This window comes from Lathyrus oleraceus, chromosome 4 (assembly GCF_024323335.1).
Source record: "Lathyrus oleraceus cultivar Zhongwan6 chromosome 4, CAAS_Psat_ZW6_1.0, whole genome shotgun sequence".
Lineage (NCBI taxonomy): Eukaryota > Viridiplantae > Streptophyta > Magnoliopsida > Fabales > Fabaceae > Lathyrus > Lathyrus oleraceus.
This window is the reverse complement of record NC_066582.1, coordinates 220914527-220986615: the sequence shown is the minus strand read 5'-3', so window position 1 is coordinate 220986615 and position 72089 is coordinate 220914527. Positions and strand designations below refer to the sequence as shown.

Below are 72089 nucleotides of genomic sequence, written 5' to 3'. Positions count from 1 at the left end.
ACCCACAGCATGGTAAGCATGTCAAATTTCATCTCATTTGGACAAGTGGAAGGCAGTCAATGAAAATCAGAAAGTCAAATCAATTTTGAACATGCTCAAAGAAGTCAACCAAACATGCATCAACTTGAAAAATTCATAAATCAGTGATAGTATATGAGAAATGAATGGGACTAAAACCATGGCAAAGATGAGGATGTCTAGTTATCTCATGTAAAATTTCATGTCCATCCAATAAAGTATGAGAATTTCACAAATGAAATGGGAACATGTGTCACAAAAAGTCAACATAAGACCAAACAGGGGAGAAAATCCCAAACAAATAGGAAATGCCACAAATAATTCCAAGAAAATTCACATGTAAACTGGACATCCAAGAATACATTCATGCAAAAATTCAAACCAATTTGAGTTCAAGAAGCATAGTAATGAAAATCAAGAAGTTGGACATCAATGGTGTGGCACAAATTGTCACACCCTAATTCAAAAAATCATATCTCACAAACCAGCAATGATAAATTCACAAACTCTACACCAAAATCACCATGAATGTGTCTAGTTTAAGCACAAAAAATTTGGGAGCCATTGAATAAAGTATCATCATTTCACAATTGATTTGGCAAAGTGTACAAAAAATGGACACATGAACAAAACCCTAGCATAATTTAAAAACCACTCATCCAAAAATTCTGGAAAAAATATGATTAAAAACTAGAGATTGTGATGAACATTTGGCAAAAAATCTCATTAATTTTGGATCACAAATGATGGACTTATGGATTTTGTAAGTTAGGCATGGCAAATGAAATAAAGGTTGAAACAATGAAGAATAATGAAAAGAAATGATTAAAATTGGGAAATTCCCTCAGCCGGATTCGAAGTGGGTTCCAGAAGCCAGCCAAAACGCTGCGTATCCAATCGCCTGGTCAACGGGACCTTATACGCGTGGACGGTCAAGCGCCCCTTGGCCAATCATTCCGCCACTCACACGCCTACGTGGCTGCACACATCAGCCTTGGCCTGGCGTGCTTCGCTGAGAACAAAACTCAGCGTTTTGTTTCAATGGGTGTGAGTACAAAACCCACCGTTTTGTTAAATGAAATAAGTCAAAGGCCTGGTCAAAATTTCCTGGACCAATAGCGCTGCAGCATGGGCCAGGCGTACAGCCAATCAACATGTTTCTTCATGAAACAACATGCACCGCGTACACACGAACCCTTATGGATCAAAACAGCTTGGCAGCAACATTTATTTTTCCAGTATTCACGCATTCATCAATACAAACCCAGCTCAAAAATTTTTTCTCTCCAAATTCAAAAACAAATATATCAATGTGTGCATCTTCCATCACACATTCACAATCCAACAACCATCTTCATGGAATCGTGCTATCATGGACAAATCACGTAAAAACATAAATGAACATCAAATTTCAAATCAACATTTCTTCCTAATTACTCAACCGTTTTCAGTGATTTAAAGCTCAATAGAATCAGCATGGCAAGACCTATACAAAGCATAGCATGATTTAGCAAATGGTTAAGTTTGATTTCTTACCAAATCTGAAGCAAAGTTGTGATGCAGTTGTTGTTTGGCTATATTAAAGTGAAACAGATGCTTTAAAACCCTCCTAATGATGAATGGTGAAGATACTTTGGCTCAATGAAGCTTGTTCTTGCTCGACCACAAATCTGCCATGGATGATGCTTTGAAAAACCAGTCCAGCAAAACAGCCTTACAGTTGGAGAATGATGGTTGAAACAGGTTCACAATGTTGTATGGATGTTGTTTTAGGCAAGGCAATGTCAAGCTCTTTGAGTTTCTTTGACAGATTTTGAAAATGGCCAAAGATGAAGTTTTGAGAGAATGAAAGAACAAGGGTTTTTCTGCTGTAAAATGGTGGCTGCTAGGGTTTCATTTAGCAGAAAAATGATGTTTAAATACTCTGTTTAAGGGTACAAATCACAGTCCATGAAAAGGTGGGATGGAGTTGGTGAAAAATGTACTTTTGGCCAATTTTCAAGCAAGTTAGGAATGGCTGTGTGTACTGCACGAAAATGACTTTGTAACATGACCAAAATATGATTTCTGAACATATTTGAATGGCCAAATTGATTAGAAATGGCTATCTCAAAAATTCACTTTTATACCACACTTGAAATCAATTCATGCAAGTCCAAAAATGCCATTTTGATTGGTGAAGTTTTGGTGAATGGTGATGACATTTTTGGGAAGATGGCATCAAATGTGACTTGTAGCAAAAAACCCCACCCAATTTGGCCAAATGGTTTGGGAGATATGGCCTTTTGAAGTTCAAGAATTTTTGAAAATGAATTGATCATAACTTGCCAACCATACATGGGAATTGAGTGTTCTTGGACTTTTTGGAAATGGGAGAACAAGATCTTCAACTTTCATGTTGGGCAAAAATTCATTTGAAGCTTGTATCATGATGTAAGTTTGAGGATCAAGACTTTCCATTTTTGGTAAATTTCAGTTACAGGTCAAGTTTCCCTTTTTGGAAATTTCTGATCTGGCTTCAAATTCTTCCATGATGGTGTTGGCCATGATATATGAGGCCTATTGGGACATGAATAAGCTCTCTCAAACCAAACCCATCCATCAAAACCATAAAATCAGACACAGTTGACCAAGTTTGACTTTTTTAGGGTTTCTGGCAAACTGTGCATTGACTGATGACTTCTGAACATCCAATCCTTGACCAAAACACTTCAAATGGATCCCCAAGTCATGTGAACATGTTGGACCAACCCTAGGGCCTTGGCTCCTTGAGAAATGCACTTGCTTGCTTGACTGACTGATCTCCTGACCAGTTTGACCTAATTCTCTTGATTGGCTTGCACTTGAGGCAAATAGGACAATGCAATGTTATGCAGTGGACCATGTTATGTTATGACCTAATATGAGAATGCATGTACAATGATAGGTGCAAATTTGAGGTGCTACACCTCACCATCTCTTTCAGTTCAAGGATGTCGGCGTTGGGAAGATCCATCAGCTTGGATTTGTTGCTTCTAGCAGGATATCTGAGCAAACGAGCTATGCGCACCGGTTGACACCTACAAAATAGCAAATGGGTTAGTATGACTCACACATGCAATGTCTATCCGTACCAGGAATATTCCGTCCTTTGATTCTAGCATCACTGAGACAGATAATTTTTCATCAATAACAATCTGACATCTGGATGTCTCTCAACCAGAATCTTAATCAACAATGGACTCTGAGTACGGACCGACATGGGTTGAATGCAGATGAATGCAAAATGGAATGATGCAAATGCATGAATGCAGGTCACTGGGCCACCAATCATCTGAAGACCCAATCTCTGAACCAGTCACAGTCAACTGAGTCACCATAAATCCGACTTGGGGAGTTCCGAAATAAACGGAACTGGAGATTACATCATCATCATCACAGGAACATCCACTGAACGGATGACAGCCAGATCCTCTGAACAGGTACTCTCAAATTCAACCCGGGGATCCGAAATAAACGGAACCCGCTGATAAACCACGGACAGAACTCCGGCGTCCCAGAAATAAATGTCCACAATCCATAGTCACCATCAGTACCAAGAGTCACCAACAAGTCAGCAACAGTACCTGTAATAATCATCCCCTCCCACTCACGGGTGTCATCTAGGCCAGGGTAAGGTCGAAAGAAACGCAGGATAAACAACCCTTTCAAGAATATCATCCTGTGCACACCCGATGTATGCACCGATAATACCCCATCAGAGTCTGAACTGCTTGTGATATCAACGTTCCGCTAAGTGGCGCATACCACCCGCTTCCCATGAATAACTCTATTCCTAGGTTTCCTAGATTTCACTCATAGCCTGGGTATTGGGCCTTTTACCTCGAGTAACTCCCACCCCAAACAGAGAGAACACAACACAACCAGCAGATGAATATGAATGAATGCAAACATTAATGCAAACAATAAATGCAAACAATAAACAATGAAAGCAATAAATAACAGCACAAAGCAACCAAAGCCCTAACCTAGAGAACGCTAGGAGAGACTCGCTCGGGGAAGATGGACCAGCACAGGTCAACTTCTCATTAGTCCCCAGCAGAGTCGCCAGCTGTCGCATTACACGAAAAACCGGCGGGAAACAAGAACAACAGAGCCGCCACCGTGCGTTATTTATCCCAAAAGAGGGAAAGGAAACGCTCAGAGTAAACCTGGAAAAAGCATGGTCTCGCGACCAAAGAGAATGGGATCGGGAGTCGGTTATGCGAAGGGAAGGTATTAGCACCCCTACGCATCCGTCGTACTCGACGGGATCCACGCACAATAGGAAGGAAAATGGTTGCTAAAACACTGCTCATAAACAAATAAACACTGGCTGAAAGAGACATAAGAAAACCGACAAGACTGACTCGGCAGGATATCGCATCATGGGCCTATTTAGTCTATCAAGCATAGACATCAGAGTCAAAGTAGTTCGAACTGGGGGGAAACACATGCTCGCTAGGATGTCGCATCCTATGCATACGTATCTTCTTGGACGAAGAAGAATCAGAGCATTCGTAGCTCGGCTCATGCACACAGACAAAGCAACACAGGAAATCGACTACCAATCGCTGGGCTTACGTCAAACTCCACACAAAAATGGGCAAACATGGAACCCGAATGCCAATCGCTGGACTTACATCAGCTTCCGAACCAAACACACCCACACTAGAACCCGAATGCCAATCGCTGGACTTACATCAGCTTCCAAGCACACAACAAGAGGATACGGAATGCCAATCGCTGGGCTTACATCCATCTCCTGACACACGCAAAGACAAAACAAAACGGGCGCCCAGAGAGATCAGTTCATCTCCTGCCTACGTACCTCATCTGGTATGAGGATCAGGGCGACGCAGTTCCCCTACGAAGGGACACAGGGCTAGCCTAACCAGATAACAGAGGGAGACACAACTAGGGAGACTAACTCGAGCCTAGATGTTATCATGCAAAATCATCCCTAAGTCAAGGTTTCTAGCTAACTTGCACAGGGAGCAAGCCTATCTTAATCAGCTCAAACATCAAAGCAAACAATTACACATAGCACACACTATATACACACAAGTGGGGCTCAATCAATGGGTTAGGCTGCAAGAGCAAGCCAACTGGTAGGGTAATGTCAGCTCTTAACCTTGACATTGAGAGTCAAGGTGAAGCCAGATGAAAGGTGAGTGAAGATTAGACTTCACAGCTCTTATCCCTGGTCAGGGAGAGCTTCAGACAATGGAGTGTGGGTCCAGAAAGTGGGAACCCTTCTACACTTATGACACTGACTCAACTGATCTTGTGTTAATGTCCACAAGGCATCAACATGTGATGTGAGCCAAGGGACGACTCAACAGAATAGCAGGAGGTGGACTACACACCTCTTGTGTCTGCCAATTGCCTTAACAAAGGTCTTTTCCTACTTGGGGACAAAAATAAACAAGCACAAACATTGCCTCTTAAGGAGGACTTCAGACAGGTGCCTGGCCAAGTAACAGGCCAGGTCTTCCAGACTACATGAAGAAGAGATCATTATACCTCAGTGCAAAATAGAACAAGTTAGTTCATAACAATCAACCAAACTCAATCAACTTGCATTAATCTCCTTAAAGCATTTGCTTCTTAACCTGAAAAGCAAACTCAAACATGAGAAACAAGACCACTAGGACAAGCCTAGGGTCCAAATGAGATCAAAAATCCAAAACAGCAAGTGAAAATTATCCAAAATCAAGATCAAACAATTAAGAATTCAATCCAAGTGGTTCCACATTCATATCATTCATCATTATCATCTCATGAAGGAAAAGGCACAAAACATGCAATGTAGAACCTCAAAAGACCAAACAGAATGATCACAATCAAATCAATACCAAAACATTTCAATAAATCCTCAAACAATTCATGATCAAACAGCATTCATGACATGTCAATCATACCAAATTTCAGCTCATTTGGACCAAGGGAAGCAAGTCAATGAAATTCATAAAGTCCAGACAAGTTTATACAAGCCAATACAAGGCATCAAAACATGCATCCACTTCAACCAATCATAAAACAGCAATCAAACATGATAAATGAATGGGACTAAAAACAAGATGCACTTCAAGATGTTCACAATATTCATGCCAAATTTCAAATCCATCCAATTAATAACCAGGATTTCACAAATCAAATGGGAACATGTATCACAAAAAGTCAACAAATGACTAAACAGCAACTGAAATCCCAATCAAATAGGAAATGGATTCAAAAATTCCATAAAAATTCACATGTATTCTCAACATTCACAAGTATCCTCATGCAAAAATCCAGAGCAAATCATGTTCAACAAGCATAAAAAATAAAATCAAGAAGATGCACAAAGCATGGCATGGCATAAAATGTAACACCTCCAAAGATCATGTCATAACTCTCAATCCAGGAACTCAAAAATTACAAACCACATATCAAAATGACCAGGAACATGCCTAGGATATGCACAAAAAATTTCATGAATTTCTAATTAGGCATCAAGATTTTATGATCAAAAGAGTGAGCATGGTGCACAAAAGACACATTCAAACAAGCCCTAGCCAAATAATTTTTCCACACGTGAACAACATGATTAAAAATAACCAAAAAAATAGAGCACATCACAAGGAGAATGGCACAAAAAATTGCATCAAATTTGGATCAAAATTGAAGGAGTTATGATTTTTCTAAGATTGAAGATCAAAATGAAATAAAAATTTGAAAAGCAAATGAAATAAGTGAAATTAAATCTGATAATGGCAATTTCGTAAATATGCAGCAACAAGAGTGAAACGCTGCGTTTCATTTTATGCAGTGGCAGCACGCGATTGGCTCATGGGCGTGGTAAACACAAATTTGAAAATGAAAGCCATGCAAACGGATCAAAACACGTTCTGGAAGTGTTCTTGAGATTGTTCATCACATTCATCACCAGAAACTCAACAAGAACATTTGTTCACGAAACTTAGCAAATCATATATCAATGGAATCATCTAATCAAGCACAACAACAATATCCACATGATTTAACCTAATTCGAACTACACAGCATGAATCGATCCAAAGAAGTTTTGACATCAAACATTCAATTCCAGATTTCTCACTCAAAACCTAATGAAATTCAATTCTACAAGTTGCAGCATGCTCTACAATCCACGATCTACATAAACCATATCACAATTTCATCAATTAAAGAATTCGAGATCTAACCTCTTGAAGTGGCAGTTGCTTGGTTTGGTGATTCCAATGCTCCAAAGTGTGAAACAGTCGTGGATTGATGTTCTAGGAAGTGAATGAAGCAAGTAGTTCAGCTCAAATGTGCTCCAGATCCAAGAATGATCAAAATGCCATGGATGAACTTGATGATGACAGTCACGATTCTTCAAGTTTTTGGTCACAATTTCCTTCAACAGTCCTCTATTAGCATATGTAGGAGATGAATCACACGAGCACCAGCACAAAAGATGATGAATCTCAATGGAAATGGTGAAAAAAGTGTGAAAACGTTTTGAAGAAAATTGAGAGAATTTTGTGATTTCTGAGTTTGGATCTGAAAAGTGATTGTGATTAGGTGAAACAGTTATGATTAGAGACTTTATACCAAGTGCCTAATCCATTTGTTAAACAAGATTAGCAAGAATGATGTGAATTAGCAATATGCAATTTTCATGTGATTTGGCAAAAATGACCTTTTCTAATTGCAGCCAATGTAACAGTGCAAATACCATTCAAACAAGTCCAAATTGATGTTTATGATGTGTTAGAAGTGGTTTGGTATGCAAATGACATGTATTTCTCAAAATCACTTTTTTTCCACCAAAATACAAATTAGTTCACTTGAAAAATGGACTTTTGCTATGATGATTTTTGATGAAATGTGATGATGCATCATGAAAGTTCATGTCAAATGTGGTTTGCTCAAAAAAGAATCACCCAATTTGGCCTCTCCATTCAAAAGTTATGGCACTTTGAATTTCAACATTTTCTGAAAATGATTTGATCATAACTTGCCAACCACACATGAGAAATGAGTGTTCTTGGACTTTTTGGAAATGGGAGAACAAGATCTTCAAATTTCATGTTGGACAAAATTCCATTTGAAGCTTTTATGATGATGTAAATTTGAGGAGAAGAACTTTCCATTTTTGGCAGTTTCCAATTACAGGTCACCTGCTATTTTAGGAAACTTTTCATCTGACTTCAAATTCTTCAATCTTGATCTTTGAAATGTCAAATGAGACTTGTGTGGACATGAATGAAGCCTTTCAAACCATCTCCCACCTTCCAATCCATAAAATCAGGCACAGTTGACCAGAGTTGACCACAGTCGACCTCCTAGGGTTTCAGCTGAAATCCAGCTTGACTGATGAGCTTTGATCATACAATCTTTGGCCAAACCACTTCAAAATGATCCCATAATCATGTGAACTTGATAAACCAACCCTAGGGCTTCGTCTCCATGGAAATTGCACTAGCTTGCTTGATTGACTGATTCTCCTGATCAGTTGACCTAATCTGTCTGAATGACTTGCACTTGGGCAAAAGGCAATGCAATGTTATGCAATGGACTATGTTACGTTAATGACCTAATAAGAAAATGTATGTACAATGGTAGGTGCAAATTTGAGGTACTACACTAAGCTTAATTCAAGATGAGCTTTTTTCATAATCTGATGCAATTTGGTTTGTCAATGAGTCCACTCATACTTTCAATGGCGTGTAGCATTGTTCTCAATCTATATCATCATCTTTGTACATAACTCAAATTGCAACTAGAAGCATTTTTCTTGCTTCATTTGAGACTTGCACAAAGTAAATATGAGGCTCCATACCAGCAGCAAGAGGTAGCCATGGAAGCCCTTGTCGACTTCTCGCTAATTTGTTGTCAAGAAGTACATTTCCTGTGAACTGTCCATTGTCTGCCATGCATATTCTTGCTTTGAATGGTCTTATTGCTGTTATACAGGGAATGGCTGAAAGGATAACCAATGGATCTGCAAACTCAGAATATTTTCTAGTGAATCTTGACTTGTTATGATTCTTTTTACTCTTTGCAAGAGAAAAACATTCATCCTCTAAAGCATCATCAAAATCATCATCATCTTTGGAAGATGCTGAGTGCAGCAGGTTGGGATTTGGCCTGAACTGCCTATGGTTGGACCATGTTCTTATTGGCTTTGTATGGTTCTTTACATAGGTTTAATGCATTGCTTTTGTATGACCTAGTTAACATATGAATGATGTTTAATGCCTTGTTTGAATGTAGGATGGGCTGCAATGTCTCTGGCTGGTCTTCTTTAAGTCATGCGCACATGGAATAGATTGTTGGATAAGGCTCTCGCTTGCAACTGCCGGAGAATCAAATAAACTGCTTTTGAAACAGGGACTAATGACGGTTGCGCGTCGGTGTTTGAATGGGTCTTATCTGCTGTCCTTGCTGCTGATATTGTCGTGGTTAATATCGTGCGGGAGGTTTGTTCTCTTGAAGCTTTTTTCTAAATTCTTGCCATGCTCTATGATGGAGCCTGTAAGTGCCTTGAGACTATCAAATGATGGTTGTGAAGTTCGATGTTGAACCTCAATTTTCGATGCCAAAGTTGCTTGAGATATCTTCTCTTTCAATTTATAGGCCTTATCAAGATCACCAATTCTACAGTAATAACTGATTAATATTGCAGGTGGCAGCATTAGGAACCAACCCCTTTTGATGAAGTTTATGGAAAAGTCTCTGTGCTCGATCAATGTTTCCTTGAAAGCTTCGTCCATATTGCCAGAAGCTGAACAGGCATGAATTAATTCACAATATGTGAAATTATCTGGAAGAAAACCTCTAGATATCAAAACTGACAGAACACTTCTTGCTTCATTAATTTTTCCTACCTTGCAAAGTCCATCTATAGCTATGTTGTACACAATATTATTTGGAAGAGAATTATTGTAATACCCCAAAATTTACCCTTCATTTTTCCTGGAAGCATACGCTTTACACCTCATGCATGCATTCATTTTTAGGTCATTTAGCATTTGCATTTCATCATGGAAATCGGAATCGGATCCAAGAAGCTTGAACATCATCCAGGACACTTTGTGGGCTCTATTTAGATGATCAGTCAACACAAGGGAAAGACTTGAGTTACTTCCAACAGGGGTCTATTCGTCAGTCAAAACGTTGATCTTGAAGGAGCAAAGGTTTGTTCATGAGCTGTCATGCTCGCTAGGCGAAGCCCACGTGTTTTAAAAAAAACGAAAAACGAAAAAAAAAAAAAAACGAAAATAAATAAATAAATAAATAAAAGAAAAAATCTTGGACTTGGACCTCTCTCATTTGAGCCCACAGGTCCACAAAAATCAGGTTATAAATTCAGAGTTTCAGTGAAACAAAAGGTCATTCTATTCCTGTTACCCTGTCTGGGAAAAAGATAGTGAGAGAAGAACCCTGGGGAAAAAGATAGTAAGAGAAGAGCTAACAGAGTTCAAAGCAGCCTCCAAACCCTGAAGGGAACTCAACTGCACAGAATCACCTCTGCCTCACATAAACCCTAAAGATTGTTTTGTAAACCTCACGGGTGCAACTCAATTTCAATCAAGCTCTCCAATCAGGTTTGCCCTTATTCCCATTACCTTTAAGCTTTGAATTTTAATACTCTGAATGTTTGAGGTATTATGGGTGAATTTGATACCCTTTTGATGCATGTCTTTTTTGTGAATTTTAATGGCATGATTCATGTGGTTACATTTTGATTTGGGGGCAACCCTTGATTACCCTATTTTTATGTCTCTAACCTGTTTGTTGAGTTTTTGTGAGGGCTCACATGACTTTTGCAGGGATAACTTGCGTGGTTTTCCACTTTATTTGTGGGATACCCCCTGGAGGTTCATTCCGGTTACCTGTACTGACCCACTTTCTTTGATGGTGTTAGCTTAGAGGGATCTCAGGGTTTATCATTCCTTTAATTGCTGTTACCTCGGATCTTCATCCGTGTGGTACCTTTTACATTTTTCCCGCATTTTACTGCTTTCCTAGCTAGAAGACCTCGATAGGAGGCAATGTTTTTGTGTTTACTTTATGCAGGTTCCTTCGTCAAGGACTGCCTTTTTGCATGAGTTTACCAAACCCTAACCCTTCATTGATTTTTCTTCTCCTAAACACATGTTTACTCCTTCTACTACAGGCGAGTAAGTCTCCAAAGGTCGAGCATCCGGTAGATTGCGTAGTAACGTCGTTCGTCCAAAACCCAATCCATAACCCCGTAGTTAGCCGAACTACGGCTTGCTCTGATTCTCATTCCAGATGAGATACGTAGGCATAAGACGCGATGTCTTAGCGAGCACACATCCCCCAAACCCATAGGTCAGTCGAGCTACGAAGACTCTGATTCTCATATTTAGATGAGATACGTATGCAGTGGATGCGACATCCGCGCGAGTCATTTTCATTTAACCCCTTTTTTAGTAAGCAACACAAGATAAACTCACACCCTTTAGACAAGAACTACAAAAGTGGATCCCGTAGAGTACTATGGATGCGTAGGGGTGCTTATACCTTCCCTTCGCATAACCGACTCCCGAACCCAAGATTTGGTTGCGAGACCTTGTCTTTTCCTTTCCTCTTTTCAGGTTTACTTCGAGCGCTTCCTTTCCCTCCTTTGGGATAAATAACACACGGTGGCGACTCTTCTGTCATTTTCTTTCGCAGGTTGTTTTTTCGCACACTGTATTTTTCAGGTTGCGCCAGCTGGCGACTCTGCTGGGGACCCGGTTTCCCTAAGCGAGTCCCTCCTAGCTTTTGTAGTTTGTTTATTTATTGGGTGTTCATGCTTTTGTACAGTTATTTATTTACCTGCTTTACCTTATTGCATTGTGTACATATCATTGTTGTATCTGTTGGCTGGCTATGGCTGCTTAGTGATCTTTGTGAGATGAGTTCTATACCCGAACTCGAGTGCACTTAGGATAGGAGAATGGCATAGTCTTGTCGACTTGTGTGGAGTTATTCCTTAGCAAGTTGACTTGCAAGCTCATTCACTTGGTGGAGGTCATGTTGAGATCAATAATGTCACACAAGTAAGTTGTGGTTAGACATTACTTTTTCCAATATAGACCTTAGAAGCTGAGGACCTTAATTTACCAAACCCATCTTGGCCTATTCGTAGGACGTAGTGCGAAAGTCGTTCAAGTGTAAGATTTGATACGATTGTTACGCGATACTACACTCATAAGAGTCTCTCTTGAGAATATTTTTGGAATACGAGTAGTCGTTCCTCCGATAATATCCGAAAGATGGGATTATGAATATGGGAACCTTTTGTAGAACATGTTTGGCAGGTTTAAACCTTAGTACACTCCTTTTGGGTGGTTCTTAACCTAAACTTCATGCTCGTGACTTGCAACAAACCCTTGATTCATGGTTGATCCGATCAGGTATCCTTAATATCAATGAAACTTGGGTGTTGATAAGGTGTAAACCATAATCCACCAAAATGGGTGGTTGATATTAAGGATAACATGATCTATCCCATGACCTTTGTTTTGTGTGCTCTTAATTTCTCTCCAGACAGTGCAATCTGACAGATGTTCAAGCAGATACAGCGATCCTGATTCCCATGCCACTGCACTGCATTCACATCATTTTGCATTCATAATCATTCACACATGTTTATCCATTTCTGTGGGGTTTATATCTTCTACTTGATTCTAGTCGGAATTTTCTTGGTTCTCATCAACGACTTAGTCTTTTTTTTACATTGTTTATCTATTGAGAGACTGGAATCAAGGGGGTAGAATACCTTTGGAATTGATAAACATGTCATTGCATTTACATATTCATTAGCATGTCTTGCATGACAGGTACCGCCACAATGTTCTCAGTTTGTTTGGTGTTCCATCAGCAGGATAGCTGACCCAGGCATTCACCGGTAAGGTATCCGCAAAAACCAACAGAGAGTAATGGAAAGCCTACAGGCAGAGTTCGCCGAGATGAAAATCCGCATGAATCAATTCATGGATGTGGTTCAAGGGGTGGCTCAGGGACAGCAAGAGCTCATGCAGATGATACAGAAGAATCCCCCTGCTCAACCAGAGACGGTGACTGATCCTCCAGCTGGAGAGGCTAATGGGCCCAATGGACCAGGGTCTATCCCAATCCTACATGCCACCTCCGGTCAATAGCTCGTTCATGATGATCAGGACGATCAGTTCCCCCTGCTGCGGGAAGACTTTGGTATGGGTCATGGTGTGGACCCCATGTTTAGAAGATTGGAAGAGAGGTTGAAGGCAGTGGAAGGACAGAATCCTCTGGGAGTAGATGTTGCTGACTTGGGGCTGGTCCCAGGTGTGAGAGTGCCACCGAAATTCAAGGTCCCGATATTTGACAAATACAATGGCAACTCTTGCCCGAAGACCCATGTGCAAGCCTATTTCCGTAAAATGGTTGCATACTCCGATGACGAAAAGTTGCTTATGTGCTTTTTCCAGGACAGCCTAGCTGGGGCATCCCTGGAATGGTATATGAGGCTGGACAGAGCCCACATCCGTTGCTGGAGGGATTTGGCTGAGGCTTTCGGGAAGCAGTATCAGTATAATGCAGACATGGCTCCGGACAAAACTCAACTTCAAAATCTGTCTCTTAAAAGCAATGAGTGCTTCAGAGAATATGCTCAACGCTGGAGAGAAACAGCTTCCCGTGTTCAACCTCCTATGTTGGAGAAGGAAATGGCTAACATGTTCATGAACACTCTGCCAGGACCTTATTTGGAGCGCCTGGTGGGTTACAATGCCTCCAATTTTGCTGATGTAGTCTCTACCGGAGAGAGGGTGGAGAATTACCTGAGGACATACAAGACCCAGAGTGGAGGTGGATCCTCATCAGGGGTGAAGAAGCCGTTCATTCAGGGACAGAAGAGAAGAGAAAGGGATGCAAGTTCCATATCTTCTTATCAGAACAGGGATAACCGGAGGAATAACTTTCAGAACTATCATCAGCAACCGTATGTTGCGGCTGTGACCATTCCAGCTGCAGCACCACTACAACAACAACAACCACAACGTCAACCAGCTCAGTACCAACCACAACAACCGGGTAACAGACCCGCCTATCAACCGAGGCCAAGGACGATGGACCGGCGTTTCGACACTCTTCCAATGTCGTACGCTCAGTTGCTTTCTAGTCTTCAACAACTACAACTTGTGCAGTTGTGCACTCTGGCTCCTCCCGTTGGTAGGCTTCCGGTGGGTTATGACGCCAATGCTAGGTGTAGCTTCCACTCTGGGGCACCTGGCCACAATATTGAGAACTGCAAAGCTTTTAAGCACGTAGTTCAGGACCTCATTGATTCAAAGGCCGTTAACTTTGCACCAGCTCCTAATGTCGTCAACAATCCCATGCCCTAGCATGGTGGAGCCAACGTTAACATGGTTGAAGGAGAAGTCAAATTAGTCTTTGCGGTCAACAATGAAGATGGGGATAGTGATTGCGACATCGATAACTGGGTGCGTCCGAGGATCCCGGGTGAAGTTCTCAACAATTGGTCTTCTGAGGAGATTGTCCAAGCCACTTCTCTGGAGGAGTAATTTTCTTTGTTTATTCATGCATATCCAAGCCTTACGTTCCGCCAGGGCGTAATGACTCATTGTATGGCTCATCTATGTGACACTTGCATTTTTTATCATAAATAAAGGACGTCTTTTTGCATTCAGATATTTCGTTCCCTGTCTTTCTATTTTTGCAGTTTTTCAAAAAAAAATGGAAATGTTTTGTTTAGTTTCCACTTTTTTTCTTTTTTTTCATACTCATAAGCACATACCATCACTCATGCAGATGCACATCACCGGATCCTATTGATAACGGTTCTGCTATGGCTCGCTTCGACTTTGAAAATCCAATCTTTCAAGCTGAAGAAGAAGGTGATGAAGACTGTGAACTCCCTGAAGAACTTACTAGGTTATTAAAACAAGAGGAAAGGGTCATTCAACCGCATCAAGAGTCTGTTGAAGTGATTAATCTCGGCACTGGGGACGCCAAGAGAGAAATCAAGATAGGGGCTGCTTTTGAAGACAATGTGAAGAAGGGGTTGATTGAATTGCTGCAAGAGTATGTTGACATCTTCGCTTGGTCTTATCAGGACATGCCAGGGCTTGACACAGACATCGTGGTACATTGCTTGCCGCTCAAAGAAGGTTGTCCTTCGGTCATGCAGAAGCTCAGAAGAACAAGACCAGAGATGGCTGTCAAGATAAAGGAAGAAGTGCAAAAACAGTTGGATGCAGGGTTTCTAGCAGTCACAAATTATCCGCCATGGGTTGCAAATATCGTTCCGGTACCTAAGAAGGATGGAAAGGTACGGATGTGTGTTGACTACCGGGATCTGAACAGGGTTAGTCCTAAAGATGATTTCCCCTTACCTCACATTGACGTTTTGGTGGATAACACGACTCAGTTCTCGGTATTCTCCTTCATGGATGGCTTTTCTGGCTATAATCAAATTAAGATGGCACCAGAAGACATGGAGAAGACAACATTCATAACCTCATGGGGCACCTTCTGCTACAAGGTGATGCCGTTTGGTCTGAAAAATGCCGGAGCAACATATCAGCGAGCGATGGTGACTCTGTTCCATGATATGATTCATCATGAAATCGAGGTTTATGTTGATGATATGATTGCCAAATCTCAGACAGAAGAAGAACATTTGGTGAATTTGCAGAAACTGTTTAAGCGTTTGAGGAAATTCAAGCTGAGGCTTAATCCGAACAAGTGTACTTTTGGGGTGAGATCTGGAAAACTACTGGGTTTTGTTGTTAGCGGAAAAGGGATTGAGGTGGATCCGGCCAAAGTGAAAGCGATACAGGAAATGCCTGAGCCAAGAACAGAGAAACAAGTTTGTAGTTTCTTAGGGAGGTTGAACTACATTGCAAGGTTCATCTCTCACCTAACAGCCACGTGTGAGCCAATATTCAAATTGTTGAGAAAAGATCAGGCTATCAGGTGGAATGATGATTGTCAAAGGGCGTTCGAGAAGATAAAAGAGTATTTGCAGAATTCTCCTATCCTTGTGCCTCCGGTCCCAGGGAGACCGTTGATTATGTATTTGACAGTACTGGACAATTCCATGGATTGTGTTCTCGGTCAACACGACGAGACAGGTAGGAAAGAGCATGCCATCTACTACCTGAGTAAGAAATTCACAGATTGCGAGTCGAGATACTCAATGCTTGAAAAAACATGTTGTGCACTTGCATGGGCTGCTAAGCGACTGAGACAATACATGCTGTCTCACACAACCTTACTGATCTCCAAAATGGATCCAGTCAAGTATATATTTGAGAAGCCAACTCTCACCGGAAGAGTTGCTCGTTGGCAAATGGTACTGACAGAGTACGACATCCAGTATACTTCCCAGAAAGCCGTCAAAGGGAGTATTCTGTCAGACTATCTTGCTCAACAGTCGGTTGAAGATTATGAGCCGATGAAGTTTGATTTTCCAGATGAAGACATCATGTTCCTCAAGATGAAAGACTGTGAAGAGCCAGTTATTGAAGAGGGACCTGGTCCAGACGAAAAGTGGACTTTAATGTTTGATGGGGCCGTCAACGCCAGAGGAAGTGGAATTGGTGCTGTCATTACAACTCCGAAAGGTGCCCACATGCCTTTCACCGCTCGTCTGACTTTCGAGTGCACCAATAATGAAGCTGAGTATGAAGCCTGTATCTTGGGTATTGAGCAAGCCATTGATTTGAGAATCAAGACTTTGGACATCTTCGAAGATTCAGCTCTGGTAATCAATCAAGTGAATAGTGATTGGAACACTCTCCAGCCTACTCTGGTCCCCTACAGAGACTACACGAGAAGACTGTTGACTTTCTTCACAATAGTAAAGCTGTACCATATACCTCGTGATGAGAACCAGATGGCAGATGCTCTTGCTACTCTATCCTCCATGATCAACGTGATTCGTTGGAACCATGCTCCCAAGATCGACGTGATGCGCCTTGATAGGGCCGCGTATGTGTTTGCTGTTGAACTGGTAGTTGATGACAAGCCCTGGTATCACGACATCAAGTGCTTTCTGAAGAATCAAGAGTACCCCGCAGGGGCATCCAACAATGATAGAAAGACTTTGAGAAGATTGGCAGGCAGTTCTTCTTGAACAAAGACGATGTTCTGTATAAGAGGAACTTCGACATGGTTTTGCTCAGATGCGTGGACAGACACGAAGCAGACATGTTAATGCAGGAAGTTCATGAAGGCTCCTTCGGTACTCATGCCGGCGGACATGCAATGGCTAAGAAATTGTTGAGAGCAGGTTATTACTGGATGACCATGGAATCTGATTGTTTCAAATATGCTCGGAAGTGCCATAAATGCCAGATTTATGCTGATAAGGTGCATGTGCCGCCGAATCCTTTGAATGTGATGTCTTCGTCGTGGCCTTTCGCTATGTGGGGCATCGATATGATTGGAAAGATTGAGTCGACCGCTTCCAATGGGCATCGCTTCATCCTTGTTGCCATCGACTATTTCAAAAAGTGGGTCGAAGCAGCGTCGTTCGCGAATGTCACCAGACATGTGGTTGCCTGATTCATCAAGAAAGAAATCATTTGTCGCTATGGGATTCCCAAAAGAATCATTACTGATAATGGTTCTAATCTCAATAACAAAATGATGAAGGAGTTGTGCCAGAACTTCAACATTCAGCATCACAATTCTTCCCCTTACCGCCCTAAGATGAACGGTGTTGTTGAAGCGGCAAATAAGAACATAAAGAAGATTGTGCAGAAGATGGTCGTTACGTACAGAGATTGGCATGAGATGCTACCCTTCGCCTTGCATGGGTACCGTACTTCAGTACGTACATCGACCGGGGCAACCCCTTACTCCCTTGTGTATGGTATGGAAGTAGTCCTACCTGTTGAGGTGGAGATTCCTTCTCTAAGAGTCCTGTTGGATGTCAAGTTAGACGAAGCTGAATGGATTCGGACAAGGTTCAATGAGTTAAGTCTTATCGAAGAGAAGCGAATGACAGTCATTTGTCATGGGCAGTTGTATCAAAGTCGGATGAAGAGAGCCTTTGATCAGAAAGTGCGTCCTCGATGCTTCCAGGTCGGAGATTTGGTGTTGAAAAGGATCCTTCCTCCTCAGACAGATCACAGGGGGCAAGTGGACTCCTAACTATGATGGACCGTATATTGTCACCAAGGTTTTTGATGGTGGGGCCTTAATGCTTGCAACTATAGATGGTGAAACTTCACTTCCCCTATGAACTCAGACGCAGTTAAAAAATACTTCGCATGAAATAGACCCGCTGGACAATAAAAAGAGTAGTCCAGGAAAAAATGGGCATCCTGTCGCAACCTGAAAAATGGAATGCGAAAAAAAACAACCGGCGAAGAAAGACAGGAGAGTCGCCACCGTGCGTTATTTATCCCAAAGGAGGGAAAGGAAACGCTCGAAGTAAACCTGGAAAAAGGAAAGGACAAGACAGGGTCTCGCAACCAAATCTTGGGTTCGGGAGTCGATTATGCGAAGGGAAGGTATTAGCACCCCTACGCATCCGTAGTACTCTACGGGATCCACTTTTGTAGTTCTTGTCTAAAGGGTGTGGGTTTATCTAATGCGTTATTTACTAAAAAAAGGGTCAAAAGAAAATGACTTGCACGGGTGTCGCATCCACTGCATACGTATCTCATCTGAATATGAGAATTAGAGTCTTCGTAGCTCGGCTACCTAGGGGTTAGGGGTAATTGTGCTCGCTAAGACATCGCGTCTTATGCATACGTATCTCATCTGGAATGAGAATCGGAGCAAGCCGTAGTCCGGCTAACTGCAGGGTTATGGATTGGGTTTTGGACGAACGACGTTACTACGCAATCTACCGGATGCTCGACCTTTGGAGACTTACTCGCCTGTAGTAGAAGGAGTTAACGTATTCCTAGGAGAAGAAAAATCAATGAGTTGGTAGGGTTAGGGATGCTCATGCAAAAAGGGTCTTGGATGAAGGAACCTGTAAAACAAAAATAAACACACAAAAACATTGCCTCCTATCAAGGTCTTCCAGCTAGGAAAGCAGTAAAATGCGGGAAAAATGTAAAAGTACCACGCGGATAAAGATCCGAAGTAACAACAATTAACGGAACAAGGAAACCCTGAGATCCTCCCAAGCTAACACCATCAAAGAAAGTGAGTCAGAACAGGTAATCGGAATGAAACCTCTAGGTGGTATCCCACAAATAAAGTGGAACACCAGGCAAGCTATCCCTGCAAGAGTATGTGAGCCCTCACAAAAACTCAACAAACAGGTTAGAGTAATATGACGGAATTAAGAGAAAACAATGCCATAACAAACACAAAACAGGTTAGAGCAAACAGGATAGGGTAATCAAGAGTTGTCCCCAAATCAAAATGTAACCACATGAATCATGCCATTAAAATTCACAAAAAGCTCACAAAAAGCAACCAAGGGTATGAGGCCTAAACCTCTTGTCAAACACATGCATCAAAAGGGTATCAAATTCACCCATAATACCCCATACATTTAGAGTATTCAAATTAAAGGCATAAAGATGATGGATATAGGGCAAACCTGATTGGAGAGATCGGTTGAAATCAAATGGCACAGCTGGATTTGCAAACCAATGTTAGGATTTGCTTGAGCTGAAAGTGTGTGAGTCAGAATGAACCTTTCAGAGTTTCCTGGAGGTTGCTGCAGATTAATTCTCACTCTCTCTGTCTAGGTTTCTCTTCAGGTTTTATCCAGGGTTTTGTTTCAAGGAAACCTCAGAGTGTTTTGCTTCTCTTCCTTCTTCTGTCTGTTCTCCCTCTTTTATAACCTGATTTTCATGGCTTTGTGGGCTCAAATGAGAGAGGTCCAAGTCCAAGATTTTTCTACTATATTTTATTTATTTATTTAATTAATTTTTTTTCGTTTTTTTTTTTCGTTTTCTTTTTTCGTTTTCTTTTTTCGTTTTTTTTTCTAAAAAAAGACTTCTTGAATCTGATTCTGATTGACATGATGAAATGCAATATGAAATGTTAAATGACCTAAAAATGAATGCATGAATGAGGAGGGCAAATTTTGGGGTGTTACAACTGCCCTTATTCAATCATCAGCTAACCCGAGCAGGATGAAAGCGAACAGCTTATCAGACAAACAGGGTGAGCTGTGATTGAATACCAATGACAGACCGAAAATTTACGCTCCGAGAACACCACAAAAATGCTGAAATACACCGCGCTGTTTATTTCTCTTCCGATCCTCTGGCTGAATCTGAATCAGTCTTCTGACTTAATCTGGAGTTTTGATCCTCTGGCTGAATCTATACTCAATTTAGTCCTCTGGTTGGATGTTAATTTTGATCCTCGGGCTGGATACGGTTTCAATCTTCTGGATAGATCTTCTTCGATCTTCTGGCTAGATCTTCTTCGATCTTCTGGCTAGATCTCCTTTGTTTCGATTCTCTGGCTGAATCTATTTTCTTTGATTCTCTGGCTGAATCTACTTCGATCTTCTGGCTAGATCTGAATTGTTTCGATTCTCTGGCTGAATCTATTTTCTTTGATTCTCTGGCTGAATCTACTTCGATCTTCTGGCTAGATCTGAATTGTTTCGATTCTCTGGCTGAATCTATTTCCGGTCTTCGGGCTAGACCTGACTTCGATCTTCTGGCTAGATCTTCTTCGATCTTCTGGCTAGATCTATCTATTTTTCGGTCTTCGGGCTAGACCTGACTTTGATCTTCTGGCTAGATCTGGATTATTTTGATGATAAATTCCCATCATCAGGATCTCGCATCTGGGGCATGCGCTGGTTGACCCTCTTTCGAAATCTACAGTCTTCATGTTAGATATGTAGCTTCGAGAATATCCCACTTTTGGGCTTCGTACATATTCTTCAGGCTAGAACATGTTATAACGACTCTTCGATTAGACTTTGTTTTTTTAATGCGATCCGTGGGCTGGATCCTTTTGTAGGTTGATTTTCTGCTGATCTGTCAATATATTCCTCCAGCTGGCTTGCTGGGGAAATAACGCTCGTAGTCGACTCTCTGGCTGAATCTTCGAAATGACCCTCAGGCTGGATCTCTGGAAAACGATTCTCAGGTTGAATCTTCGAAATGACCCTCAGGCTGGATCTCTGGAAAACGATTCTCAGGCTGAATCTTCGAAATGACCCTCATGCTGGATAAATGGAAAACGATTCTCAGGCTGAATCTTCGAAATGACCTTCAGGTTGGATCTCTGGAAAACGATTCTCAGGCTGAATCTTCGAAATGACCCTCATGCTGAGTCACACACACACTTGATCCTCTGGCCGAATCTCATGACTTTGGTTGTAAAGTAATTTTTCAGTCTGCTTTGAAGAACCTGTTTATCAGCTTATGTGTATGTTTGATATGCATGCAAATGCAAATGTTATGCATGGTGCAAAAGAAAAAAGAAATCTGCTTGGGGAAGCAACTCTGGCAGGGAGCGGATCGCTGTATCAATCCTTGAATGCTCTGTGGGGAACGATCCGTCTGCCGGGACCGGGGAGCCACCGAAAATAAATCGGCCTTTTTTGAAAAGTTGACCTTGCTGGGGAAGTATCAACTATGGAAACTTTGCTTGGCGAGGCTCTGCGAGGAGAGTCTGTGAGGAAAGCACTTCCTGGGGAAATGTCGTAGGAATCGACCTTTGCTGGGGATATGAACTTGCTAATCGTCCTCAGGCAGGGGATTAAAACAAATCTGTTAAAAAATAATCTGCTGGGGACGAGATGAACACTGGGAACACCACCCTCTTGTCTGTTGGGTATGCGACTACTCCGCTGTTGCTGGGAAGATATAGTTTGGCATTGTCGACTCCGCTGGGGATATACAGTCTGGATACTGTCAACTCTACTGGGGAACCTGCTCTGCAGAGGAGAGGCTTTGTCAACCGCTTGGGGGTGAGGATTCATGACTTGGCATCCGGTTCTTGTGATCTGTAACCAAAAAATACATGTATGCCCCTGGGAATTACTCGGTTTGAATTCACCGTCCGGGATTAAGCACATTCAAAGGAATTTTGACTGTTTTCCTGCGCAAGTCATCTGCAAAAGCCACCATTACATTCAGATGCAATATGTTTCCTCAAGAATTCAGACATCTTTTACAAATAAACTGATAAATGAAAAGTAAAGAGGCTTTTTAACTGAATTATTCGACTTTTTCCAGGAATAGGCGAGTACATCAGGAAGCTGATCCTTGGAAAGAGGTGATCGCTATAAATTGAACAAGAGAAACTATCTTAATGGCAATGTGGAAACGGGGTCCCATCGAGTTTCGACTCTGCTATGGCTCGCATGTCCTTAAGATGCTCTGCTCATCTTGCTTTCTGAAGTGGATGATTAGTCGATCTTTTACCTTCGAAGATTGCCGGATTGAATGAAACGGTGATATAACACGGATGAACTCAGATCGCAGTTATTCGCTTATTCCCTAACTTTTGCGTGGACCGCCCTTTTGGGTTTTCAATCCACCGGGATACCCTTTTTTTCCTGAGCCGCCCTTTCGGGGTTTCGACTCACCGGATGTACATTTTTTTTGATTTTTATATCCCTAATTTTTGCCCGAACCTCTTCATTCTTTTTTTTGGTTCGTCGGTGTGCCCCTTTTTTTCCTGGACTATTCTTTTTACTGTCCAGTGGGTCTATTTTATGCGAAGTATTTTTTAACTGCGTCTGAGTTGACAGGGGACGGGAAGTCTTCGCCATCCATGGTTGTTAGCATCAGAGCTCCTCCAGAGAAAACTCTTTTAACCACGTATGGACCCTCGTTGTTCGGTGTCCATTTGCCCCTGTGATCTGTGTTGGGAGGAAGAATTCTTTTGAGTACCAATTCACCGACTCGATACTCCCGAGGATGCACTTTCTGATCAAACGCTCTCTTCGTCCGTCTCTGATATAGCTGGCCATGGCATATAGCTGCTAGTCTCTTTTCCTCAACTAGGCTTAGCTGATTGTATCGAGAACGGACCCATTCAGCTTCGTCCGGCTTCATTGTTGGTGCAAGGAAAAGTTATTCTGGCACAAAATGGCATATGAACCCCCTCCGCTGTGATCAACACTGCACCAACTCCGCGACCATTGACGTTGACCGCCCCATCAAACATCATAATCCATTTGGATTCAGGGCCAGGCCCCTCCTCCGGGAGTGGTTCCTCGCAATCTTTCGATTTGAGAAACATGATGTCCTCATCAGGAAAGTCGAACCTCATAGGTTAGTAATCATCAATCGGTTGCGCGGCAAGATAGTCTGACAAGACACTTCCTTTGATGGCTTTTTGTGAAGTGTATTGGATGTCATACTCTGTCAGCATCATTTGCCACCTAGCAACCCTGCTGGCTTTTCAAAAATATACTTGACTTGATCCATCTTTGATATCAATATAGTCGTGTGAGTCAACATATACTGTCTTAGTCGGCGAGCAGCTCATGCCAAAGCGCGGCAAGTTTTCTCGAGCAGTGAGTATCTTTGTTCACAGTCGGTAAACTTTTTGCTAAGGTAGTATATTGCATGCTCTTTTCGACCTGACTCGTCATGCTGACCGAGCACACAACCCATTGACCTTTCTAACACAGTCAAGTACATGATCAACGGTCTTTTCCTCTCGGCCTGTAGACTGGCCCCGATCTTGATCTCTTTCTTGTCGTCTTCGGTACCAATGTTGATGGTCTCAACCACCTCCTGATAAGGTGTGATAGCTCGGTCCTCCTATTTCAACAACCTGGCTAACTCCTCAGGCAATTCACAATCTTCCTCAACCCCTTCTTCGACTTGATAGATAGGATTGTCGAAGTCATACTTGGCCATAGCAGTGTCGTTAGCAGTGAGATCCGGGTGATCAGTTTTATGAGGTATTTTTTGGAAAGAAAAACGAAAAAGAAACATGAAAAAGAAACATTGCCGTTTTTGTAAAAGTAAAAATAATTGAAAGAAAGAGAACACAAAATTGTTTGCAAAAGCTGTCCTTTATTGATGATGAAAATAATTGTGAAATGTAACTAAATGGATGGCCCTACAGATGAGTCATTACACCTTGGTCAAAGTGTAAGACTTTGTTATGCATGTGATAAAAGGAAAAGAATAAAAATTACTCCTTTAGTAGAGTAAACCGGACGACTTTTTCAGACGACCAATTGTCGAGCTTTTCTCCTGGGACACACGGGCGAATCCAGCTATCTAAGTCACAGTCGCTGTCAGCCTTGTCTTCATCTGCAGCATTGACGGTGTGGGGAGAAACCAAACCCCCGCTGGAGAAACTACCGGCTTCATTCTTCTGAGACCCCGGAGTATACCTCAATCTAAACTTGTCTTCTTTTATGATTGGCTCCACAAATTTGCCCCAGCCTTGGGCATTACCATCCTTAACCACTTCAACAGCTTGCTTGTATGAAGAGATAGAAGTCCCGACCTTCTCAGACTCAGGTGAAAAGACAGTTTCGGGCGCGACCTCACTGATGTTTATGGCTTCGAAGCCCTGACACAGCATCTCATGCATCTCGCCATCCATCTCCACATACTTAAACGTAGACATGTGGCTAACAAAAATATCCTCTTCACCACAGACAGTGACGATCTGACCTTCTAGTTCATATTTGAGCTTCTGGTGGAGGGTAGAAGTAACAGCACCGGCAGCGTGAATCCAGGGCCGACCTAGCAGACAGCTATAGGCAGGCTGGATATCCATCACATAAAAGGTACTCTTGAATACCTGCGGTCCAATCTTAACTGGCAACTCAACTTCGCCACAAACAGCTCGTTTAGAGCCATCAAAAGCCCTTACAACTAAATTACTTGGCCCCAGGGTGGCGTCATCGCAATCCAACTTCGTTAAGGCTTTCTTTGGGAGAACATTCAGAGAAGAACCTGTATCAACCAAAACATGGGAAAGCACCGTCCCTTTGCATTCCATTGTGATATGCAAGGCTTTGTTGTGATTCCTGCCCTCAGATGTTAGGTCATAATAGGTGAAACCTAGCGCATGGCTAGTGTGTACATTCGAAACTACCGACTCCAGCTGGTCAACAGTTATCTCTGGGGGAACATAAGCCATATTCAGTACTTTCAACAAGGCTGCTCTGTGTGCCTCAGAGCACATCAATAGTGAGAGACTGGAGATCTTTGAGGGTGTCTGATTTAGTTGGTCGACTACGTTGTAGTCACTTTTCTTGATAATCCTCATAAACTCATCCACTTCCTTCTCGAATGCGGTCTTAGGAGGAGCTTCCTCGGTAGTAACCTCTTCAGTGGATACCTGTTTTCCTTTAGCCTTGGCAGCTGCCTCAGCTTCAGCATTCGTGCGCAATGTTGATGGTGCAACTAGGCGTCCACTGCGAGTGAAGCCACCAATTCCTCCAACATTGTCTACAGCGGAGCTACCAATGTCAATGTCTTCTTTGTTAACTTTCTGCCCCTGGCAGTAGATATCAGCCCCATAGTGCCACGGGATAGCACTGTCTTTCTCATACGGAACAGGTCCTAGTACCGTGATGGTGACCGGACCAATCAAAGTCGGTTGAGGGTTGTCAGAGTAAATTGGTGCTGGACTTTCTGGGAAATATATTATTGTCGGAGCGGGTCTCTCGGGAACATATATTTCTTCAGGAGTGAAATAAAACGTTACTGTCGACACATCATTCTTCACTGGACGAGTCTGATCGAACTGAAGACAACCTTCATCTATCAGTTGCTGAATACCCCTTCTCAAACTATCACATCCGTTCTCGGCGTCTTGACAATTTCTGCACACTTCCCCAGAGCCCGGGAAAATCCATCCTTTCAAGAGTCGGTCTTTGACCACCGATAGCGAAGTCTTCACTTTAGTCACATCATAAACCAAATTCAAAGTTTCCCCACTATCAACAGCATTAACCCTCTGCCCGCTGTGAGCTGGCATCGGGTTTTGGATAACATTAAGCACCGGAGAAAAATTGATGGCCTGGGCATCTCTCAAATCTTGTACCTTTAGCTGGAGAGCCTTGCAATTATCTGTAGTATGGCCAGGTGCGTTGGAGTGAAAAGCACATTTGGCGTTGACATCATAACCTCTAGGCAGATTGTTGGGATCAACCGGTGGGGCCAGAGTTCTCAACGTAACCAGATTCATGTCAATCAGCTTGGGAAGTAATACAGAATAAGGCATTGGGATTGGCTCAATGACCCGGTCCGCCTGCCTTGGACGTTGTTGATAGGGTCTCTGCTGACCCGGATTACCTCCTTGTTGTTGATTGTTGTACCTGGGTTGCTGTTGCGGATGATACTGCGGTTGAGGAACAGGTGTTGGAATAGTGACTGCGGCCACTTGATCTTGATAATAATTAGGGCGTCCTCTGCCCCTACCTCTACCGGCATATACAAGGCTCGTCTCACCTTCTTTTTTCGCTGACCGTTACCAACAAACGGTTTCTTGAGAACTGATGAGTTGGAAGCACTGTTGTCTTGAATTCGGCCCATCTTCAACAGACTCTCGATCCTTTCTCCAGCAATCATTATCTCTGCAAAGCTGATTGACGGGCAAGCAGCCAATCTCTCGATATAATTGCCTTGAAGAGTGTTCATGAACATGTCTGCCATCTCCCTTTCAGACATAGGGGGTTGGACGGATGCAGCAACCTGTCTCCAACGCTGAGCATATTCTCTAAAGGTTTCCTTGGCAGTCTGAGACATTCCTTGCAACAAGGTCTGATTTTGAGCCATGTCCAAGTTGTATTGATATTGCTTGACAAAAGCCTCTGCCAAGTCTTTCCAGCTCTTGATGGTAGTACGAGACAAATGAGAATACCATTCACGAGAAGCTCCAGTTAAATTGTCTTTAAAATAGTACATCCACAGCTTTTCATCTTCAGCGTGAGCTCCCAACCTTCCCAGATAAGATTGGAGATGAGTGTGTGGGAAAGAAGTACCGTTGTATTTCTCAAAAGTAGGGGGTTTGAACTTGTGAGGGATCCTTACTCCCTGAACCAGACCAAGATTGGTGACATCAAAACCTAAGGAATTTTGAGACTCTAAAGATTTGAGCTTCTCAGCAAGCTCATCCATACGACGAGTGGTCTCAAGGGCCTCTTCGTGCAAAGAAAATTGATCATACTGACAATCTTCAGTAACGGGGCGCCCGTTAATCCAAATCCCTTGATTCACATTGTACCTTCCGCCAATACCATTCCCAACATTTCCCGTGTTGCCAACATTACCCGGGTTTCCATCAACATTTGCGTTACCCGCGTTTCCAGTGTTCACAGGGTTATCAGTGTTCCCAGGGTTACCAGAGTTCCCAGGGTTAGCAAGGTTCCCCTCAGCACTTGGTATTTCCACCTTTGGATCGGGCCTCGGTTGCTCAACCAATTCCTTCAGCTTCGCCTGGCCTTCTGCCATACCAGTCATCAATGTCATGAACTGATCCATCCTTTCATGCATATCAGCCAGTTCTTTCTGTATCTGGTCCATTGCTAGTCGTGGACGGTTTTCCTTTGTCGGGTACCTGTGAACTCACTTGAGACCAATAACTGCCTGATACAGGGAACAAACATTAGACACTGCGATGACACCTGCAAAACAAACAAGGGTTAGTATGTATGGTATGCGATGCACTGCTTATTCGATTTTAAGGCCCCCCCTTAAAAAGGGAATACCCTGCAAATGAATAAGCATGAGATGTTGGATGCAAATATGCAGATGATGTTATGCAATGCAATGGCATGTCAATCAGAATTGCTGGATCCGCTTGAACATCTGTCAGGTTGCACTGCCTGGAGAGAAATTAAGAGGATCAAGCAAAGCACACCAAACAAAGGTCATGGGATGGATCATGTTATCCTTAATATCAACCATCCATTTTTGGTGGATTATGGTTTACACCTTATCAACACCCAAGTTTCATTGATATTAAGGATACCTGAACGGATCAACCATAAATCAAGGGTTTGTTGCAAGTCACGAGCATGGAGTTTAGGTTAAGAACCACCCAAAGGGAGTGTACTAAGGTTTAAACCTGCCAAACATGTTCTACAAAAGGTTCCCATAGTCATAATCTCATCTTTCGGATATTATCGGAGGAACGACTACTCGTATTCCAAAAATATTCTCAAGAGAGACTCTTATGAGTGTAGTATCGCGTAACAATCGTATCAAATCTTACACTTGAACGACTTTCGCACTACGTCCTACGAATAGGCCAAGATGGGTTTGGTAAACTAAGGTCCTTGGCTTCTAAGGTCTATATTGGAAAAAGTAATGTCTAACCACAACTTACTTGTGTGACATTATTGATCCCAACATGACCTCCACCAAGTGAATGGGCTTGCAAGTCAACTTGCTAAGGAATAACTCCACACAAGTCAACAAGACTATGCCATTCTCCTACCCTAAGTGCACTCGAGTTCGGGTATAGAACTCATCTCACAAACAGAACCAGCAGATACGGCAGTCATATGTACACAATGCAATAAAACAGGTAAATGCTGAAAGATAAATAACTGTACAAAAGAATAAACACCCAATAAACAAACAACCTACAAAAGCTAGGAGGGACTCGCTTAGGGAAACCGGGTCCCCAGCAGAGTCGCCAGCTGTCGCAACCTGAAAAATGGAATGCGAAAAAAAACAACCGGCGAAGAAAGACAGGAGAGTCGCCACCGTGCGTTATTTATCCCAAAGGAGGGAAAGGAAACGCTCGAAGTAAACCTGGAAAAAGGAAAGGACAAGACAGGGTCTCGCAACCAAATCTTGGGTTCGGGAGTCGATTATACGAAGGGAAGGTATTAGCACCCCTACGCATCCGTAGTACTCTACGGGATCCACTTTTGTAGTTCTTGTCTAAAGGGTGTGGGTTTATCTAATGCGTTATTTACTAAAAAAAGGGTCAAAAGAAAATGACTCGCACGGATGTCGCATCCACTGCATACGTATCTCATCTGAATATGAGAATCAGAGTCTTCGTAGCTCGGCTACCTAGGGGTTAGGGGTAATTGTGCTCGCTAAGACATCGCGTCTTATGCCTACGTATCTCATCTGGAATGAGAATCAGAGCAAGCCGTAGTTCGGCTAACTACAGGGTTATGGATTGGGTTTTGGACGAACAACGTTACTATGCAATCTACCGGATGCTCGACCTTTGGAGACTTACTCGCCTGTAGTAGAAGGAGTTAACGTATTCCTAGGAGAAGAAAAATCAATGAGTTGGTAGGGTTAGGGATGCTCATGCAAAAAGGGTCCTGGACGAAGGAACCTGTAAAACAAAAATAAACACACAAAAACATTGCCTCCTATCGAGGTCTTCCAGCTAGGAAAGCAGTAAAATGCGGGAAAAATGTAAAAGTACCACGCGGATAAAGATCCGAAGTAACAGCAATTAACGGAACAAGGAAACCCTGAGATCCTCCCAAGCTAACACCATCAAAGAAAGTGAGTCAGTACAGGTAATTGGAATGAAACCTCCAGATGGTATCCCACAAATAAAGTGGAACACCAGGCAAGCTATCCCTGCAAGAGTATGTGAGCCCTCACAAAAACTCAACAAACAGTTTAGAGTAATATGACGGAATTAAGAGAAAACAATGCCATAACAAACACAAAATAGGTTAGAGCAAACAGGATAGGGTAATCAAGAGTTGCCCCCAAATCAAAATGTAACCACATGAATCATGCCATTAAAATTCACAAAAAGCTCACAAAAAGCAACCAAGGGTAGGAGGCCTAAACCTCTTGTCAAACACATGCATCAAAAGGGTATCAAATTCATCCATAATACCTCATACATTTAGAGCATTCAAATTAAAGGCATAAAGATGATGGATATAGGGCAAACCTGATTGGAGAGATCGGTTGAAATCAAATGGCACGGCTGGATTTGCAAACCAATGTTAGGGTTTGCTTGAGCTGAAAGTGTGTGAGTCAGAATGAACCTTTCAGAGTTACCTGGAGGTTGTTGCAGATTAATTCTCACTCTCTCTGTCTAGGTTCCTCTTCAAGTTTTGTCCAGGGTTTTGTTTCAAGGAAACCTCAGAGTGTTTTGCTTCTCTTCCTTCTTCTGTCTGTTCTCCCTCTTTTATAACCTGATTTTCATGGCTTTGTGGGCTCAAATGAGAGAGGTCCAAGTCCAAGATTTTTCTACTATATTTTATTTATTTAATTAATTTTTTTTCGTTTTTTTTCTTCGTTTTTTTTTCTAAATAAAAAACTTCTTGGATCTGATTCTGATTGACATGATGAAATGCAATATGAAATGTTAAATGACCTAAAAATGAATGCATGAATGAGGAGGGCAAATTTTGGGGTGTTACACATCCTGGCAAACCAAGAAAATGAAAAAGGTTCGGGCAAAAATTAGGGATTAAAAGTGAAAAGATTGTACACCCGGTAAGTTGAAAACCTGAAAAGGCAACTTAGGCAAAAATGGGTATCCCGGTGGATTGAAAACCCGAAAAGGGCGATCCAGGCAAAAGTTAGGGATTAAGCGAATGACTGCGTTCTGAGTAGTTCTGAATCTCATCTCGTGTCAATGACTGGAAACTTTTGAAGGATAGGAAACAGTCCAATCACTCTTTCAGAAAGTTGATCATCTGGAGGATCTTGAAGACGAGCAAGTCATAGCAGAATTGGAACCCAATAGAAATCCATTTCACATTGCCATTAGATTAATGCCTGTTTTTATTTGTTGTGCGATTACCTCTTTCCAGGGATTGCTTCCTGATGTAAATGCCTATTCAGAGGCCGTTCAATCAATAAAATCATGTTATTTAGTATATCTCTGTTTTCATTTTCATTTTTCTGTTTTGTTTGCAAAAATGACGTCCGAATTTTTTGATAAACATTGCATCATGACACATAAGAGCTTTACATGTACATGCTTAATAAACATTTAAAATTGCTGTAAATTTTAAGTGCTTTGGATCGTCTATTCAGAATAGGTACCCTCGGGGCATTTCCTTAAAATCCCCTGCAGATGATCGTGAATGTTTTCCACCAACAGACGAATTCGGTATCTTATCCCTGCAGAGCTGATCAGAGCGTTGGATTCTCCAATCCCCAGCAGATTCTCACCACTGTACCTCCCCCCAAGCGGTGGTTTCAGATTATACACTCCCCAGTAGAGTTGACAGTGTCAGACTATATACCCCCAGCGGAGTTAACAGTGCCAGACTGTATCTTCCCAGCAGAAGCGGCTGCTCCTCAGAGTTCGAGGCCAGATCGATAATCCCAATGCCAAATCCATGGTTTCTTTCCTTGAAGCAGAACCTCGGTACCGTATCGGTGTTTGCTTCCCCTGCTGAGTCATCTCTCGCAGATCGTGGTTGCCAGAACCACTATCGCTTTCGCCAACAGCAGGTTTTCAGTGTCGTTCTCTCCCCAGTCAGAATCTCGGTATTTCGTCATTACTAGAACACAGTGTGGCGGGTCATTTCCCCATATAATTCTTTACGCTGTGCATCTCCAGCAGCCTTGTCAGGGTCCAGAAGATGGTGATCATTTCCCCAGCAGATCCCCTTGCCTTAGCTTGGCATTCTACCCAGCATTTCGCATCCCTGCATGTAGAATCATATTGCATTGCATCCTCCCAAATTGCGTAGCATTTCCATTTTCATAGAGCATTACGCCATTGAAAAATTCAAACATACGCATGTAAGCATAAAATATTCTCGGTATCCCAAGTGATAAGCCAGAAGTTGTTTCCAGTACTCAGACTGAAGATTGTTCATGACTTACCTTTGTTATCCCCAGCAAGTGTCATTGACCCATGCGCCGCCTCTATTATCGTTCCCTATTTTTGTCGATGCTGACACGCATGAAGTTTCCGGTATTCAGACCGAAGTGGCGTTCAGACCAGTTTTCCGATGTTCAGATCGAAGAAGTTTCCGACATTCAGGTCGATGCAACTTGTGGCGTTCATGCCAGTTTTCCGATGTTCAGATCGAAGAAGTTCCCGACGTTCAGGTCGATGCAACTTGTGGCGTTCAGGGCAGTTTCCCGATGTTCAGATCGAAGAAGTTTCCGACGTTCAGGTCGATGCAACTTGTGGCGTTCAGGCCAGTTTTCCGATGTTTAGATCGAAGAAGTTTCCGACATTCAGGTCGATAAAACTTGTGGCATTCAGGCCAGTTTTCGGATGTTCAGATCGAAGAAGTTTCCGACGTTCAGGTCGATGCAACTTGTGGCGTTCAGGCCAGTTTTCCGATGTTCAGATCGAAGAAGTTTCCGACGTTCAGGTCGATGCAACTTGTGGCGTTCACGCCAGTTTTCCGATGTTCAAATCGAAGAAGTTTCCGACATTCAGGTCGATGCAACTTGTGGCATTCAGGCCAATTTTCCGATGTTCAGATCGAAGAAGTTTCTGACGTTCAAGTCGACGCAACTTGTGGCATTCAGGCCAGCCTCTCGGTGTTCAGACCGATATTAATAATCTCATATCTCCCTATGTTCAGATCAAAGTCATTTCCAGTATTCAGACTGATGAGCGGCATTCAGGCCATGGTTATTTCTGTGTTACCATTTATTTTGGTATCCAGGTTAACATTCTTCTTCGGTATTCAGACTGACTCTCACCGTACCAGACGGATTCTTCTTTCAAGACCACCTCTTTGCCGATTCTGGCAGGCATTGTTACTTCACTTCACTTTAGTGCAAATTTTCGGGCTTTTATTGTATTCAATCCCGTGATACCTCGAAAGCACGAAAGTCGCTGCTATCTTCTTTCCAGGTCTCCAGTTGATTGAATAGGGGCAGCTGTAATACCCCAAAATTTACCCTTCATTTTTCCTGGAAGCATACGCTTTACACCTCATGCCTGCATTCATTTTTAGGTCATTTAGCATTTGCATTTCATCATGGAAATCGGAATCGGATCCAAGAAGCTTGAACATCATCCAGGACACTTTGTGGGCTCTATTTAGATGATCAGTCAACACAAGGGAAAGACTTGAGTTACTTCCAACACGGGTCTATTCTCAGTCAAAACGTTGATCTTGAAGGAGCAAAGGTTTGTTCATGAGCTGTCATGCTCGCTAGGCGAAGCCCACGTGTTTTAAAAAAAACGAAAAAAAACGAAAAACGAAAAAAAATAATAATAATAAAAGAAAAAATCTTGGACTTGGACCTCTCTCATTTGAGCCCACAGGTCCACAAAAATCAGGTTATAAATTCAGAGTTTCAGTGAAACAAAAGGCCATTCTATTCTTGTTACCCTGTCTGGGAAAAAGATAGTGAGAGAAGAACCCTGGGGAAAAAGACAGTGAGAGAAGAGCTAACAGAGTTCAGAGCAGCCTCCAAACCCTGAAGGGAACTCAACTGCACAGAATCACCTCTGCCTCACATAAACCCTAAAGATTGTTTTGTAAACCTCACGGGTGCAACTCAATTTCAATCAAGCTCTCCAATCAGGTTTGCCCTTATTCCCGTTACCTTTAAGCTTTGAATTTGAATACTCTGAATGTTTGAGGTATTATGGGTGAATTTGATACCCTTTTGATGCATGTCTTTTTTGTGAATTTTAATGGCATGATTCATGTGGTTACATTTTGATTTGGGGGCAACCCTTGATTACCCTATTTTTTTTGTCTCTAACCTGTTTGTTGAGTTTTTGTGAGGGCTCACATGACTTTTGTAGGGATAACTTGCGTGGTTTTCCACTTTATTTGTGGGATACCCCCTGGAGGTTCATTCCGGTTACCTGTACTGACCCACTTTCTTTGATGATGTTAGCTTGGAGGGATCTCAGGGTTTATCGTTCCTTTAATTGTTGTTACCTCGGATCTTCATCCGTGTGGTACCTTTTACATTTTTCCCGCTTTTTTCTGCTTTCCTAGCTGGAAGACCTTGATAGGAGGCAATGTTTTTGTGTTTACTTTATGCAGGTTCCTTCGTCAAGGACTGCCGTTTTGCATGAGTTTACCAAACCCTAACCCTTCATTGATTTTTCTTCTCCTAAACACACGTTTACTCCTTCTACTACAGGCGAGTAAGTCTCCAAAGGTCGAGCATCCGGTAGATTGCGTAGTAACGTCGTTCGTCCAAAACCCAATACATAACCCCGTAGTTAGTTGAACTACGGCTTGCTCTGATTCTCATTTCAGATGAGATACGTAGGCATAAGACGCGATGTCTTAGCGAGCACATATCCCCCAAACCCATAGGTCAGTCGAGCTACGAAGACTCTGATTCTCATATTCATATGAGATACGTATGTAGTGGATGCGACATCCGCGTGAGTCATTTTCATTTAACCCCTTTTTTAGTAAACAGCACAAGATAAACTCACACCCTTTAGACAAGAACTACAAAAGTGGATCTCGTAGAGTACTACGGATGCGTAGGGGTGCTAATACCTTCCCTTCGCATAACTGACTCCCGAACCCAAGATTTGGTTGCGAGACCTTGTCTTTTCCTTTCCTCTTTTCAGGTTTACTTCGAGCATTTCCTTCCCTCCTTTGGGATAAATAACGCACGGTGGCGACTCTTCTGTCATTTTCTTTCGCCGGTTGTTTTTTCGCACACTGTATTTTTCAGGTTGCGACAATTATGTATAGCATTTTTATCAAGCGAATCAACAATTTTCTGAGCTACTAAAGTTGTATTATTTTTTGACCGAATTATCAGTACATTTATTATGAACCGTAAGAAGATCGAAATCCACTATCTTGTCTAGGATCATAGTAGCTTCATTGATTCTAGCATCCTGATAAAGGCTGCTAACAGCATGCTTCTGATGTTTCCTTTATCAATTGCTGCTATAAAAGAAGTATACAGCTCCAGAGGAACCTGAACATGTAATTCTCTCAATTAGTAGAAGAGGCTTATCAGCGTAAATGAACGAGTTGTGTTATTTCGACACAAATTTGACATCAAATGTGGTAGAATGTTCCTTATTTTGGCACCTGAGGTGCTACCACAGTTTTCAAATAATTAGCCATTTCACCATTACCAACAGAAGGTAGTTTTTGGCCAGACACATCGACCAAACATCGAATCTCGGTACTACTTATAGGATAAAACAAAATTGGCGAAGGATCACCCAAGATAACATGTCCATGATTTTCATATGGAAGGTTACAATTCTCCAATATCAATCCAACAAAATGAGAAGGAACTTCAACCTTAGGATTACAAAGAGAGCGTCTCAAGTTAGAAAAACAACCATCACATACTATGGTGAGAGGAGCCTTTGTTGTAAACTCTTGTCCACTCTTGTTTTTATAGTTTACCCCTTTGATGGTTCCATTTTCTTCGAGTAAAGACGTGACGGTTCTTTGTTCTAATTTTACATTTGGAAGAGATGAAGCCTTTTCTCGCACTTGTTGTATGAAATGACCATTTTGAAAGCTTCTTCCAGGTACACCAGAGTCAAAATTTTCTAAGGGATAAGACAACTTGGTGTTTTTCCCATCCTTATAAAGAGCATAGCCAAAGATTCTTTGTGCATTAATTTCATCCACACAATCTTCAAGACCCAACTCAAGTAACTTTAGATATCCACCAGGTTGTAACAATTCACCCACAATCCTATCTGGTTCACTCAAGTCTCTTTCAATCACATGCACTCGCCGTCCATCCTTTCCAAGTGTATAAGCAAGAGTAGCACCAGCAACACCAGCACCTTCTTCTTTTCAGCGAAACCATTTGATTTTATCTTCAAGTTTATTGGCTTCTGTTGAAAGTTGGTGAAACATATGGTGCAAACCGGTTTTCGTGCTTGGTCCCTCTTGAACAAAGCACATGATAATGACTCTCCCTTAAGGCATGGCAAGACACTAAAATCTCCTTGAAGCAAATAATGTTCATCAAATCTTTTTCATGACAAAATTCTTTTTGACCGCATACTCTAATCCAAGCAAAATAATCCTTGGATTCTTTGATTACCGCCGACGCGGAATGCGCCTATGTATCCAAATATGTTGACAGTAGAACGTCGCCTTGAATGCATAAAACACAAAAGGGTGCAACAATAACAGAAAAGGAGACCATTTGATGCTCATGGAAAAGGGATGCCATATTAGAGGAACGAAATCATGAGGAGCAAATAATGAAATAAGAAAAATGATATGAATATCAGGGTCAAAATCGGGGTGTGACAAATGGATTGTGGAATTACTCCACAAGTGCAAAGTTGAAGACTGAGAGGTAATGTTGTGTCCTCGATGCAATGTTGTATTTGTAAGAAAGTTGCAAAGAAAGTCGAATTCTCCCAACAGGCAAAAAAGCAGGAGAATTGGTGGAAGAATATGCCAAAGTTATATTTCGATAAGAGAGGGATTCCTCGGAAGAAGGAACAGGTCCCTACTTACCAGAAAGCTAGATCTAACACTTATGTACCTACATCAGAGGCTCCCCAACAAAGGTGGACAAAACCTGGTGGTAAGGAGTAGGCTGTAATGGATAAACTTTGAGATGGGTTGAGGTTCCTTGTTGACTTATCGAGAGAACTGTCAGATGTTGGAAAGGCGTTCATACGAGTCTAGTAATTACAAAGGAAAAAACCCTATGTCGAGGTTACAATGGAGAAGGTTCCAGAGAGAGAAGAAAGCTTGGAGGGAGGCGGCAGAATTAAGCAGTAACAAGCAACATCAAAGTCGAGTTGCGCCAGAGTCAAGAAATAATAAACAATGCCAAAGTAAAAAAAATGAACAAGTGAAGAAACCAGTGGGGAGAAAATTATTTTCTCCTAAGACAAGTTAGTCGAAGGAAAAGGTGAAAGAGAAGGTGTCGTTGAAGGAAGACAAATTGGTAATCGAAAATTTCGACTCTGGGTCGGAAGATGAATTTTACGTGTTGTGCAACATGGTCTCCGTACTTCCTAGGGAGTATGATTGTGTGACATAGGTTACTGAGCCTGAAGATTGCAAGGAAGAGGAGATGGCGACACACAAGCCAGTATGTTACTTCTTGACGAACAATGGTCGTATCGAGGAACAAAAATCCTTTTTTGAGAGGCCTCGTGAGGGGATGAAAAGACGACGGTGAACAAAATTTTAGTGGATGGTGGGGAAGCTGTAAATTTAATGCCCCGCTTCTTATTGGACAAATTTTGGAAGTTCGATACAGATGTGAGGCCCCATAACATGGTGCCTTCAAACTACGAAGGAAAGACATGTCAAACTATGGGAGTTATTTAAGTAGATGTAACAGTGGGATCTATAACTTGACCTACAATTTTTATGCTCATAGCATCGAGGGCTAGATACAATTTTCTCCTAGGTCGATAATGGATACGCGGAGAATGAGCAATGTCTTCGTCATTGCATCAAAGGATAACAATCTAGAAAGATGATGGGATAGTCGAAAATGTCGAAGCTAACCAAGGATACTACATGGCGGAGTTGAACCATGTAGACAAAATAAATTTTGATAAGAATTTAGCCAATATGCACCTTGCACACCAGCAGGGTTAGCTTACATGCCTCTAGACGAGGCATTTTATTCTTTGAAGCTCCACCCAACTCATGGATTCAAATAGGATAGAGAGATCATGGGTGAGATATTTTATGATTCAGACACAATCAGGCCAACTGGTTGGGGCGACAAATTTGATGATGATGTTTGAATTCAATGCACTAAAGAGTATTTTGGCTCACGTAGACGAGAACAGGTTAAAAGCAGCTTTGGAAGCTGAAGTACCACATATGGATGTTGAAGCCAATGAGATAGAATTGTTTGATGTGATTCAAAGGATCAATGTTGGACCTCAACCATTCGAAGAGTCACGATCAACCGGCTTAGAAGATGATGGTCAAAAAGATCAGAGGCTTGATTCCATCTATGACAATGAGCCTTTGGGTTTAAAGAAGGATCCAGTTGTGTCTACTACAAAGATGAAGCCTCAATATCCACTTGAAGAAATTGATTTAGGCGATGGAACTACCAAAAGACCGACTTACATCAGTGCCAACATCGACCCAGATCTGAGGGTAGAAGTAATTAAATTACTTCATGAATTCAAGGATTTTTTACTTGGGATTATAATGAAATTCTAGGTTTGAGCAGGGATTTGATGGAATTAAAATTGTCAATAAAGACGGGGAAGAATCCAGTCAAGCAGACGCCTAAACGGTTTTCCCCATAAATCATGTTCAAGATAAAAGAGGAAATCGAAAGGCTCCCAAGAACCAAGTTCATAAGAACGGTAAGGTATGTTAAATGGCTTGCCAATATTGTTTCAGTAATTAAAAAAAATGAAACGTTAAGGGTTTGCATTGACTTCAGAGATCTGAATATTGCGACCCCAAAAGACGAATACCTTATGTTTATCGCCGAGATATTGGTCGACTCAGTAGTAGGTTTCGAATACCTTAGTATGTTGGATGGTTATTCTGGTTATAACCAAATTTTCATTGCAGATGAAGATGTGCCGAAGATGGCATTTCGATGCCCAGGAGATTTAGGCACCTGCAAGTGGGTAATAATGCCATTTGGCTTAAAGAATATTGGGGCAACTTACCAGATGGTGATGAATTCTATCTTTCATGACTATATCGAAATATTTATGCAAATATATATTTACGATATAATCATTAATTATACGTTAGGAAACAGTCATCTTGACCATCTTCTACACTAATTCGAAAGGATGAAAAAATATGGGTTGAAAATGATTCCTCTTAAGTGTGCTTTATGTGTGCAGGCATGGGGATTTTCTTGGTTTTGTAGTCCATAAAAAGGGAATCGAGATCTTCCAGAATAAAATGGAGGCTCTTAGGGAGACTAAGACTCCTTCGTACAAAAATGAGCTTCAGTCTCTTTTAGGGAAGATTAACTTTTTGAGGAGGTTCATTTTAAACCTTAGTGGCAAAGTTCGAGTGCTCTCGCCATAACTTCATCTAAAGAGGGAAGAGTTTGTGTGACAGCCCTAGCATCAAAGGATGTTCAATGAAATAAAGGAGTACTTAGTAAACCCACCAATTATGTCCCCTTCGGTTAGAAATAAATGCATGGGTTTGTACATTTCTGCCTTAGATTTGACTATAGGAAATATGTTAGCACAAGAGGATGATAATGGCGTCAAAAGAGCCATATATTACCTCATTCGAGTCTTGAATGAAGCAGATACAAGGTATAATCTTATTGAAAAGATGTGCATTTATTTGTACTTTTCTTGTATGAAATTTAAGCATTACATAAAGCTAGTTAATGTCTATGGATCTTTTCATTTTGATATTATCAAGCATATGTTGTCTAAACCAACCTTACATAATCGAATTGGGAAATTGGCTCTTGCCCTAACGGAAAACTCCCTTACATATGTGCCTTTAAAGTCCATGAGTGGGAAGGTGGTCGCTGACTTTATTGTGGATCATACGATAGTTGAGATGCCTTTGAACTACTTGGAAAAGGGGCCTTGGAAGTTATACTTCGATGGTTCCAATCATAAGAATGGGACTGGTGTTAGAATTTTGATTATTTCTCCAAATAATATTCTGACTAAGTTCAAATATAAAATTGAGGGCCCTTGCTTAAATAACGATGCTGAGTACGAGGCTTTGATAGTCGGGCTTGAGATCTTGTTAGATTTAGGGGCAAAGTGGGTCGAGATAAGAGGATACTCTGAATTGGTCGTGAAGAAGATAACAAAGGAATACATATGTATTAAGGAAAACTTAACCATGTATTTTGTTATAGTGAATCGACTTATCAAGTGTTTCGATTTTGTGGATATCCAATATGTGCCTAAACTTGAAAATCAAGAGGCGAAAGAATTGGCAAAAGTTGCCTCAGGGTATAAAGTGTCTAAAGAGAAACTAAAAGACTTGATTGAAGTTCGAGGGAGAGTGAAGTCGACAAGACTGTCCCCATCGGATCTAGCAATGACTAAGTTAGGGTCAGTAGATCCAAAGAGCTTTGAGATCCTGACTATTGAAAATTTGGTTTACACTAATTGGAGAAAGCCAATAGTCAGCTACTTAGAAATTCTAGTTAGTTTGATAAATTGAAAAGTTAAATATAAATCTATGAGCTACGTGGTCATAGGAAATGAATTGTTTAAGAAAACACCTGAAAGGGTTTTACTTAAATGCCTTGGTGAAAGTGATGCATATTTGGATGTGTCGAATGTCCATGGTGGAGTATGTGGTGCTCATCAGGTAGGGAAAAAGATGAGATGGTTGATGTGTCGCCATGGTGTCTATTGGCTTACAATGCTTAAAGATTGCATCGACTTTGCTAAGGGTTGTCAAGAATTCCATGTCCATTCAGGCATTCAACATGTTCATGTAAGTGAACTTCACGCGGTAGTAAAACCATGGTCATTTAGAGGATGGGCTTTGGATTTGATTGGTGAAATTCGACCAGCGTCCTCTAAAGGTTAGAAATATATTTTAGAAGCCATTTATTATTCTATAAAGTGGATCGAAGCAGTTCTTTTAGTCAATGTTGATTAAGATGCTATAATAGAGTTTATCCAGAGAAATATTATATATAGGTTTAAAATTCCTGAGACCATCATGACAGATCAAGGGTCGATGTTTACTGGTCGGAAGATGTAGGAGTTTGCCTCTGAAATGGGGATTAAGTTATTGACTTCAACACCTTATTATGCTTAAGCAAATGGTTAGGTTGAAGTGGCTAATAAGGTTATCATTAGTTTGATCAAGAAGCATGTTGGGAGGAAACCAAAGAATTGGCATAAAATGTTAGATCAGGTCTTATGGGCATGTCAAACCTCTCCCAAAGAGGCGAAAAATACGACTCCATTTATGGATACGATGTTGTCTTGTCGGTCAAAATCTATTTGCAATCGGTTCGAATTCAGAGGTAGGGAGAAGTTCCATCTATTCATTATTGAAGCATGATGTTGGATGAAATGGTCGATTTAGATGAAGAAAGATTGGCAGCATTAGACGTTTTAATAAGACAAATGGAGCGAGTAGCCAACGCTTATAATAAGAAAGTAAAGTCGAAAATGTTTTCGGTTGGAGATTACGTTTGGAAGGTTATATTGCCTATGGATCGAAGAGATAAAACTTTAGGTAAGTGGTATTCTAATTGGGAAGCCCCATTTCAAGTTATTCAAACATTTTCGAATAATGCTTATGAGATTGAAGAATTAGTAGTTGATAAACAAATTTTAAGAGTAAATGGTAAATACCTTAAGAGGTATAAGCCTATGCTACAAGAAATTTGAATTACTAAATAATAATATGCAGTAGGAAAACAAAAGCGCTAAAATGGTATTAAAGGGTGCCAAAATGACATTGTCATTACAAAATGTCAAAAGCAAATAGAATAAGAGAAATGCGATTTAAACTGGAAATTTTGATCTGAATTCCTCAAGTTTGGTCTTGGAGAAGTCGAGTCTGGAAACCAGTCGATCATGGATTTCTTCCAGGGGTTAACTTCAAGCCCTAAGTTAAGAGCGGTTTCAGCATGTTCGACACCTTTGGTGGCCTCTTCATCGACCATCTCTCTGGAGGAGAGTTATTTCTCCTAGGCTAACTCAACTTTCTCTTTTTCCAGGTTATCAATTTCTTTGTTTAGCTCAAGAATCTTGGCTTGACAATGTGCAATTTGGTTGTCTAGTAAGGTCTTATTGTCTTTATATTCTTGAAGTTTGGCTTCGAGCTTCTCGACCTCTTGTTCAGACACACTGCTTGCGTCCCAGGCCACTGCCATGGTGTCTTTCACCTTTTGAAGTTGAGAGTTGTTAGTTAGTTTGAGATCAATGTCTTTGCAGACTTGATCAAAGTAAGCCTCAAATTTAAAGAGATACTGAACCAGGGTATCGGACATCCGTTGTTTGTTGAGTTCAGCCAACAAGCGTTGAATATCATCCCCGAGTCGAGCATCCCCTTCGATGGCGTTGAGAAGGTCAACCTCGAAGATGTTGGCTTCCAATTGTTGAATCAGGAAGTTGACTGAGTCATTGCCAATATCAATTAACAGGACATCAAAATAGTGACTTGACCTAGAGCCTATCGATAGCTTGTGAAGCTTTTGGAGTCTCTTGAGAGCTTCATTATGATTTTTTTTCTTTTGAGAGCAAGGATTTCCTCTCAGCTTAATGACATGTTCGACACTGAATCGTGAGCATCAGCTTGATATTGCTCTATATCTTTATTGGCAGTTTGATCATTTTCTGTAACTGGGGCAGTTTTGATGTTGGGCATGGCCCGCTCTTCATTGGTATTGGTTGGGCTATTAGGTTTTAGAGCATCTTGAGCAATATTATCTTGAACGGATGCAGTGTGTCGTACAATTATTTATTGCCTTATGGGGAATGTTGGTTGACGTTGATTTCCACCTCAGGTTATGGAGAAGCATATATTATCTTATTGATGGGTTGGTTATTCGTATGAACAGTTGAAATGCTAGAATTAAGGAAGTTCTACCAATGGATGTGAGATATTGTTTCAGAAGGAATTAATTGAGGGATATCTGGTAAAGTCTCTGTCTCATTCTGGTTCGCTTCTGTTGTTCCCTGAAAAGAGGAAATAATAATGAGTTGAAGCATAAAGTAAGGTACAAAGAGGAGAATAAGGGGTGAATCGAGAAGCACCTTAGAGTCAGTGTTGTATGGTTTTTTGATCGATTCTCTTTTAGGTGCATTTAGTTTTTGATTTTAAGTTGGGAGAAAGTATTGAGCTTCCTCTTGATTATTTTCTTTCTTATCCTTTTCTTTTGTTTCTTATACTTCTTCTTTGTTTTTGTTGGAGGGACTGATAGTCGAGGCAGTGGTATCTTTCTTGGATTTCTATTTTTTTGGGGTTCCTTTCTTTTGCTGGTTTATGTTTGGTCGGGGAGAGGCTCTAGGTTTTGATCTTGAGAAGATAAGAGCTTCCGCAGTCTTCTATGAGCTTTCTTTTTCTGCCTAAGTTTTTGTTGGCTTTGGAGTAGCCTAAAATTTAAGCCAAATGAGACAGATGGTTTTTAGGAAAAATATCACAAAAGAAAGTCGAAATCATTGATGTACCTGAGTCGAAGTGGTTGTAGACTTATTATTTTTCTTGGATTTGGTAACCGGGAGTCAGGATTACGCTTTCGATTCTAAAAGATAAACTGTTAAAATCGTTGCAAGCCACGAGGAAAGGTCAGAGAAAAAAGAAATACCTTTTTCTTGGGTTCTTCTGTCTTATTAGTTCCTCATATGTTGGAAGGTCCTTCAGCATTACGACCAGTATGAGCTTCAGGTTCGCATGCAATCGAAACGTAAGAAAATGAAAGGTATGAATAATTCGAAGATAATAAATATATTACTTGTGGTTCTGTATTTTTTGGTAGGCCGAAGAAGGAAGCTGATAATCTCTTTCAGAAGTTGTCTTCTTTAAAGTGGCTATTGAAGTACTCTGTCCACCAGTTGTAGTATTCGACTGTCATGAAAAATGATTGTTGAAATTGGAAAGTAGGAAGTTCGAGGACTTGCTTACGGTAAAATAAAGCGCAAGCTTTGTAATCTGCAATGGTGAATCTCCTTTCCGACCAACAGATATCGTCTTCATGAATGTAAAGTGAGCATGGAAGCATTTGGCTAAATCCAAATTGTATGGCCACTAAGTTAGGCTGGTAGCCAACAAAACCATAATTAGGAGTCCCATATTCAATTCTTATGGATAAGAGTGTGGGAGTCATAAAGGCTTCCCAAACAGAGTTCGACGTGACAATTGTTGAAGGAGAGACCCCTGGAAACCTGTTCCTGAACCAGGACGGATCCACACATTGATCCACAAAATGGGCCATTGTCGAATAAAAAATGGTTGATTCTAGGAAGAGATTGATGTATTTCAAAAGTATCTTTTGAGAGGGGGTTTCTTGAGGAGTAATCCAAGCAAGCATGGTGCCTTCGATAGCTTTGCAGTCATCATGTGCTATCAAGGATGGAGAGGTAGTGATGTGAATTTTTGGTTCGAATGTGGCGTTTAGCAAAATTTTCAAGAGCCACAAAGGACCTGGAGCCAGGAAGACTTGTTAATTTCAGGGAGATGTTTTAATTTATAGGAGGCTTCTCCAAGTGATTGGTAGAGATTCGCTAGAAGAAGTTTGCTCAATGAGATGTGTTGACCTTCATGGAGTTTAATGGTCAAAGGTACAAATTTCTTGGCTACTTGTAAAGAGCTAGAGCAGAAAACGTAATAAGAAAGCCAAAGGGTCAAAAAGGATATGTGTTCCTAGTCAGAGACTTTAGCGTTTCCTTTGTCATGGTTGTCGGGGATGAAAATTTTGAAGCTGAATCGTTTAATGGTGAATTCGTTCGTGGTTTCTAAGGTTTGAGTAAAAGTGTATCCTAAGGGGCTTAATCTTGTGATGGATGCTACATCAAGCAAAGTTGGATGCCACAAGAAAACTAGAAAGTGTTGGTCGAACCTTCCCATAAGAAGATCGACGCTAATAACATGGCTAGGTTATACCTAGGACCAGTTCTAGACATCTAGAACATGTCATAAATGTCTAGGTTTTCCCACTGTTCTTTCCTCTGGGGTTGGACTTTGTCGAGCCAAGCATTGTATTCCTTAGTGGGAGCAGGTGGGACAGATCGAAACACTTGTGCAGGTATGTACATAAAGGATAGAGCGAGGGAGCGTTCTTCGAACGCTGACAACATGGTGAAAGTGAAACTTGGGAAAAAGTTCTTAACTTTCCCAGCTTGTGACCTGGAAGGCGGATAGGGCCACAAGAAAGTGAAGAGTTTGTTGGAGAGAGAAAAGGGAATGAGTACATGTTTGGCCCAGTTAGATATATTTTCTTTTAATAATGGAGGTATAGGGATGAAATATATTCCTTGTCCATTTTCCTCTGGTGGGATTGTGAAAGCTATCAGATTATTTTGTGTGTCAAGCCTGGAAGATGATGTCTTAGTGGATGTTATTGTGGAAAATGGGAGCGCTTCTTAGAGGAATAAAAGTTTTTTCTCTCTACGCAAGGAAGCTATGAAAAGATTTTAAATGAAGAAGAAGAGAAAGAAGTTGGAGTTAGGTATTTATAGCTTTTTTTTGTTGCATGCCTGAGTTCAGACACATGGCATCCGCGTGGAGATGTTGAAACGATTTCGTGTGTTACAAAATGGGACATTAATGTGAGTGAAGCAGTTAAAGCAGACGTGCACGTCCATGACTTCCTGAAAAATAGGAATGATGATGAGATTATGAACGAATCTCATTGAAAATGACAATACGCCGTAAAAAAAAGGGTAATGATGACAATGACGTTAGTGAAGAAATGGAAACAGTGTCGAAAAATACGATAAAAAATGCCACGTTTCTTTTTTTTTATTCGAATCGAAACATGGTATTTTTGGGGAAAATTTGTTACCTCGTATTTTTTGACCTGACTATAAATGGCAAGAAAGAGTAAGTGTGTCATGGTGAAGCTATTGAACATGTCGAAAACTATACATGTGGCAAGTGTGGTTGAAGCAGTGGAAGGTCGATGAACGTTGGTAGCATCTATGGGCTTAGTGAAAATTTCAAATGCTCTAAGTTGGTTATTTGACTTGTTTGAAAGAGCGGAATTTGAATTAGATTAGGTGGTTACTCGAAAACACGTGGAGGCTCGTCGAAGATAACAACTGCATAGAAGTAAAATGTGTCGTGATTTGTTTACTGAACCGTTTTTAGGTAGTTATTTTATATTAGTATATAAAGGGACGACTGTTTACGTTATAGGGATCCGCAATTGTACTTATATTTCTACATATTCAAAGTATCTGCATAATTGAGAAACGAGTGAAGAAAATGTGCGTATATGTTCTATATTTATAAATTTCAATCACTTTTACATTTAAGCCTTTTTTTGCATTCATTTACATTTCGACTATTTATCATTTTATATTCATTTTTACATTTCAATTTCAGTTATCTGTCTTTAAAAAAATTTACACTCCTATCTTCACACTATATCTTCGATTTCAATCATAATAACATAATGTTCAAAGGTTTAAATTCCCACAAATATGTTCTGAAAATTTTTTGAATTTGATCCCTTTTAAGTCCTAATAAAAATTTATTTTGTTTACCAAATTTATCAGTATACGAAACAACCTCAGAGGAAAAACGATAGGCAAAGGCTAATATCAAAACTTCTGAATAGTTTCAATTTCATGAGAAAATTCACTCAGAATAGTAACGCTTAAGCAAGAGAAATTTGCATTTTAATTTGTATAAGCAAACTAGTCAACAACTATAATTTGATAGCATAGACAACAAGAAAAGCTTTGGTCATTTACTCATGTCAAAATAAGAACATGTTCAATGTAGTATGTAAACTTGGAAGCTGAACACCAGATATGCAACAAAACACAATCATTGTTTTGCCTCTAAAATTCCAGTGTATGCTCTCATTTAAAAAATTTAAATAACAAAGAAAACAAAACCCAATTCAACCAGAAAAGCTATAATATGACATCTAGATAAGGTGAGTGATGACATTATGTAAACTTCCACTGCAAAAACCAGTCTTCTACTACAAACTCAGCAGTCAAATTGAGATACATAGCTTTAGCCTTCATCTAAGATAGGTTGATGAAATCCACAATAAAACATATGTTATCAATGATGAGATCACTTCAAATGCCCTTGGTCCCTTAATTATAGGAATAGGAGGAATAACTGACACCATCAAGAAGGTTCCCAATAGCCACGAAAAGATAAATGCTCCAACCCTGCAAAAAAAAAACGCATCATAAATGCATCAAATTTTAAAAGGGACTGAAGTGTGCATTGTCAAGTGAAGTGTGCTTAATATATTAAGAAGAATGAGATGAATCACTGTTTACATACCCATAAAACAAAGCTCTTATCTTGCTCTTCAGCCGATCATATACGAAATATGTTGTGGCAATAAGAGATAAAGCTACCTGAAGTGTTGGCCCTTCCTCAGTTGGAAAGAAAACAGTCAGAACACCAAGTAACAAAAATGCCAGTGAAGTTTTTATAATGAATATGGTGGATGGAATGCGAAATCTGCCTCTGACAGCCTGAACAAATCGGGATTGATTGACTGCCCTAATTTTTTTCTTGAAGTCAATTTTTGGGTTTCTACGCTCATAGAATTTCTGCATGATTATTTTGTCATGAGCCGACTCAATTGAATCTATACTTGGCTTGTGCCCTGCATATTTTTGGATCAGGAAGTTCCTAGCTCCTTGAATTTCTTCTTCAGAAGCTTCCTTGCTTATTCCAAGTCGTTTATACGGATCACTCACACTAATTCTTGGGAAAACAGCTGCATTTGTAGCAAAGGAGCGGCAAAACAATAAGTTAGACTATAATATATTGTTGGTTTTATACAAGGTGGTTCAAATATCATATGCAAGGTATTGATTCCTGTGAATGCAATACAGAGAGGATGCCCCTAAGATAAGCAAGTAAACATATGTCTTACATATTCCGGAAAAATGGTGCGATGGATCATCCCGTGTTAAATGTTCAGCTAAGACCTTGTTATGTGAAATTTGGTCTCTGTGTAATATAGTAGACATTAAATAAGCGGGTTCTGTCAAAATATATGAAAAAAAATTGAGAGATTTGCACGTCACAAGGCCGTGACTTGTGAAAACTTAACATGAGAGGGTCCCTTCCCAAGGGTGGGGAAGAAGGGAAAGTCATTCTGGCTAAACAGTAAGGCACTATCTGTCTATCATCCGTAAAGCAGTTGTTTAACTGGAAACCAGTCACCAGCCCCCACATGCCAAGAAAAATAAGACAAAACTAAACTAAAAAAACAATTTCCTCCTTGAACTCCTTATGGTTTAGCCACTTACCCTCTCGGGAATGCACCATTCAATTTTCGCTGTATTTTAGTTCACTTCTCATGCACCAACAATTATGAATGATGCGCTCAAGCAAAATGAAGAGGAAGAGATGGCTTCAACTCAACAAACCAATGAGCAAGACCACCGGAAAAAATGTAGTCTTCATTCAAGAGAGAACCAAACATCCATAATGTTTACATAATCATTTTCAAGTTTATTTTATTTTTACGATACCTATTATTTCAGAATAACGTAGGTGCTAGTACTATTTAACTTAAATCCCAGTTTTACTAGATCCTGATCTTGCAATGAAATTTTCTGTATCATGAAATATCAGAATTGAGTTTCAACAAGATAGAAAAGTTACCAGTAGAATCATTTGACGTATCACCAAATGAAGCATCCATGGCACTTCTAACTAATTGAACCTGTCGCCTATTGCATTTTATTCTATGAGATGAAAAGCTTGTTCTGTAAATTGGCAGGATGAGAAAAACAATGAATTGGTAACCATTCAACAAAACATGAACCTTGCATCAAGTTCCAAGTTCAAGAGATAATAATTAATAACACAAACCTTTCAACTCCGGGAAACGTAGTCCCTTGTATACATCTACCAGCCACGGAAAAAGGCCTGACCCGAACACGGCGTGATTCTAGGCAACGAGGAGGTAATTGGGGGCATCTTGAGAGAGTACCACTCAACCCAGATACAATCATTGTTATATAAAATATATAAAAAAAATAAGAGTCTATCTGGTTTTGCCCGATGAGAACAGAGATCGCAGGTTGATGCTATAAAATTCAAACACACAAAAGAGAACCAATGAACAACACAGGACAGAGAGTAACATCAGGTAAACACATATAAATACAGGGTAGTTTTTAGCAAACTCTCAATTTACCCTTCCAAACTAACACCGTCTCTACTATTTAGTCCCTCGAGTATATGAAAAGAACAAGTAGCTCTCAATTTACCCTTCCAAACTAACACCGTCTCTACTATTTAGTCCCTCGAGTATATGAAAAGAACAAGTAGCTCCTAAAGTTGTGAAATCCAGTTTAATTAGTCCCTTTTGGATATCATAAAATGAACGGAACAAAATGAAGCGGAGTGAAATGTAACGAAATGGAGCGGAGCAGAATGAAGATTCCATTCCATTGTTTGAAAATTTTATGACAGAACAAGAGAAATTCTCCATTCCACCCAAATCGAAGGAGAAGAAATATGGTGATAAGTGATGGAATGAAATGAAATTCATGCCACTCCATTTCGTTCTGTTCGGTCTGATTTTAAATAATCCAAACAATAGGAACTACTAGTCGTAAAACTTTAGACAAATGAGACAAATTTAAGGGACTATTTCTTATTTCTATATAACTTTCGAGACTAAATAGGAGAGAGTCTGAGTTCACTTCAAAGACTAAACAAAGAGTTTACTCATCCCGCAATACAAACCAATTGCTACCATCATAAAAAAAAATAAAGCACTTATTGTTAGAATCTAAAACTCAAAATCCATACAAATTTATTCATCATCAAACATAAAACAGTATGCCCAAGCAAGGTAACACCATTTTTTCTAGCAAAGGACCACTAAAAGATAAGATTACAGACACATCCTATTGTGTTCATCAAATTCAAGTACAATAAAATCAAGTTGATTATATAGCAATAAGAGTAGTAGTTAATATAAAACAACAGTATCGATGCAATTTGGGGAGAAAGTAGAACCTCGTAGAAATCGTAGAGGAGAAATTCACACGAAATTAAGAGTGGAAAGTGTGTTTGTTTACCTTTGGCGTTAGAGAAAAAGGGGAAAATGTATGGGTTGTTGAATGAATGATGGTGGTTTTTGAGAACAGAGGAGAGGGAAGGGTGTGAATGAATGACCGAATGAATTAACAACGGATAGCAATTGAAGAACGAGAGAGAAAGGGCTTACACACACCAAAACCCTGCTTGCTCCATCCAATATTTATGTAAATTTAAATTATATATTATATCAAATTTTACAATTTCTCATTGAGGTTAATTTAATTTTAATTTTTTTTTTCAGAGTGTAGCAATCAAATTCAAATTTATTTTGACTTAAATAATTTTTTTTTTTATTTTTTTTATGACTTTTAAAATGTAAAGAAAATAGAATATACTTTGTATTTGACATTTTAAATTAATGAAGAACACGTAATCTATTTACGTTGATGTTATATTATTTTTAATCTTTAAATGTATTACATATTGATTTAGGATAGGTTTGTTTTAACTTTAATAAAATATTTTTTTTTTTAATTTTTTTATAAAAAAAATATTTTTTTTAATTAAAAAAATAATTTTAATATTTTATAACATAAATATGCATTATTAAATATTAAAATATAATTGAAATCACAATCTTTTAAAAAATCATATTTTAAAAAGAATTTTTATAGAAAAATATTTAAAATAACTTTAAAAGTGATTTTTTGAATTTTTAATATCTAATTTTTTTTTAATAAAATGATAAAATATTAAAAATAGTTATTTTTTACAAATGTTTTCAAAAAATTAATGCAATGAAACAAACGTGCCCTGAATTTGATTAAATTTCATATATTAGAAAATATAGCCAATCATATTTAATTTATGCGATTACGATAATAAATTAAGTCTATTATCTAAATTAATATTTATAATTATTAAATTATTATAAAATTACCCAAATTTATATATAGCGATGAAAGAAGAATGAATAAAGGTAGATAAAAGAGTATTATATTCTACTGTTTAAATTCACATTTATAATCGTAACTAATAAGCTATATTTATAATTTTATAAGTTTCAATCATATTTCGGCCAAATAAAATAGTCTCGTACCGTTAAAGAGTCTAAATTAAGGATAGTATATATATATAACACTCACACAACTCAATTTAACAAATGGTACTTTTTAAAGGATAAAGTTGTGAAAGTTCTCACACTCAATACGGACAATATCTCACAATCACGGTAGCGCAAACTTGAGTTCGACCAGAACATTGACACTGTTCGTATTGATTCCTGCCATTTTTTTGCGAAAACCATTGTCTTTTCACTTAAAGATAAATTATGATCTTCTTCTCATGAAGCACTGATCTCTTTCTCAAATAGATTAGATATTGAACTCGTAAAGCCATGATGAGTTTGAAGATTACTAGATCCTCCACTCAATATCACGCCGCTATTATAGCCTCTAAAGCTGATAAGGTTCTACCTCATCCTTTAGTAGAGGACGATTCAATTCTAGCGGCCTCTTTGTTTGTTCATGTGCAACAAGATCTTGTTCCTCCAAGAGCTGGTCAAGGAACCTTCCAAGCCCTTATGTTTTTCCAACCTCTGCAAGAGCTTTGCCTAGGTCAATCTTTACAGCAACCTCTATCGTAATCATTAATATCTGGGAAATATATGCTCCAAAATATTCAACAACTTCAAGCTAACCTAGGCATGCAATGAGTTGTTGACCTACTAAACAGTGTCTATAACATGGTATATCTGCAAAGCTTCTAACCCTTTGTGGATAAGATACCCATAATTAAAAAGAATATGTAATGTGTTCCATAGAGAACTAGCACCGTGCATGAGGCGGCTTCGCGCAACAACCAAGAAGTCATACTGTTGTCGATTTCAATAGGCATAACCTCAACGCACAGAGCAATTTCGAGGACACCAAGTCGTAATCGAAAAAGAACACATCACACTCCTTCATCCAACTTCAAAGGGAGAAGTGACAATCATACTCCGCCAGAGGTTCGTCGTCCTCATAGCTCTTCAACACACCACTCACAAAGAAGAGAACAATGCATATGCTTCAACCTCTAAACAAAAGAGGAGTTTATTCTCCATACACATTCTTGACAACGGGGTCCTGATGTCCCTTTAAAAGCCCCATAAGCTAGAAAGTTACGAAGGTATGAAGGATCTAGATGAACGCGTCGAACATGTAGGAAAATATTGAATTATTATCATACCTATGGATCTATGAAGTGCAAGCTCTTTGTATTAACCCTTAAGGGAGTTGTTATAACTTGGTTTAAAACCCTCCCAAATTGGAGCATAAATTAGAAGGAACTGTGCAACTCGTTCACTACTCATTTAACCCTCGAAAGTGGCAACCCACTATTATGGTTGGACTCAGCAGGATCATGCAGAAGAATAAAGAGGCCCTACATGAGTACTTTGACCGGTTCACCAAGGTGGCAGTGGAAGAAAGCGGTACATATGCCATATTAAAACCTTGGATCTTCAAAAAGGGACTGAATTCAAGTTGCATGTTTTGATAAAAACTAGGGGTGGAAGGAGCTTGCTGTGCGGGCATTCTTCTGTTTAGATATGTTTTGAATGATGTCAAAACTAGAAACTAGTGTTTATGTACACACGCACACTCACACGCACACGCACACGCGCACGCACACTCACACGCGCACGAGCACGAGCACGCGCATGCACACGCGCACGCGCACGCGCACACACACACACACACACACACACACACACACACACATACACACACACACACACATACACACACACACACACACACACACACACACATATATATATATATATATATATATATATATATATATATATATATATATATATATATATATATACACACACACATAGTACACATAGTACATACATCATTCTCTAATATATATATATACATGTGTCGCACCTCGAAAAATGGGGATACGACTTTAAAGCGAAGCGCAATTCGCACGCTCGCAATGATGGACTGAACAGAGTCGCCACCGAACTTTATTTATTCCTAAAAAGGAAAGGGGAAATATCGATAAAATCCAAGATAAAACGACAATGATTATTGGTCGTCGCAACCAAATCAGGGTTCGGGAGTCGGTTACGCAAGGGGAAGGTATTAGCACCCCTCACGTCCGTTGTATTCAACGGGAACCGTTTAGTTAGTTTCGTTTTGAATGTTAGCTTATGTTAGTCTTCTCAAGTTATAATGAGGGATAAAATAAATAGAAGAGATGAGAATGTTTTTGGATTTTTGACGAAGGACTAAACCTAAGTTTTTTATTAGTGGGCCTGACAAGATTTACAAATCCTGCTCCTACGTATCTCAAAAGAGAAATCAAGGCTTACGTAGTTCTGGGTAGAAAAATGTTTGTTTGTTGGTCGATTTTAGCGAAAGCTATACTGTATTAATCGATGAAAAACATTGTTTTACCCAAAACAGATGAGGAGCGGACGTACACCACACATCGAACGGATTTATAAATCTACATTCGGAAAAGCGTCACTTATCTCGACTCAACAATCGTGGCCGAAACATTGTTTTGCATCACCTTAAGACAATATATCTTTCATTTATGAAAAAGGTTTTTGATAATTAATCGCACGGCGGCGAGAAAGAGTTTGATTGGTTGGATTTATTTTGAGTAATGGCGAGAACTTGGATGAGCGAGATATCCATCTCGAATCCTAGTCTCAAGAGTGCACGGTATACACCATGTTCCATTTCCATCTTTATTGGCGAAAAGTGTTTAATAAAGATTAAGTATTTTTAGGTTTGATTGAGAAAGGGTTTGAAGAAACCGCGTTGACAATTTTAGATGATGGCGAGAGCTAAGATAGGCAAGGCATCCACCTTGAATCGTAATCTCAGGAGTGCACGGTATACACCATGTTCCATTCCCATCTTTATTGAAAAAATGTTAAGGTAGGAATTAAGTATTTTTTGAGTTTTGAAAGACGAATATTTAAGAACAAGACATAAGCCTTGAGATCGATAGTTCAAGGTTCCACCGGAATGCTAGATTTCAACGGTCTTTTTTTCATTCGAATTAATTAAGAAAATTATTTAATGGACAACGAACACTTGATAAGGATCAATTGTTCAAGGAGTTACGCCAGAATGCTTGATCCCAACGGTCCTTTTTTTTCGAGTTTATTTAGAAAAAGGTTTGGATATTATATTTGATTTTAAAAAATATCTCTCAATATGTGATCGAGGATGGATTCACATAAATGATTTGAGACAGTTTGACTTGGTTACAAAAATTATTTGAAGTCGAAATTGAAATGGTTTAATGGAAAATGAAAACTCAATAAGAACAAGACATGTGCTTTGGACTCAATTGTTCACGGGTTACACTGGAATGCTAGATTCCAACGGTCATTTTCTTTCGAGTTTGTTTAAGAAAAGATTTTTGTAAGTTATGTTAAGAAATTATAAAAGATATAAATAGAACAACAATTATAAAAAATAAAACAAATGGAGAAAAGACAATTGAATATTGCACTTGGTTTAAGAGAGGTCAATTGATACCTGGTCAAGGTCTTAATTCAAATAAATTGAGACAAGCTTTAAATTGAAATTGAAATGGTTTTAAATGAATTGAATTTAGACATGATTTAAATTGAAATTGAAGTGATTTTAAAATGAATTGAATTTTAAAATAAATTAAAATTGAAAAAAATAATTTAATTTATGATAAGTGGTTTTAAAATGAATTGAATTTTAAAATAAATTAAAATTGAAAAAATAATTTAATTTATGATCAAAATGAAACAATGATCTTAATTACTCATCTCGGCGATTAATAATTAGTTATATGAATTAAATAACCTAATTAAATTTCTTTATAAATTGGAATGGTTTAAAAGGTTGGATTTTTTTAGTAAAATCACCATTAGGCATATCAATCAACATGTTAATCTAACAGTCCTATTCAATAAATCTAACAATCCCAATTAACATTTGCATCATCTAATTAACCAACATTCACTAACCAATGCTTGGTACAACAACTTAACATAGGATTAACATGATAGAAGTACAAATTAACGGCATCACCATAAATCAAACACCAAGTCAACTTACTAAACCAGAACAAGGAACTGGTTGCAGAACTGATGCAACCTGCAACAACAACTCCACAGAACCCTGCTCAAAAAAAGCTATGAAAAAAACATTTATAAACACCCAACATAAATGACGATAACCATTGTTTTTGAGGTGTGACGGAATTTGAACCGAAAATGGATCGGATTGAATATAAGTTTAAAATGTTGAGGTTACCATTGTTTACATCCGAGCAGCAGGTTATGTTGTTGTTGACGGTTAGCTTTTTTTTTGAAACGCAATGCAATGCCTCATCATGAAACAAAAAAAACATAGTTGCAAGCATGATATTATACATCTTTATATCAGTCCCGAATTTCTAACGGTATCAACGCTATCCGAACTTTAATGGTATAATCTAACCATAACCAGATCAGAAATAATCTGTAAACTTAAAACAATTTCAGTCCATAGTTTAACCACTTATTCATGTTCAAAATATTCAGCACAATCCTTTACCACTATTAAGTAAAAACGAGAAATGATGCACAGATGAAATTTAAACCAAATGATTACCCAATATTGTATCAACGGGATACTGCTTCAATGAGCTGGCTTCACGAACTATCGACTCCGCTTCACCCTCGAATCCTCTTTGTGTTTGACTCAACAATCTTCATCTTACTCCAATAGCAAATCGCCGCGGAACTTACGTATCCTTGATGTCACATCGTAGGGTCGAATGAAGGTGTTTGGGTAGATCTTGGGGCGGCGTGGCTTAAACCCGGAATAAGGTCGAAAACCGAAACCGTTGATTTCTTGTTTGCTAGGAAAGAACCGTGTTCTTGTGCGTGTGATAAATAGTGGATTTGTGAATAATTTATGTGGTGTGAGGAATGATGAAGGTGGTGTTGGGTTAGTGTTTCCGGCGTTTGATTTAACGGTGAGCGGCGGAGGAAGACAGAATATTGGGTTGGTGTCCTACCGTTGGATTTGGAAGGTTGTTCGTCGGAGGAAATGGATGAGAGTGAGCGAAGGTGTACGGCGGTAGTGAGCTCGTGGTGGTGGATCTGTGAGCGGAAGATGGACAGAAAGAGAGGCGAAGGTTGTTTGTCGGTGGGTTTTGTGAAGGGTTGAGCGGCGGTGTGTCGCGTAGTGGTCGTAGGAGGTGTTGACACGGGGTTTAAGTATTTGTTGACGGCGGAGGACGGCGATGAGGAAGACGATGGCGGCGGCGAATGGGTTTTTGATTTGAGTGGTGATTTTTGAAGACGGTGGAGAAAGATAAGTATGGTGGTGAGTGGTTGTTTTGTGGAGATTGAAAGTGTGTGAAGATGGTGGAGAAGGGCGGAGAAGGAGAAGATCGAGGGAGGTAAGTGGTGGTCGGCGGTGGAGTTTGAGAGAGTGAGGGTTACGTGAAGTGAAGAAGAGGAAAGGTGTTTTTCTTTCTTATCTTTCTCAGAGAAGTGAGAGAGAAGAGAGATAACAGGATAATGGTGCGGCCGTCTTCTCCTAAGCCTTGGCCAGTGGGAACATATATAGTGAATAATTAGGGTTTTCTACACTGCTAAAATCCCAAAATGCCCTTTCATGTTTTATTGATGATAGCAAGAGTTTAAAAGAAATAAAATTAACAAAGGTCAAACAATTATAAATAATCAAAATAAAACAATGATAAGAGTACAATTAATTATATTTATTCTTTATGGACATGTTAACAAAATGATAAAAATAAAATGAATAAAAATCGGACGTAAAAGTTCCCGGAGAATTAAACTGAATGCACCAAAATGATCTGTGCAAAATAAACTTATTGGAAAAATACAGCGTTTCTTTTAATTTTGAAATAAATTTTGACCGGTTAAACAGGCTTGAGTTGATCAAAAGGTGGCCGAAAAATTAGCTGAAAAATAAATCGAGCATACCAGATTAAACTACGCGAAACGTAGATTAATAAAATTGATGTCTAGAAGCTTGATTTTAAAAATTTTCGTTCACTGATTTAACGCACATCCTTTGATTAATTCAATCGGTTTGTCTGTAGATCCGAAAAAATTGTTTCGACTGATATTTTAGGCACTATGCGGTATGGAATGCATGGTATGCTATGTAGACATGCAATAGCTATGATGAATGTATTGAATCAGCGATTCAAGGTCAAAATTGGGGTGTGACAGTTGCCCCTATTTAAGTATCTTCAACTAGAGAATATGAAGCAGGACACTCTTCATATGATCATAGTGGGAGATAGTTAAATACTAAGAAGACCCGAATTTTGATCCTGAAATGCAAATGATAGGATATGATATGAGATGAATGCCTGAATGAATTACTCTTTTTATTTGATTTGCTAGGGACATGATCGGACATAAGATAAACCCTAGCATGATGCTTTATGATGGATACAAAATGAAACAAAGATCTATGGGGAATGCTGATGGTCTATAGGGAGACAGACAAATGGTAAAAAATAACTTGTTGGGGAAAACAATCCTGCTGGAGAGTCAGACACACACCGGGGAGTACTCAAAGTGAAATTTGATAAACGATACTTAGAATACAAGAGATTTCGGTAGTAAGTTCACATATGACTTACTAAACCCGAATAAGAAAAAAAATTCTACAACAGGTTCATATATGACCTGATAACACTGAAACGAACATAGAGAAAGATTCTTCAAAACAGGTTCATACATGACCTGGCAATACTGGAATAAAGCTCAACAACAGGTTCATATATGACCTGACAATGCTAGGGAATATCAAGAACCTGGTAATACTGGAATAAAGCTCAACAACAGATTCATATATGACCTGACAATGCTCAACAACAGGTTCATATATGACCTGACAATGGAATAAAGCTCAACAACAGGTTCATATATGACTTGACAATGCTCAACAACAGGTTCATATATGATCTGACAATGGAATAAAGCTCAACAACAGGTTCATATATGACCTGAATAAAGCTCAATAACAGGTTCATATATGACCTGACAATGCTCAACAACAGGTTCATATATGACCTGACAATGGAATAAAGCTCAACAACAGGTTCATATATGACCTGACAATGCTCAACAACAGGTTCATATATGACCTGACAATGGAATAAAGCTCAATAACAGGTTCATATATGACCTGAATAAAGCTCAACAACAGGTTCATATATGACCTGACAATGCTCAACAACAAGTTCATATATGACCTGACAATGCTCAACAACAGGTTCATATATGACCTGACAATGGAATAAAGTTCAACAACAGGTTCATATATGACCTGAATAATGGAATAAAGCTCAACAACAGGTTCATATATGACCTGAATAAAGCTCAACAACAGGTTCATATATGACCTGACAATGCTCAACAACAGGTTCATATATGACCTGACAATGGAATAAAGCTCAACAACAGGTTCACATATGACCTGGATAAAGCTCAACAATAGGTTCATATATGACCTGACAATGGAATAAAGCTCAACAATAGGTTCACATATGACCTAAATAAAGCTCAACACAGGTTCATATATGACCTGAATAAAGCTCAACAACAATTGGACTTTTAACCATAAGTAATGGATTATAACCAACTTTTAACGGATTTTGCCAACAACAATTGGACTTGAAAATGACTGCGAAAACCGGATGTTGGTTTAAGGGCACCAAAGACAAACTGGAATTAGAGGTCAAAGGGTATAGGATCAACAACAAGACCTGGGTCAATGCAAAATGAGCCCGAAGTATATTTCGGCTATGCATGGTTTGAATTTTCTTTTATGCATGATATATGAATGATCATGATTATGAGAATGCTGACACTTGAGTGGACAGGGAGTTTGTATAGACTAATTATGGAGATCATGATTCCTCAACACCGAGAACTCAACCAAATATTTTATGATAGATGTTATCAAAGGAGAATTCTATCAAGCTTGACACCACAACTTAGCCAATGGGATCCTTTTGGAGGGTTAATGAATCATGCTAGCATATTTTTTTGGGCACTCGTCTCAAAATCAATAGTTGTTGACATATGGCAGAATTTGTTTAATCAATTTGAAAGCATGAAGGGGGTCTGCCCCTCTGTGGCTCATCTTGCCCCAGTCTGTTGGGACTTTGAAAATGTTCACCTTGAAAGTGAGTTTGGAAACAACTTGCCATGAGACTACCTCGAGATGGCTTTCCCCAAGTGTTTGAAACTTGCAATGGTCTGAACTTGACTAACCAAATGTTGGAATGGTAGGCTCTTGATTGACTTTCCTTGGATAGTTGAGCTCTGAGGTGGCTTGCCCTGGTCTTAGTCTTGAAGCAAATTACTCTTGGCGAGATGACCCTTAGGGTTATTAGCTCGAATTAACTGATGCTCAAAGTGATTTCCCCTGTTTGGACTTCTTTCACTTTATCAATTTCCTCAACTGCATATTGTTGGAATTTCTTTGATGCTAAGTGTTGACTCACAAATAAGATTGTTCATTCAAAAATGGTAATTTTAATTCAATGCTTATGCAAAAATTTGAAATCAAAGTTTATTGATATGAATGGGTGGAATACAATGAACGAGTCATTGATAAGAACACAATGCTGATCAAGTCATTAACAGTATGCAAGTTGGTGCCATCAAATGATTAACAAAAATCGTTTGGAGTCAAGTTAACACAACCTTGTTATAGTATGATTTCAAAATAAACCATGTCTCAATTAGGTCTTTTAAGGGTTGTAATGTGGTCAGTTTCACGGTTTTTTGAAACAAAAGGATATAAGGCTCGAAATTTATTTTTTACCCACCCCTTCTTCTTGATGATCTCCAGATCCTACGTTCAGTTAATTCGATACACACATTCGACTTCCAAGAGGGTTCGAAGGTGTGATGAGGATTCAAGACGAAATTTCTTGAAATGGCAGTCACCTTATTTTGTTTTTGTTGAGGATTTAATGACCTCTTTTGATTGATTTTCCTTATCCCTGATTTTTCCTGGACCGCTTCTTTGAAGCTTTCGGTCCATCGGGATGCCCTGACTTTTACCTAAGTCATTTTGTGGTGTTTGACTTAGCGGACTTTTTTCTATTTTTAAAGGTGTTGACTGCCACATTATTGGTGGATGAGGATCAACCAACACTAATTTTAGCTTTTCTCAACTTCTTTGACACCTCAACATGTGCGCGAAGGATAACATGTGGTTGAACCTAATTGGAGGGCGTACATATGGACGATTTTTTTTGAAAGATCGAATGCATGGTCAAACTATCTGAAGACAACTACCCTGCCCCTGGTTAAGATTAAGGGTTTTAGATCCGAAATAAACACCAACTTCTAGGCTCAAAGTGGTTGACTAGGGATTAACTCCTTATCTCTTCAGTGTTTGGAGATCTGAAATAATGCCTTACATCATCGACAAGGTTTTACTCAAAAGCATACCACAACAATTTCAGGTGTTTCATTTTCATCATCCTCCTTCCAATCTTTGTCAACACAACAGTTTGATAAACAAAAGTGAATGAGAGGAGTATTTTTGTTCTTAACATAAATGAGAAACGAGTGAATACGAATGTGTTAATTCAAAAGATGCATAAACATTTCATTAATCTTACCAATTTAAAGAAAACAACAATGCTTAAAAGCAATTAACAATCAACATGCAAGGAAACTACAAAAGAAATGATGAGACAGCCAAATGATTGCCAGCTTAGGGAATTGACTTCTTCAAACTTAAAGGTTGGGATTAACAAGCTTTTTGACATTGGCATGATGATCTTCAAATTCTTTTCCTTCAATCTCATCGTTGAACGCAACCCTCTTGGATCCACTACTCACTTCTCCTTTTCTTTCATTGGTATGGGTCGTGACATTGGAAATCCAACGCGGTATCTCAATGCTCTTACCAGGAAATAATGATAGCTCATTAGCCACATCCCTGACATCTTCCTTGTGGAACAAAACCTTGAGGGGTTTCAAGGGTCCTTTCCCTTTCTCATTACCTGGCCCAGAAATCAAGGTATATGTACCTGAGCCTTCCTCCTTGAGTGTTGGTGACCTTATGTCAATCAATCTTTGCAGCTTGAGCTTAAAACTCTTGCATTCCTCGATGGAGTGCCCCATTGTTCCAGTATGGTATCCGCACTTGATCTTCGGGTGATCTTCTTCAAAGACTAAGCTCTTTTTGTTAATCAGTTCTCCTACCAAGGCTTTTAGCGCTAAGCAAGAATCCAGGTCATGTCCCACTGTCCCTTTATGGAATTCACATGTTGCATTTGGATTGTACCATGGCAGGTATGGTGACGTATGTGTGAGAGCTCGAGGGGTCACCAAAGCATTCTGGATCAGTTGTGGGTAGAGCTTGCTATATGGCACCGGAATTGGGTCATTGTGATTTTTGTTCCTCTTATTCTGATTCTGATTTTTGTTCTGAACCTGACTTCGGTGATTTTGAGGAGGAATAGCCAGAGGATGTTGATGATGACGTCTTGAGGGAGGGCCATATGCCGGTAGACGAGGAGTTGCCATATAGAATTTCCCTTGACTTGGGGTAACACCAAATGGATGTGGGGTAGTAGCTCCCTCTGTTGTAGCAATGGGTATAGGATGGCCCTCTTTCCTCAATAAGGCTTGCAGGGTTTCCACGACCCATCCCATTTGGCTCTTCAAAAGATTGAGTTCCTCCTTCAATGCTTTTTGAATTTTCCTTAGCTCGTCCATCATCTCTTGAGACATGGTTCTTTGTTCTAAACGTGTGTCAGGAATCACTTTGCTGATCATGGACAAAGGATAAATGAGTTTTTTTTGGTATTTTCGAGAAATGATATGAAATGCATGATGACGAATGCATATGCAACGGTATATGAATGGATGCAATGCATTGTTTTTTATTTTGGTATGCAAATAGAATGCAATCTAGGTAGTTAGGATCTGGGATAATGTGAGTAACTCAGAACATCTTACTAGGTAGGCTCCTTAACAGATAGTTCTAGGATTTCTACCCATAAACCCACTCACAGGATAATTTCTACATTTTTGATAAGGTTCCCAGAGTCATGGACCATAATCGTATCAACATCATGCAACAGGCTAGCCGCTTTATGACAAGAGTGACGAAAGGTCTCTTCTGAGCGGGGTTTTCATGTTGGGTGCAACAAGGAGAGGCCCTTGGAGTCCGACACTACGCAACCACCAAAGCAGGAACTGGTTCTAAGAGGGGATCCTAGAGTCATGGACCCTTCATGAATCTACGTCATGCAACAGGCTAGCTGTCTTATAACGAGATCTACAAACATGTCTACTCTAGGGGAGTCTTCATGCTAGGCACGCAAGGAGTGGCCCTTGGGGACTAACACTACACAACTACCAATTCTAACTTATGTGTTCTCTCTTCTTTTTCCAAAGCTCGGGTGTAGAGCTTTATTCATGATATCAAAATCCCAAACACACACACACACACACACACACACACATATATATATATATATATATATATATATATATATATATATATATATATATATATATATATATATATATATATATATATATATATATATATATATATATATATATATATATGCGATAAAACAGAGATAAAGAAAGCATATAACAAAGGAAGAAAAAATAAACAAACAAAGCTAACACACATACGAAAACTTAACTGAACTAGGGTTGACTCACTTAGGGATGTTCCAGTCCCCAGCAGAGTCGTCATCTGTCGCACCTCGAAAAATGGGGATACGACTTTAAAGCGAAGCGCAATTCGCACGCTCGCAATGATGGACTGAACAGAGTCGCCAATGAACTTTATTTATTCCTAAAAAGGAAAGGGGAAATATCGATAAAACCCAAGACAAAACGACAATGATTATTGGTCGTCGCAACCAAATCAGGGTTCGGGAGTCGGTTACGCAAGGGGAAGGTATTAGCACCCCTCACGTCCGTTGTATTCAACGGGAACCGTTTAGTTAGTTTCATTTTGAATGTTAGCTTATGTTAGTCTTCTCAAGTTATAATGAGGGAGAGAATAAATAGAAGAGATGAGAATGTTTTTGGATTTTTGACGAAGGACTAAACCTAAGTTTTTTATTAGTGGGCCTAACAAGATTTACAAATCCTGCTCCTACGTATCTCAAAAGAGAAATCAAGGCTTACGTAGTTCTGGGTAGAAAAATGTTTGTTTGTTGGTCGATTTTAGTGAAAGCTATACTGTATTAATCGATGAAAAACATTATTTTACCCAAAACAGATGAGGAGCGGACGTACACCACACATCGAACGGATTTATAAATCTACATTCGGAAAAGCGTCACTTATCTCGACTCAACAATCGTGGCCGAAACATTGTTTTGCATCACCTTAAGACAATATATCTTTCATTTATGAAAAAGGTTTTTGATAATTAATCGCACAGCGGCGAGAAAGAGTTTGATTGGTTGGATTTATTTTGAGTAATGGCGAGAACTTGGATAAGCGAGATATCCATCTCGAATCCTAGTCTCAGGAGTGCACGGTATACACCACGTTCCATTTCCATCTTTATTGGCGAAAAGTATTTAATAAAGATTAAGTATTTTTAGGTTTGACTGAGAAAGGGTTTGAAGAAACCGCGTTGACAATTTTAGACGATGGCGAGAGCTAAGATAGGCAAGGCATCCACCTTGAATCGTAATCTCAGGAGTGCACGGTATACACCATGTTCCATTTCCATCTTTATTGAAAAAATGTTAAGGTAGGAATTAAGTATTTTTTGAGTTTTGAAAGACGAATATTTAAGAACAAGACATAAGCCTTGAGATCGATAGTTCTGGGTTCCACCGGAATGCTAGATTCCAACGGTCCTTTTTTCATTCGAATTAATTAAGAAAATTATTTAATGGACAACGAACACTTGATAAGGATCAATTGTTCAAGGAGTTACGCCAGAATGCTTGATCCCAACGGTCCTTTTCTTTCGAGTTTATTTAGAAAAAGGTTTGGATATTATATTTGATTTTAAGAAATATCTCTCAATATGTGATCGAGGATGGATTCACATAAATGATTTGAGACAGTTTGACTTGGTTACAAAAATTATTTGAAGTCGAAATTGAAATGGTTTAATGGAAAAGGAAAACTCAATAAGAACAAGACATGTGCTTTGGACTCAATTGTTCAAGGGTTACACTGGAATGCTAAATTCCAACGGTCCTTTTCTTTCGAGTTTGTTTAAGAAAAGATTTTTGTAAGTTATGTTAAGAAATTATATAAGATATAAATAGAACAACAATAATAAAAAATAAAACAAATGGAGAAATGACAATTGAATATTGCACTTGGTTTAAGAGAGGTCAATTGATACCTGGTCAAGGTTTTAATTCAAATAAATTGAGACAAGATTTAAATTGAAATTGAAATGGTTTAAAATGAATTGAATTTAGACATGATTTAAATTGAAATTGAAGTGGTTTAAAAATGAATTGAATTTTAAAATAAATTAAAATTGAAAAAAATAATTTAATTTATGATAAGTGGTTTTAAAATGAATTGAATTTTAAAATAAATTAAAATTGAAAAAATAATTTAATTTATGATCAAAATAAAACAATGATCTTAATTACTCATCTCGGTGATTAATAATTAGTTATATGAATTAAATAACCTAATTATATTTTTTTATAAATTGGAATGGTTTAAAAGGTTGGATTTTTTCAGTAAAATTACCATTAGGCATATCAATCAGCATGTTAATCTAACAGTCCTATTCAATAAATCTAATAATCCCAATTAACATTTGCATCATCTAATTAACCAACATTCACTAACCAATGCTTGGTACAACAACTTAACATAGGATTAACATGATAGAAGTACAAATTAACGGCATCACCACAAATCAAACACCAAGTCAACTTACTAAACCAGAACAAGGAACTGGTTGCAGAACTGATGCAACCTGCAACAACAACTCCACAGAACCCTGCTCAAAAAAAGCTATGAAAAAAACATTTACAAACACCCAACATAAATGACGATAACCACTGTTTTTGAGGTGTGACGGAATTTGAACCGAAAATGGATCGGATTGAATATAAGTTTAAAATGTTGAGGTTACCATTGTTTACATCCGAGCAGCAAGTTATGTTGTTGTTGACGGTTAGCTTTTTTTTGAAACGCAATGCAATGCCTCATCATGAAACAAAAAAAACATAGTTGCAAGCATGATATTATACATCTTTATATCAGTCCCGGATTTCTAACGGTATCAACGCTATCCGAACTTTGATGGTATAATCTAACCATAACCAGATCAGAAATAATCTATAAACTTAAAACAATTTCAGTCCATAGTTTAACCACTTATTCATGTTCAAAATATTCAGCACAATCCTTTACCACTATTAAGTAAAAAACGAGAAATGACGCATAGATGAAATTTAAACCAAATGATTACCCAATATTGTATCAACGGGATACTGCTTCAATGAGCTGGCTTCACGAACTATCGACTCCGCTTCACCCTCGAATCCTCTTTGCGTTTGACTCAACAATCTTCATCTTACTCCAATAGCAAATCGCCGCAGAACTTACGCATCCTTGATGTCACAGCGTAGGGTCGAATGAAGGTGTTTGGGTAGATCTTGGGGCGGCGCGGCTTAAACCCAGAATAAGGTCGAAAACCGAAACCGTTGATTTCTTATTTGCTAGGAAAGAACCGTGTTCTTATGCGTGTGATAAATAGTGGATTTGTGAATAATTTATGTGGTGTGAGGAATGATGAAGGTGGTGTTGGGTTAGTGTTTCCGGCATTTGATTTAACGGTGAGCGGCGGAGGAAGACAGAATATTGGGTTGGTGTCCTACCGTTGGATTTGGAAGGGTTGTTCGTCGGAGGAAATGGATGAGAGTGAGTGAAGGTGTACGGCGGTAGTGAGCTCGTGGATGGTGGATCTGTGAGCGGAAGATGGACGGAAAGAGAGGCGAAGGTTGTTTACCGGTGGGTTTTGTGAAGGGTTGAGCTGCGGTGTGTCGTGTAGTGGTCGTAGGAGGTGTTGACACAGGGTTTAAGGATTTGTTGACGGCGGAGGACGGCGATGAGGAAGACGATGGCGGCGGCGAATGGGTTTTTGATTTGAGTGGTAATTTTTGAAGACGGTGGAGAAAGATAAGTGTGGTGGTGAGTGGTTGTTTTGTGGAGATTGAAAGTGTGTGAAGATGGTGGAGAAGGGCGGAGAAGGAGAAGATCGAGGGAGGTAAGTGGTGGTCGGCGGTGGAGTTTGAGAGAGTGAGGGTTACGTGAAGTGAAGAAGAGGAAATGTGTTTTTCTTTCTTATCTTTCTCAGAGAAGTGAGAGAGAAGAGAGATAACAGGATAATGGTGTGGCCGTCTTCTCCTAAGCCTTGGCCAATGGGAACATATATAGTGAATAATTAGGGTTTTCTACACTGCTAAAATCCCAAAATGCCCTTGATATTTTATTGATGATAGCAAGAGTTTAAAAGAAATAAAATTAACAAAGGTCAAACAATTATAAATAATCAAAATAAAACAATGATAAGAGTACAACTAATTATATTTATTCTTTATGGACATGTTAACAAAATGATAAAAATAAAATGAATAAAAATTGGACGTAAAAGTTCCCAGAGAATTAAACTGAATGCACCAAAATGATCTGTGCAAAATAAACTTATTGGAAAAATACAGCGTTTCTTTTAATTTTGAAATAAATTTTGATCGGTTAAACAGGCTTGAGCTGATCAAAAGGTGGCCGAAAAATTAGCTGAAAAATAAATCGAGCATACCAGATTAAACTACGTGAAACGTAGATTAATAAAATTGATGTCTAGAAGCTTGATTTTAAAATTTTTTCGTTCACTGATTTAACGCACATCCTTTGATTAATTCAATCGGTTTGTCTGTAGATCCGAAAAAATTGTTTCGACTGATATTTTAGGCACTATGCGGTATGGAATGCATGGTATGCTATGTAGACATGCAATAGCTATGATGAATGTATTGAATCAGCGATTCAGGGTCAAAATTGGGGTGTGACAACATGGTACATGCATCATTCTCTAGTAAGGTTTCTAGAGTGAGTAAAACCTACATGAATCCAGGATTTCCAAGCATCTCATCATTTTCAATTTAATCTATGCATACACAATATCAAACTACACATAATCATTTTTTTGATTGGGTGTCATCTAGATTAGTATTGATAACATCCAATTAGGTTTGTTGTACCGAGAATATTGGGTTGAGATCTATGAGGGATTCAAATAAGAAAACCGAGGTGGAGTTTTCCTTCAATATCTTTAGGGTTTGAAGGTTTTTGATAAGATTGTGCAACTCGGATACGATCAAGTGAAAGCCTTGGAATTAGGTGTGTCATGCAATGGAGTAGCGTGAAACTGTGGATCGTGTTAACAAATCTTGGGTTCAACAAATGTGTGATTGGGATTAATTCAGTCAGGTGAAGGGCTTGAGACAAGAAGGTCGTGCAAGGAAGTAGCAACAATAGTTATTGTTGAATTGAAGTTGCATTGTTGGTTACATGATCATGCGCTTAGGATTGATTCAGTCGGGTGAAAGCCTTGGATAAGGGGTGCCTTGAAAGGAAGTAGCAACAACAGGTGAATTGAAGTTGCATCGTTAGTTACTTAATCAAGATTGATCAAGGTTTTTGGAGGTGCTATATTCAAGAACAAACTTAAGGTTTGTGGGATTTGATTTCTCATCTCCTGTGTACATACATTTACAAAGTAAGATTTATTATATTAATATCTCAATTCAAATTCGAATTGAGGGCAGACGTACCCATAGTAAGGTCGATTGGGGAACGACCTAAACAAATCCTTATGTACTTATTAGTAGCAATAGACCTTGTTAGTACCCATAACAAGGTTGTAAGATGTCTTAACAGGGAATGATTACCCAAGGTCACCGCGATTAAAGAAGCGAATGATCTTAAAGCACTTGATCTTACTACTTTGTTTGGTAAATTTTGGAAGAACATGAGCAAGAACTTACTTGCTTGGAAAAACATGAAAAAGAGTATGAAAATAAGAAGAAAGAGAAAGGTAAAGACAAGGTGGAAGAGAAGAAGTTCATTTCTCTAAAGACTTCTAGTTTAAAGTCCTCAAATAGTTAGCTTAGCTTAGTGATTGTGAAACTAAGGATGACAAAGACTCCGATGAAGAAGAAATGGGGTTGTTCATCAAAAAGTACAATAGATATATATATGGGAACAAGCAAATAAGTACTCTGAAAATAAGGATCATGGCAAGTCCAGAAGGTTTTCAAATTCCTCAGAGGAAGATGAGAAGAATAAAAGTAAGGGTAGAAGTATGTGCTATCATTATGGCAAAGAATGTCACATTAGGCCGGAGTATCCTTAAATCGTGAAAGAAAATGAAAAAGGTCATAACAAAAGATCCAATAAGCCTGGGAGGGCTTATGTTTCTTGGGAAAGTGAAAGTGGTTCTTCAAGTGGAGAAAGTTCTAGCTCAAGCGAAGAATCAGCAAAGATGTGTTACATGGCCAACAAAGGAAAGAAAAAGAATGTAAGTCACTTTAAACCTAAATCTACTCGTGACTTATCTTATTCTCAATTGCAAGAATATTTTGAAAATCTACAAAGACAAGCCATAAAAGCTTTCAAAAAACTTGCTTCAAAAAAAATCTCCCATTTGCAAGCTAAAATGTTGGAAAATGAAAAGAATATGGAAGCTCTAAGAAAATCTATGATAAATATTTTAAAAGATAAATATGATGATAATGTAACCTCATGGTTTGGGTGTGGGACTTGTCATATTTTGCAAAAGGAATCAAGAGATCTTAAAGCCAAGTTGAACAAGGCTTTGCAACCCAATCTCACTTTTGCTATTGACACTTCAAAATATGATATGTCTTCTCATAATCCTTATAGAAGGTATAGTTATGTTGAAAAGAGTTCAAATAGCAAAAGAGCATCTTCTCACAATGTTTATTATCATTATTGTTGCATGAAGGGTCATACCATTGCAAAGTGTAACTTTAGGAGACTCTTGGTCCCCAAAGTCACTCATCAATGGTTGCATAAATGCAATCAAGGTTTCACTAATCATCAAGGATCCGATGAAGATTGGGTACCTAGCACTAGTCGTTGATCTTGCATGATAAATGTCTTGGAACTATGAAGAGAGTATGGGATCTCGTTCGTGGAAGCCCAAGACATAATACTTGTGACACTTCTCTATTTCTTGAATTTGTGACAAAGAAGATAGAATGTATTACTAAAGAGGTTAATGGTCAGTGTTCTTTTAATTGGCAAAAGTGTATTGATTATTACTAATGTTTTCTATCCGAGAAATGTTGGAAAAAGATATTGTTCTTAATGATGTATGTTATCTTTTATAAATACATACTCAAGTTCATCAAATTAGGGATTAATCAACCTAAGATGAAAAAAATGTGAGGAGGAGAAAGATGATTATCATAATTGAACTAGATTGAAAGTCCAAGTTTTAGGATGATCATCAAGTCAATGAGATTCTTGGATACATTATTTAATAACACTCTCAAATACTTGTAAAAAGAAAAAATTGGTAAGAGCGTTTTTGTTCTATTTGTGTTTGTGGCATTTGTTGCATTCATTTCAACTTTCGTTCGAAAGTCTCTCATGGAATGCTTGTGCATCCTCCGTCTTTATACAGTGAGGTTATATCGTTTCAATCATTTTTCTTATTTCGTAAGTGAGTATTTCTTTTACCTGTTTACTTATTTTTTTGGTATATGATGTAGTATGTGTATGATATGTTGTTGTCATACCCCAAAATTTGCCTGTTAATTTTTATGATAAATTGATTCATGCATGGCATTCATTTCACATTTGCATTCATTCATTAGCATACATTCTCATATAAATTATAAAATTTAATTTATTTATTAGGTGATACAGATATAAAAAATAATAATGATTTTGGTTATCTGTATGATATACATAAATTTTATATATATAAATAAAATAGTTTTAATTAAATGATAAATAAAAATAGATTTGAATTTTAATTGTATAATTAAAATTTTAAATTAATTTTATTTGTTAAAGCTCATTAAATTATAATAACTATTTTTTATAATTTAGTGACTCATGTTCCATTTATTCATTATTTATAAATAGTATTTATTTAGTAATTCACGTTTTTTACTTAATAAAATTTATTTATAAGAGTAACATTTTTTTAAAAGCCCATAAATTATAAAATAATTTTGGTTGATATAAGTAAGAATAATTTTGATTTTTTTAAATGATGAAAGTAAAAATAGAAATAGGTTTAAATTTTAATTCAAGTATGTAACTAAAATTTAAATTAATTTTTATTTGTTAAAAGTCATTTAAATTATTCATTATTTATAATAATATTTGTATTTAATAAATATTTAGCAAGGTTAAACCCTAACTCTCCTAAAGTATAGGAAGGGATCCAAATATTTAGCAAGGTTAAACCTTAACTCTCCTAAAGTATAGGAAGGGATCCAAATATTTAGCAAGGTTAAACCCTAAAGTATAGGAAGGGATCCAAATATTTAGCAAGGTTAAACCCTAATCCACACCCTTATAAATACTTCATATGGTTGTAGCGAAAGGGGGAAGACGAAAAAGAGGAGAGATACAGCAGAAGAAGATACACAAGGCAAGGCAGAAGCAAGAAGATTCACGGGCAGGGAAAACAGAAGCAACCATAAAGCACTCAAATCCCTAGTAAGTGTTCATTATGGAATTTGCATCCAGCATGATTATCTTGCAATACTCCTTAATTCATGCATGAATAATATTGGTTTAATATATATATTGAGATGATGTATTCATGGTTTGGTGGATGTTGATATTGCTTTATTCAAGTATGCATCTGTTCTTGATATGTCATAGCATGTTGGAGAAATTCTGTTTGCATGATTAAAGAATTATATCTGCCATTTAATTATTATTATATGAGTGTTGTTTCTAGCATGATTATGTTTATTTCATATGTTGTTATTACATAATAATGATGATGATGATATAATGGTGATAATATAAATCCTTGGTTGTCTTTAACATGTATGTGTAAGGTTTGTTTTATCATTATCACTTGCAGTAAAGAGAACTAATACATGAGTAAAATAATATAAGCTTCTTGATTTGTGCATGGCTATTTTTATTATTGCATGATGATTACATATGATCTTATTTTATGTGTGTGGTTGGATATAAGATGAAGTTACAGGTTTGTTATATTCACCTGACAGAAACAGCATGAGAAAAAATCAAGTAGCTTGCGGTAAGAGAGAAAGCTGTAACATGCATGGTGGTGTTGTGTCTGTATTACCCCAAAATTTACCCTTCATTTTTCCTGGAAGCATACGCTTTACACCTCATGCATGCATTCATTTTTAGGTCATTTAACATTAGATACATTGCATTTCATCATGTCAATCAGAATTAGATCCAAGAAACTTTATTTAAAAATAAATAAATAAATAAATAAATAAATAAGTAAATAAATAAATAAATAAATAAATAAATAAAAATAAAACGAAAAATAAAACGAAAAAAAATAAAAAATAATAATAATAATAAATAAAAAAAAATAAAAAAAATCTCAGACTTGGACCTCTCTCAAAAGCCCACTAAGCTACCAATATTAGGCTATAAATACTAGAGTTTCAGTGAAACAAATATTGATGCTATTCCTATTACCCTGAGGAAAAAGATAGTGAGAGAAGAGCTAACAGAGTTCAGAGCAGCCTCCAAACCCTGAAGGGAACTCAACTGCACAGAATCACCTCTGCCTCACATAAACCCTAAAGATTGTTTTGTAAACCTCACGGGTGTAACTCAATTTCAATCAAGCTCTCCAATTAGGTTTGCCCTATATCCATCATCTTTATGCCTTTAATTTGAATGCTCTAAATGTATGAGGTATTATGGGTGAATTTGATACCCTGTTGATGCATGTCTTTTTTGTGAGTTTTAATGGCATGATTCATGTGGTTACATTTTGATTTGGGGGCAACCCTTGATTACCCTATTTTTTTTGTCTCTAACCTGTTTGTTGAGTTTTTGTGAGGGCTCACATGACTTTTGCAGGGATAACTTGCGTGGTTTTCCACTTTATTTGTGGGATACCCCCTGGATGTTTCATTCCGATTACCTGTACTAACTCACTTTCTTTGATGGTGTTTAGCTTGTGGAAGGATCCCTGGGTTTCCCATTCCTCTAACTGCTGTTACTTCGGATCTTTATCCGCGTGGTACTTTTACATTTTTCCCGCATTTTACTGTTTTCCTAGCTGGAAGACCTCGATAGGAGGCAATGTTTTTGTGTGTTTTTTTTTACAGGTTCTTTCGTCAAGGACTGCCTTTTTGCATGAGTTCACCAAACCCTAACCCTTCATTGATTTTTCTTCTCCTAAACACACGTTTACTCCTTCTACTACAGGTGAGTAAGTCTCTAAAGGTCGAGCATCCGGTAGATTGCGTAGTAACGTCGTTCGTCCAAAACCCACTTCATAACCCCGTAGTTAGCCGAACTACGGCTTTCTCTGATTCTCATTCCAGA

The 72089-nt window shown here is 39.0% G+C and overlaps 2 protein-coding genes across 4 annotated transcripts; both read right to left on the bottom strand.

The window, feature by feature from the left end:
* Positions 1-34688: 34688 nt before the first annotated feature.
* Positions 34689-35755, bottom strand: LOC127136761 (squalene epoxidase 1). Its single transcript, XM_051063283.1, has 3 exons — positions 35719-35755; positions 34916-35640; positions 34689-34799 (listed from the first exon to the last, which is right to left on the bottom strand). Exons 1-3 carry the CDS (start codon positions 35753-35755, stop codon positions 34689-34691), a joined length of 873 nt encoding a protein of 290 aa, XP_050919240.1.
* A 10387-nt stretch (positions 35756-46142) lies between these two features.
* Positions 46143-49692, bottom strand: LOC127074645 (protein CHAPERONE-LIKE PROTEIN OF POR1, chloroplastic). Of its 3 annotated transcripts, none has more exons than XM_051015981.1 (5): positions 49507-49692; positions 48287-48504; positions 48077-48180; positions 46736-47180; positions 46143-46617 (listed from the first exon to the last, which is right to left on the bottom strand). In XM_051015981.1, the coding sequence occupies exons 2-5, from the start codon at positions 48427-48429 to the stop codon at positions 46461-46463; spliced, it is 849 nt and encodes a 282-aa protein (XP_050871938.1). In that variant the 5' UTR covers positions 48430-48504; positions 49507-49692; the 3' UTR covers positions 46143-46460. The 3 variants fall into 3 exon arrangements, with proteins under 3 accessions (XP_050871938.1, XP_050871940.1, XP_050871941.1); XM_051015983.1 differs by having other exon boundaries at positions 49445-49687; XM_051015984.1 differs by lacking the exons at positions 48077-48180; positions 48287-48504; positions 49507-49692 and adding an exon at positions 47340-47964.
* Between the last annotated feature and the right edge of the window lie 22397 nt (positions 49693-72089).

Excerpts from the sequence above, each read along its gene's own strand:
- LOC127136761 (XM_051063283.1), bottom strand. The coding sequence starts at position 35,755 with ATGTGCTTTGTTCAAGAGGGACCAAGCACGAAAACCG. Across the intron at positions 35,641-35,718 it reads GGGACCAAGCACGAAAACCG|AAGAAGGTGCTGGTGTTGCT; the intron begins GTTTGCACCATA and ends TTCGCTGAAAAG. Across the intron at positions 34,800-34,915 it reads AAACTGTGGTAGCACCTCAG|GTTCCTCTGGAGCTGTATAC; the intron begins GTGCCAAAATAA and ends TTACATGTTCAG.
- LOC127074645 (XM_051015981.1), bottom strand. The coding sequence starts at position 48,429 with ATGATTGTATCTGGGTTGAGTGGTACTCTCTCAAGATGCCCCCAATTA. Across the intron at positions 48,181-48,286 it reads ACGTTTCCCGGAGTTGAAAG|AACAAGCTTTTCATCTCATA; the intron begins GTTTGTGTTATT and ends GCCAATTTACAG. Across the intron at positions 46,618-46,735 it reads ATAAGAGCTTTGTTTTATGG|GGTTGGAGCATTTATCTTTT; the intron begins GTATGTAAACAG and ends TTTTTTTTGCAG.